General features: G+C 35.8%; 4 protein-coding genes across 6 annotated transcripts; 2 read left to right on the forward strand and 2 right to left on the reverse strand.

The window, feature by feature from the left end:
- Positions 1–8,672: 8,672 nt before the first annotated feature.
- On the reverse strand, positions 8,673–10,752 carry LOC111880082 (E3 ubiquitin-protein ligase AIRP2). The gene is made up of 5 exons (XM_023876490.3): positions 10,396–10,752; positions 9,748–9,898; positions 9,595–9,661; positions 9,250–9,484; positions 8,673–9,056 (listed from the first exon to the last, which is right to left on the reverse strand). Exons 1-5 carry the CDS (start codon positions 10,464–10,466, stop codon positions 8,846–8,848), a joined length of 735 nt encoding a protein of 244 aa, XP_023732258.1. The 5' UTR covers positions 10,467–10,752; the 3' UTR covers positions 8,673–8,845.
- A 3,369-nt stretch (positions 10,753–14,121) lies between these two features.
- On the forward strand, positions 14,122–17,810 carry LOC111880087 (uncharacterized). Of its 3 annotated transcripts, XR_002846338.3 has the most exons (3): positions 14,161–14,350; positions 15,757–15,817; positions 17,478–17,810. XR_002846338.3 is itself a non-coding variant. In XM_052767571.1 (2 exons), the coding sequence occupies exon 1, from the start codon at positions 16,356–16,358 to the stop codon at positions 16,980–16,982; it is 627 nt and encodes a 208-aa protein (XP_052623531.1). In that variant the 5' UTR covers positions 16,199–16,355; the 3' UTR covers positions 16,983–17,107; positions 17,478–17,810. The 3 variants fall into 3 exon arrangements, 1 of the variants encoding a protein (XP_052623531.1); XR_008226789.1 differs by lacking the exon at positions 15,757–15,817 and having other exon boundaries at positions 14,122–14,350; XM_052767571.1 differs by lacking the exons at positions 14,161–14,350; positions 15,757–15,817 and adding an exon at positions 16,199–17,107.
- A 16,127-nt stretch (positions 17,811–33,937) lies between these two features.
- LOC111880083 (ABC transporter G family member 31) lies at positions 33,938–41,710 on the forward strand. The gene is made up of 24 exons (XM_023876491.3): positions 33,938–34,469; positions 34,635–34,755; positions 35,061–35,149; positions 35,990–36,074; positions 36,156–36,312; positions 36,395–36,471; positions 36,567–36,711; positions 36,802–37,103; positions 37,200–37,481; positions 37,708–38,024; positions 38,110–38,270; positions 38,339–38,442; positions 38,536–38,692; positions 38,769–38,831; positions 39,031–39,146; positions 39,223–39,561; positions 39,635–39,925; positions 40,003–40,086; positions 40,167–40,300; positions 40,385–40,612; positions 40,693–40,864; positions 40,950–41,037; positions 41,124–41,290; positions 41,368–41,710. The coding sequence occupies exons 1-24, from the start codon at positions 34,138–34,140 to the stop codon at positions 41,635–41,637; spliced, it is 4,281 nt and encodes a 1,426-aa protein (XP_023732259.1). The 5' UTR covers positions 33,938–34,137; the 3' UTR covers positions 41,638–41,710.
- Positions 41,711–45,001: 3,291 nt separating this feature from the next.
- LOC111880072 ((S)-8-oxocitronellyl enol synthase CYC2) lies at positions 45,002–46,434 on the reverse strand. The gene has a single exon (XM_023876481.2). It carries the CDS (start codon positions 46,337–46,339, stop codon positions 45,182–45,184), a length of 1,158 nt encoding a protein of 385 aa, XP_023732249.1. The 5' UTR covers positions 46,340–46,434; the 3' UTR covers positions 45,002–45,181.
- Between the last annotated feature and the right edge of the window lie 25,655 nt (positions 46,435–72,089).

A 72,089-nucleotide genomic window follows, 5' to 3' on the forward strand; every position in this document is an offset into this window, starting at 1 on the left:
ATAATCATTAAGCATGATTAGACAATGATTTTATTTCTTTTACCTATAATTATTAACTAAATATTTAAAGTAATCAAATGTAAGGAAAAAGTAATTAAGATTTTTTTTCAAACCAATAAAATAAAATATATTAAATAAAACAGTTTTATATAATTTCTACATCACAAAAACCACAACAAATAAATAACTATGTTATCATACAAATATATAAAAATAAATATTCTTAAATTTTTAATACTAAAAGGAAAAACTGATTTAAATAAATTTAACAAAAAAAAATATATAAATAAAAAAAACAAAATTTTCGTTTAAATAAAGAACTCAAAATTGAGTGTAAATTTTGTTAATTCAAAAGCCCAAATTACTTGTTACAGACCTATTAAAAAAACCCTAATAATCCCTAAGACCTTCATATATATTCGTCAAGAAGGGTTTAATGGTTGATGTGGCAAACGACCACTAACCACGAACATCATCTCCATGTTTAGTGGTGGATAGTAGTCATGGAGAATTGTTATGCATACCAGGGATCATCGCCTCCAATTAAATTATTTCTTTCTCTATCTCTTTCTAACTTTTTCTACATCTCTCTACAATAAAATATATATTTTTAATTTAAAAATTAAAAAATAAGAAGGATATAGTGGTGAGTATCTCATAGGTTTAGTGATTGGATGTGGTGATGAGGTGGCACTCACCACTATAGTGGTTAGTGGTGGGTGTAACGGTTAATCTAAGCTTGCTCCACTTTTCACATTACTCTCATATCGGGCGTGTTTGGTACGGACTTTTTGGAAGTGTTTGGGGGCTTCTAGCTTTTAGTTTTTGACAAAACTCTCTAGTTTAAACAACAAGCTTCGTTTGACAATACCGACATTTAGCTTTTAGTTAAAAAAGTGCTCCAAATCTAAAAGTTACTTCATATAGTGTTTAACAAAATACTACTAAGTTTTTCAAATCAATTTGCATAATTACCCTCAAAAATATATTTATATATTTATTTATTTTTAACCAATTGTCCTTTTATGTAATTTTATATATTTTAAAAAATTTCAATTATTTTTATCAAACACTCATATTCATTCTAATAAATGAATAAGTTTCTCTTATTCACAAGTGTCACAATATTATAAATCTTCATTAATATTATATACCACTTGTGAACCTATTAATTGTCCATTTTAAATTTTAAATTTTAAATTTCTCACTTTAATTATATTAAATTAATAATTGATTCTTCATTTCAAATTTCAAGTTTTAAATTTCACACTTTAATTATATTAAATTCATAACATTAAAATAAAAAATAAAATTAAATTAATATATATATATATATATATATATATATATATATTATAATGTGATATAATTTAATGTATTTATTTATATCAACGATTATAATTTTATATAACTAAAAAATCTCATAATTAATAATTTATTAATAACTAGTTTATAACCCGTGAGAACCACGATTATAAAATTAATTAAACGTTCATATTAAAGAATCAAAATTATTAATCATTTACTTTAAATAAATTATTATTTAAGAGATATTTTTTTAGTTATATAAAATTATAATCGTTGATTTAAATAAATACGTGAAGTTATATCGCCTTATAATTTGTATTAATTTTATTTTATTTATTATTATAATGTTATTAATTTAATAAAATTATGAAATTAAAATTTAATGAAATTAAGATGGGAGATTTAAAATTTGAAATGGATAATTAATATGTTGATATGGGACATATAATATTAATGATGACTTCTAATATAATGACACTTGTAAATATGAGAATAAACCTATTTATTTATTAAAATAGAGATTTTAAATTTTTACTTTGAAAATTTAATTAACTTTATAACCGTCTCACCGACTATAAACTAGTAACAAATAAATATAAAGCCGACTAAAGCTTCCAACTTATACCAGCTAGCCGCTTTCCTACTTTGCCAACCATTCCCATCATTTCACAACTTTTAACGTCGGCGCCTGTACCATCGTCGTCGACCAATAAATATTAATTGGCTGCCACATAAAGACCACCACCACCCAAGAAACACTACTCTTTTCTGTCTCTCTATTTCTGTTTTCCAAGCAAACAACACCTTCGTCGATAGCTTGCCGGAGGTATTGACGCAACCATTTTCAGAACCACCACTGATTTGCCTACAATTCTCACCTTATTTTCGTTGAACACCTCTTAACTAAATGTTTTTATGAAAATTTAAGGCCATTGATGGCTACTTTTCCAAGAGTTGGAACCTCACCCACCGCAGTTTTACTACATCCGCCCCTGGCTGAGGAGATTGTGGTTGAACTGGTAAATAATCCATGTGAGAGTTTGTAGGTTTTGAGTTTGAAGGCTTTGAGTTTGATCTCTTGCTAGAATTTTGTGATTTGGATAGGAGTTTGTACAATTAGGTTTTTATATGGCTTATTTAATAGATACATTATTCATAAACATTTTAGTTATCATCATACAATGAATGAGAAAGCAAACAGGCAACAAGTTGTGCCGCTAATCCCTTTTGTATGGTAAAGTCAATTCTTTTGAAGACAACATCCATAGATCTAGGGGATATAACAGTGCTATGCATGATCCGTTCTAGTCTACTAAGAAGCTCCACCGCATCCGGCGCAAGGAAATCAAACGTATCAAATGCAAATGGTATGAACGTGTGTTGATTTTCCATGCACGGTTTCTCATGTTTGGTGACCTTGCATGTCGCTATTATAACTCTCTTTGCTAACATTGTAAATTTGTGCAAATATTGACAATAATCAATGGTAATGGTTATAGTAGTAGATTGTTATCTTTTTCCATAAACCATTTTCACTCCAATCAACCTTCAAATATCACACTATTTTTGTGTTGGTTTATTTTTTACACTAAATATAGAGGCCAAGAATGAAAGACCTTTAAAAAATACCATTTTAAAGATCGGTTGGAGTGAAATCACCATTTTTGTGTTAAAACATCATTATTTTAGTATTTATGGTTAGAGAAGCTCTAACATACAACTTAAAAATAGGTTATTTTTCATTGATTAGTGTGCATGTTGCAGGTTAGAAAATGTGTGCAAGACTTTCCAATATTTTTTTGTAAAAAAAAGTGCAAGCAAGTTGTTGTTAGAATCATTCAAAATCTATATGTTTTTGGCAGTTAAAATACTTTGTTCAAGATCAGCTGATGGTCTTTTGACATCTGAAGCTACAACCACAAGGACTTGAAATATTTTAAAAGAAATGATGAACCATGTAGCTATCTTTGAAGATGTAGATAACAATGAATCCAGGGAATTTGTATTTTGAAGATGTAGATAACGATGAATCCTTGGAATTAGTAATACTGAAATATTAGTAATATTGAAATATGAAAATCCTTTTGTGATGCACTTCTAAAAGTTCTCAGTACCCATAAAGGAACTGTAAATAAAGCATTCTTTGGATGTCATCTCACATTTATTTTTGTAGATTTGGTGTAACGCCTATGTTTTGGGACTAAGCATTGGTAGATGATGTAATAGTCTAGGTCAACTATTGTAACTCTTTTTGAAGTAATAAAAATGAAATATTTAAGTATTATGTGTATTATGTGAATTTATGTGTATTATACTTAATTATAAAGGTATGACTAATAAAGAATAAAAATAAGCGTCAAAATTAAAGTGTGAGATAAGTCTGATATCTTTACATAAAGTTGTAGTGGTCGAAACAAGGATTCTGGGGATATAAAGAACGCCTTAATCCGAGTTATAACGAAGAAGTTATGACTCGTCGAAGTGTCACGACAGAACCGGCACGACACCGAGAAGACGTAAATAGTGAATTTAAGATAGAGGACTTTTAATCCTTAGTGATCTAAACAAAAGTTGTAGTACACGTTAAACCGAGAACATACAAAAAAAAAGAATGCCCAAATCTGACTTCGTATGAGGAAGTTATGAATTTTCTAAGATTTGACATAGCAATGCACGGCCCGAAACTCGAATTTTAGTTCGAGTGGTTTTTGGCCTACGCGGCCTAAATGAGAGTTGAAGAACTCATTAATAGGAACTCTCAACGCTAAAAAGACAGACGAAAATGGAGTCCGTATGTAGAAGTTATGAATTTTACGCGGACATTTAACAATATAATCTCCTCCTACTGTTAAATTTAAGATCGGTCGAGAATTAGCCAATGGAGTCTAAATGAAAGTTGTAGATCTTGTTTTTACCTACGCGTGGATATAAATAATGTCGAAAACGGAGCTCGTATGTGAAAGTTAGAAGTCGACAGGGTGCTATGCGAAATCGGGTGACGTGGTTGAATATGGGTCAAGGCAAGCCACCAGAAGGTGACATGTGGCATGGACTCGACTAGTAGGAGGACCTACTCGATGAGTAGAGTTGTTTTCCAACCTATAAATAGAGGTGTCGGGTTCCCTCATTCTTCACACCATCCCAACTTCACTTTCTCTTTCTTTACTCTCTCTCTAGCCTCCCTTAAGCCCCCTAAAGTCTAGGTAAACCCCCTAGCACCCGAAGGAAGCCCCGAGGCTCCCGAAGTCCCGAGAAAAGAGTCTTTCGGCTCGGAAACGCTGCTCCAGCGAAGCCCAATTTTGAGAAAAAACCGTTGTAAGTGAGCTACGCCTAACCTATCTTTAGTATAACTTATGTTTTAATATAGTAATGTTATTAGGACCTTATAATAAGTACTTGGGCTATTATTATGGGTTATATAAGTATCGTTTAACGCTTATATAATAGTAATAATAGCTAGACTATTAATTAGTCTTGATGAATATTAGACTAAACTCTAGTGATAATGATACTAGGTTTTGTCTGAGGAAAATTGTGTTAGGAGTAACGAAGTGTTGTCCGAGTGCCGAGTCACCACCTTCTCAGGTGAGTGCATAGTCACTTTCATCTTACACATAGATATGAAGTATTTAATATAAACTACATGCTATGTGTGCATATTGTCTGAATACTTGATGTCTATGCTGATGAACGATTTTTATACATGTTTTAAATGATTTAAATTGTATATGTATTTTATATCTACAAAAATGTTGGGGTAAAACTTGGGTAGATGTAATAGACGATGTGTGATAAAATGATGAGAGGCATCAATGTTATTGTTGTTGATTTTGTCATCTAGTGGAGTATGGATGACGACCACGGACTCTTCTAGACAGTCCAGTGGAACACTAGCAGGCTCGCAACCTGTAGGTGTTTGTGAACGATGTATTCACCGGTGTACTTCATCCCCCACATGGTTGCCTTAAGGACATTTATTGCTGAGGAATCCCCTTAGCAGTAGTGTCCATCCCGATGATGATCCTTAGGCTAGGTCCCTTATGATAGGTGTTTAGGGCGTAAAGTGAGGATAACAGCAATGGGTAATCGGGTTATTGTTGGTTGATGAAATTAAATAACTTATTTATTGTGGGTTGAAAACTCTATGTGCTCACCAGGCTCCAAAGCCTGACCCACTCAGTTTCATATATTACAGGTAGGGGCGCTCGAGCATATATGTGATGTTTTGGATGAGGGATTATGGATATAGGCTTGTAGATATGAAATAATGTAGTGAGGCTTATATTGTATTGTTTATACCTTTGATCTGTATCGAACATGACATCCCGAGTTTTTTAATGAAATACATTTCTATGGAAATGTTTTTGATAAAATTTGATCATATCTTTGTTTTGGGACAAATTCCGCAGCTATTTTATTTAAAAGGTTACTTTGATTTTTAAACAAAGTATAAACAAATCGGTCTTTTCACTTTTCTGACCGTGAAAAATGGAGATGTCACATTTGGTATGTCTATTACTAGTCATGCATCATTGTTTTTGTCAAAAGCACCTAGTAATCATCTTGGTTTATATATGTGATATATGTAGGGATACATTTCATACCTACATGCGCAACATATTTCTAATGCTTGCTAGTTTTATCAACATATTTCTAAAGCTTGCTAGTTTTATGGTCCACATCTGTGATATAAAACATGTAAGTTTTCTTTCATTGATATTTATGTCTTGTTTCTTTTTTTCAACAAAATGTTGATATTTGATATTACAACTTCTGGAGTGTATTGTAAGATAATAAGGATAAAATAGCCTTGGAAATTCTGAGAATTGTGATTTCACTATCAAATCAAAGTATTGGGTGGTACTCCCTAATCTTTGATTGGATAAGACTCAGAAGAGAAAAAAACAGAGAATGAGTATATGAATTTTCGTAAGTACCAGAAAAAACTGACCAAAATCGGTTAAATACTTTCTTTGTCTGAAAACTGTCAAAACTGTCATAAAACAGTTTGGCAACAGTCAACAAACTGTCATAAATCCGGGTTTTCTATAAAAATTAATACCAAGTCAAAAACGAGTCAACAAATATTCTAAATTTGGATTTCTGATGCATTTTCGATCCCAGCCAGGGGCTCTGCCCCTTGGACCCCGCTTCCAGGGGCGCTGCCCCCGGACCCCCGTTCGTTCAGGGGCTTCGCCCCTAAATGACAATCTACTTTTAATTTTGAATAAACTTAAACAAGCGTGCACTCCACACCTTCCTTGCTTGTTTAATATTTATCAAGATCAGTTTTGGTCAACAAAAGTAATCCCATTACACTTAAATCAAATTAATGAAACAAATCACCAACATGTATCGTGTTTGCTTTAATTGCTATGGGGTCAGATAAAATACATGCATTGTTACCTATCTTCGTTGATGTCGATGATGTCAATGATCTAACTTGCTCAAATACTTGGATGATACCTATTTTTAAAGATTATGTTACTCACTCATATGTGAGGTTTTTATTGAAACTATGCTTCCTCTAGTTGAATCCTTCATAAAAGTATGCAAAAAAGGTAGTGGCATCTTAACATTATCTTTTTTGCATGTCTTTCTGTTAGGTAGAGGCATTATAGTTTAGTAAATAACCCCACAAATAACATAGTCCTTAAAAATATGTATCAACCAAGTATTTAAGCAAGTTAGATCATTGACATCAACCGAGATAGGTAACAATGCTTATTTTTTAACAGGCCTCATAACAATTACAATAGGCCCGATACACTCCTGAAGCTGTAATATCAAATATCAATATTTTGTTAAAAAAAGAAAACAAGACATAAATGCCAATGAAAAGAACTTATATCTTTTACATCACGAGTATTAGCAATGCATTTGTTATAAAACTAACAAGTTTTACAAATACGTTGCCCATGTAGATATGAGATTATAGCGGCGCAGCTTGTTGTCCATTTGCCTTGAACTTTTGTTATCAATCTCATTATTATCACAAATATAAACAAAGATCAGTACTAGGTGCTTAATGGTGCGTACAACTAGTAAACGGACATACCAACTTGGAGAAATAAATCAGAGATGACAATCAAGGAATGCTCATTTGAATCACATAAGGACAAGATTATAGTTATTTAAACAGCCTGTGTTTCTCCAAAATTTGGCAGGTTTGGGCATGCATCCTACTTTGCAAACAAACCAGGAACATGGGCACTTAAACAACATGGTGGTGATTTTTACCCTTTTGGAGAGGAGAAAGGTAGGGGCTGGAAATGCTACTGTTTTGGGAGTGGTTGAGATAGCCTGGAATCCGGAGGGAAATGTCTTGTTCGATCTTTATTGCAAAACCGGGGATCGGAGGTGAGGTTTAACTCCAATTTGGATTCGTAGAGATTGAAGGCCACAAGAATGGTCAATTATCTGTTCACTCTTTAAGAGGGATCATGGATGAGGCTGATTTGATTGATAATTCTTGTAATTTCAAATGGATATATTGGGTTCCTTTAAAGGTGGACTGTTTTGTTTTGTGTTTAATGTTGAGCATGATTATATTCTATACGAACTAAACAAATAAGACATTACATATTCTTACAACTTATTACAAGTTCTAATGGTCGATTAAAAGTTCCATTTCCATTAATGATGTGTTGATCGAATTATGGCCTATGGGTTCTGGTGTGGGGTGTGGTGGGTTTGATAGCAAACTTTTTTTTTTCTTTTTTTTTTTGAAGAAAAAAAGATTATGGTGGAACCATGGAAGGTTCTCATTTTCATAGGAGGTAGTGGGTCGGTAATTGAATATGGTTTGATGGGTTAGAGGTAAGTGAGTGAGGGTCGGTGAATTTGATTGGTGGCCAACAAAAACATATTGCCGACTTATTATGTTTTTATACTTCTATTTGAATAAATAATACGTACACAAATTTTGTTATTAAAGATTTCCACTTAACAAATTGATCATCTACTACAATTCATATGAAACCGCTTTTTAATTATGCTTCTAAATCTACAAGCTGCGAGAGCTTTGCTAATCATGTCGGTGGGTCTCACTATTTTACAAACATTATCAAATAGACAACTTATATAAAAAAAACAAGACAAAACTGTAAAATTGGTCCTCTAGGTTTAACAAAAACTGTATTCAAGGACCAAAATGTTTTTAACTTATATATGGAAGGTTTAAAATCAAGAATTTTCTGTAATTTTTATCCTCAAAAAAGGTTAAAAAGGACAATTTTTTCCCTTTCTCATTTCTTCTATGCCTTTATATTAATGGATCTCATAAATAAGTTGATGAAAAAATTCAGACCTTTGAAGCTTTTTAGATTAATGATTTGATGCTTAAGTAAGGTGCCACAAAAAGCTAAACTAGAAAGCTCTGATATTGTTTTAAAATCACGAATAATCAAGAACAATCAACAGTCAGAATTTCATAGTCAAGAAAGAGGGAAAGAAACCAGGATTTACACCTCTAAAACATACAAATTTGTAAGATTATGTACATCATAAACCCTAACTTTATGCTAATTCCGATTCCTTATCTAAGATAGGAATCATCGGGATCACAAATGGCAGCTGGAATAATAAGAGGCAACTTCTCTATGTACACAAACAACCTCTTCTTGTTTTCTTTTGAAATTACACTCAGATCAACGACTTCATTCGCTTCAATGCAAATCCACAAGTCATCCACATTAACTTCTTTAAGGCTATCCCTACAGAATGGGCATGATCTTGATCTCTCATGCCTAGAAAACAAACGGGAATATGATTAAGCCAAATTAAAGGAAATAACAACATACTTTACTTTTCTATCATAATAACAGTGTACTTATATTTTTAGTTTTTTACCAATAACAATGTATTTACTATTTAGTATTTACATTGTGCTATTACATGTAATTATGGGTCCCATTTACTTGATGTAAGAGAGAAACTTACCAATCTCGATAACACTTCAAGCACAAAGAATGGCTGCAATTCGGTAACACAACTCTACTATTTGTTTCCATGCAAATCCCACATTCGATTTCTCTTTCCACATCAGCATCCGAGAGTTTTCCCTTGTCAAAACCGTCTTTTCGTGAATATCTTTTCGAGTATATTTCTTTTTGTTTCCTCTCTTCCAAATCCGTTATCCCACTTTCAAGTTGCAATATCGAAGGAAATAGAACATCTGTTAATGTAAAAATGCACAATTTAAGCACATAATGAGCAGATTTTAATCATTCGTTTTTCAGAACTCAAGATAGAAATGAAAATGATTAGTTTTAAAATGTGACTCACCATAAAAGTCTTTGATGCTTGCTCTCCTTTCTTGAATGCACATGGTAGTTTTGCCATCAGCAAACGTCTGTTTTTCCATCAAGATTCGTGAGTTTAATGCAAGGGCAAAACAGTAATTTGGTAGATATAAGGGAGGAGATAATAGATATATACCATATAAATGAAAATCCGAAGCAACCCAAGGGCACCCGCGATTTTACAATCCGTCCATGGGAAGAAGAAGGAGAACAAATCGATGGCTGGACTGCAAGAGAGTCTCATCTGCAGGGTTGCTCCGTCGTGATCCCGAGGGGAACTTAAAGCCCTGTGTCATAATCAAAGGAAAACATCAATCGGGTTGCAAAAATTGAACAACTTGAACATCTAACACATAAATTGCAATGTTTGTCGCATTAAATCAGTCAAAATGAGGTGAGGTGTCATTTCGATTACACAACTTCACATCATACCAACAAACAGGGGTTCTCTAAGACCCAAATAATATGAAAATCATAAAATCATTTTTGTGTTTCCCAATTGGACTCTTATTATAAGCCATCAAATCAGCAAATTTTATCCAAAAATCAGGGTAAACATCTGAAACTCTAGATATTAAACCCATGTCGACATCAATCCAATAATTATAAAAGAGACTAAGATCATACGATTTGATCTAACATCTCTCAAATTCAACAAAAAATTAGCCACGACCACTTCATAGGTGCAAAAAACAGCTTCGAATTCAGAAAAAATTCAAAAAAAAAAAAAAATGAAGTCGCAATTAACACTGGAAAGACGAGAAATTTGAAGAGAGATACTTACAGAGTATTAGCGTGTTGTATATCAGCTTCAAGAGCTTTAAGAGAATCCTTGAAAACTTTCCCCATTACCATGATACTTTTCAGAAAACAGAAATTAAATTCTCATCAAACACTCGGAAAGTTTTTTTGGTCAAAATCGATAAAATGAAAAAGAAAAAACACTATTCGCAATCTGCAAACTCTGTTCCGATGAACACGAAATTCCCAACACTGATTTCGATGGAGCTGATTTTTCTGTGCGTTTACTATGGCCACTCCAAGTGCCGATTTCTTATACACGGAAGAACAGTGTAGTCGCTTTTTATTTTTATTTTATCTTTTTCTTTAACAAAATTGGGGCTTTTAAATTGATTTTTCTGGGTACGACCGATTTCTTTATCTTTTCTTTATTTAATATTATAAATTATAAATTTTGTGTTTATCCATTATATACACCAAACAAATATCTAATTCAACAGTGTAGTGGTATAGGAGTCGCCGGTTGTCGGGTTGTTGGTTTCCGAATGATAAGAACTTGGCAACGTATGGGAAGTTACAATTCCCACCCTTGTAAACTCAAAATTTGATCCTTAATGCCATAAAACAAGTTTGATGTTATAAATTTGCTCTTGACGTTTTCGATGACGACGGCATCCAGTAAATTCTTTTTTATTTATTTCTTTTGGCTAACAAGTTCATGAAATCATACTCGTAGAAGAGAAACTTTTGTTTGTCGGGTATAGGCTTATACTGGCGAGTCGGAAGGATAAGATTTGCATTCACCGGTTAATATAATAAGATATTTTATTTTTTATGGATTGTATAACTAAATAGGAACAAAATGTTATTTTTTATTTTGTGTTATTTAAACATTAAGAAAAGCTAAATTATATATTGGGGAAAATATTAATTTAGTTAAATATACTAATTACTTATATAAAATTAGCTAAGAAAACGCATTAGCCAAAACTAGCCCACGAAATAGTAGATAGGTTAGGGTTGACTATGACCAATCTTCGAAAACTACTCTTTCGTGGCTCATCTACTCTTTTGTGGGATATTGGCCCATAGTATATAGTGTCTTATTTTTCAGTTTATGTTATTTTTTCCTCATTTTTTTTTCATTGTCTACTATTTTCTCTCAATAGAGGACCAGAAGAACAACGAGATACGTCCATTTTTAATCAAAATTTTACCTTATTGTTGATTAGGAGTAGTTTTTGTATATGGGGATAATTTTTTTTTTTTTTGAAAAAAAACCGAAAAAAAAATTATAACAGTTACGAAACCTACGGTGTACAAGTCCACAATGCAGAAAATCGTAGCTTTTTAACCCAAAACTGTAGACTTCAATCCAAAACTGTAGTTTTCATTAAAAAAACGTAGATTTAACCCAAAACCGTAAGCTACGGTTTGGGAAACCGTATTTTATAGAGAAAAAACCGTGTTTTATATCTTCAAAATGAATTTCTGTATACTAAACATGAAACATTAGACGAATTAGCGAAACAGTAGACGATTCTAAAAACCTACGGTTTCGTGAGCGATTTTGGGACAATTCCTAATTTTTGGCTAAAAATGGTTAATTACTTTTTTAATTTGGCTAGATTAATAATTAGCCCTTATATATTTAGGTTATGTGGTGACTTACAAAATCTCAAAAAAAAAATTTAATAAATAAATAAATAATCATGGTGGTCATTTTCGTAGGTTTAAAACCACCAAGATAGACCAAGATAGATTACAATTTGGGGGTGGGGGGTTCTTATTCTTATGTATGGTTTTGAAAAAAAAAATTTAAAAAAAAAAAAAAAGGAAAGGAAAAGAGGTCAAAACATATTTTCTATGTAGATGTATGTATGTGCAGATCTGATAGGAACAACCAGAATAAAGGTGGAATGAATGATTAAAATCTCGAGGGACGGAACCACGAAATAAGGAGAAGCCAGATCGTGAAAGCGGAATAAACATCATCTACTTGCGGTGTTGGCAATATGAGCATGACGACATGACACTGTCGATGATGGATAGCTGAAGATAACCATCATTCATTGATTTTCATATAGGAATTCACAAAACTTCTTGTTATATCTATTCTACCATATTTTCTTCATGCTCATGAATAATGTAAATCAATTTGTTTAGAGATGGTAGAGTTGGGGGTAGAATCGATTAGAAGTGATTGGGTTAAACAAAATAACATGGATGAGATTCTAAGAATATAGTAATATGAAATTTTGGGCATTCATATTTACATCATATTCATTAAAAACTTACACAACCATTCACATTCCAACCATTTTTTGGAACGACAAATCTAGTATGCTTTTAAACAACTTTTAATTCAACTACGTCACCTCTCTACGAGACTTGAACCTCGACATTAACAAAGAAAAACCAACATCTGATACTACTAGGCTAAAAGTCATTTTGTATATATATTGTTTAATATTTAAGTATATATTTTCTATTATGCTCGTTTCCCTCATTTACGTTCAGAAAATCGATCACAACACATCCTCCTCCTACCCTTAAATGGTCCTTCTACGCCAACAAAATATGTTATCATTTTTGTGTCATTGTGTTATTAACATAGTGTGACCGACTGATGAATTTATGTAGTTATTAAGTAATTTAGATTGGATTCTTTTCAAAAAAAAAAAAAAAAAAAAAAAAAAAGTAACCTAGATTTTCGGGCTGGGCCTATGTGTATGGCATGATGTAAAAAATTCAAATTTTTTTTATTTTTTTAATACTACCTTTAAAATCGTATGTGTTACATGATATTTTATTCTAAATCTGCCATTAGAGTTATATTGTATATAAAGTTAAGTTTAGTGCCTTATCTAGTAACAAAATAATTGATAATCCAGATGACAAACCACTGCTGTTTCGATCGGTTCACATTTAAAAATAAGTTAGAATAGTTTGTTATCAACGACAAGTATAAGGTGAAAAATAATCGTGTAAGGAATTTATGAGGGTAGAAGGTGGAAAGTTTTAAAATAGATATTGAAACCGAATGCAGCCCATGGGTTTGAATAATTGGGTTGAGACATGGGACCACTAACAATGAATATATGATTAAATGTTATCCAAACGTATTCGTGTCAACCGCATGTCGCTATCCTCATTAGAGAATTGTTATTGCTTAAATCGCTGGTTATATCCGGTTAATCTATAATAATTAGAGAAAAAACAAACAACTTGAAGCAATGAATAATTTTAATGTATTTTTTCTTTTCAAATTCCATACCAAATGCGATTTGTTGATTTTGATGTGGATACTAAAAGGGTAAATTTGATTGTGTAAAAGGAAAAAATTAAAATGGGATTGTGTAAAAGGAAAAAATTAAAAAGGGGAAATTTGATTGTGTATAAAGGAAAAAATTAAAATGTGGAGGACTTAAATGTTTTTTGAACATTAGATCATAAAAAGAAAAATATCAGAACCATGATAACGTGTTTACGTGATTGTAATTATAGACAAAAACATATGTATTTATGTAATTTAATATATCACTCAAATGCTAGTTAAACTTATTAATAAACACATGTTCTTAGATGATACTAATAATTATCTTGATATTGGTAAAAACATTATTTGTTACTTTAAAAAATTAACAAGTTGTTTTTATTGAAAAAAGAAAACTTACATAAATGATCCCTATAGCTTACCAATAATGACTATTTAGTCTCCAAAATTTTTATGTGAATGGTCCATGTGGTTCAAAATGTTGGTCCTTAATCCATATAAAATGACTTATGTATCCTTTCTTGTAAAGGGACCATTCTTGCTTAATGCTTAAGGTTTTAAAGTTAGATCATCTTCTCCTATGTTTCTCTCTCATTCAACGTATTCTTCCATTGTGTGTGTGTGTGTGTTTGGCGATTTTTCTCCATGAATAAAGTTTGGAATCTCACCTAAAGTTCTAATGAAGATTTAAGCATCCCTTCTTCATCTACTTGCTTGGAAGGTAGATTCCTTCTCTATTCCTCTTCTAATTATCGATCTAGGAGTTTATAGGATTAGTAAATTTCGAAATTCCTTCTTGTCAATGATATACATATGAGTTTTAGATTGCTAAATCAATTTCTAGTTTTAGATGCTAAATCCATTTCTTGAACCATCTTCAAGCTACAACTAAAAAATAGTTGTGAGATTTGTGAGTTTGGGTGTTATTGATGGGTTTGGTAACCATAGATCTTTCAAATTCGAATTCAAGAATAATTAAATATTTATAATTTGGTGGTTGAAGTCCTCCTCCTTCGTTAAGGTGATTAAAAAAATCCAAACCATAAAAATAAAAAATATATATTTTATTTTCTGTATGGGGTGCTAGTAAGGATGAACATGACGAGGTCTTATTTCATAAAGTTCTAAATGCTTTATAGTTCTTCATAAGGTTGTTATCTAATCAATGGATGGTTAATTACATCTCTATGATGGAATTTTGTGATATGAACCCTAATATCATAATATAGTTGTACATTAGCAATGATAAGTTAGCCTTTGATTGTGTAATTAAGTTCAAATTTAGATATAATGAGATGATTGTTGATCCTTATGATGGTTTAATTGTTCAATGAAAGAGTTGTGATGTAATATGTGATTTCAAGGAAAATCCACCGATTGGAACGAAGGAAAAGTTCTTCTAGAACAATAATAATCTCACAAACCTTTTGTGAACACTCGAAAAAGATAAAGTGAATTCAAAACATGAAGTAAAAAGAGTTTTAAAAGTGATTTGGTGACTTAATGAATTATAAAGGTTTCATTAGAAGAGAACCACCACAACTTCACAATTATAATTGGAATCATATGTTAAGGATGGAATCACCAACTCCAAGCTTTGGATTCTTGAGTAATTGATTCATTAAGATGGTTATAAAGTGCTTGGAATTGCATTAAGAACTTATTAGTTAGTTGGAATTGATAGAAACCATGTTGGAAGCTATTAAGAGCTTTGGAGCCAAAATTTAGTGTTTGAAGCTTACTTAAGCTTCTTTATAACTCTTGTAAATTAACTTAATCATTAAGTCATGGTGATTATAGGACTTAACTTGGATAAAATAATGTTAATTGAACTTATTTAAGTCATTAGAACTCATATATACAATTTGGTGAAGTTTACTCATATATACAATTTGGTGAAGTTTGGAAGCAAATTGAGCATAGTACATTGCTTTGACAAAACACGATTGTGTAATAATCTGAGAAGAGCATGAAATTGTATTTTGAACTTGGCCCTTCCGTTTAGCATACTGACACTTCTAATACCTATATATAAGTGTAAAAAGGGTATTATAAAGCATTAAGTTGAGTTTACCAATATCTTAGAGGTATTTCTGCCATTTAAATGACTTTTATACACATCATTAGGTGGTGTTTAGGAGGCTATTGAGCATGGAAGCAAGGTATTATAGCAACACAAGTTGTTGAGGTGAGAACATACATGAAGTATATGCCATCGTTTAAATCTGAAAATGTTTTTGAAAGTATTGCTTATACTTATGTACATTAAATGATATGCGGCCTTGTGACATATATGTGCATTGCATGAAAATAATAATTTGGGACATGGTTGATTTGATAAAGACAAAACTTCAAAAATGATCCTTGTGGTTTTCGAAAATATCAAGTTTAATCCCTAAGTTCAAAAAACCTCACAGATGGTCCATGTGGTTTCAAATCTTTTAACATTTTGTCCTTCCTGCTCACTCTGTTATCATTTAGCCGTTAAGTAAGGGGTATTTTTGTCATTTCACTACCCAGGGACCATTTATGAGGTTTTGTATTATTTTTTTTAAATAAATAAATAAAATTTAATATGCAAGGGGTCCCACCTCTCTCTCTCTCTCTCTCTCTCTCTCTTTTTCTCCACCGCCTGCATCCTTTCATCTTCATCAGATGGATCTCAAAAACCCAAAATCAAACGGGAATATGTGGCAAAACAAGTTCGTTCATCCCTAAACTATACAATGAACACAAGAACCCACCCCCAATTTCAACCAGATTCGTTACCTATTGTGATTTGCAGGTTTGAGATTCAACAAAAATCGAGACCCATCGTTGGGTCTCTTTGGTTAACTGATCGCGATTTCAGGATGCACAATAAGGAAATCGGGACCCTTTGTTGGGTCTCTTGGTCTCAGTTGCAATCAACAAGTCTCGACAATGTGATTCAAGATGGCTTACCGTCAGCAGCAGAACGACGGTGGCGGTATGTAGCTGGGGGCTGCTCCGATAGCTTTCTGATGCTCAATTTTTGTTTATGTTCCAGCGAGTTCCACAAGAAGGGATGGGGAGAAGCAACGACAGGTGGCTGGAGGTTGTGTGGGTGGTTTATTGAAAGAACAACGATGGAATGGTGGCGGTTTTGTGGCAGTGGGTGGCAGCCCTACTGTTGGATTTTCTTGCTTCTAGTGGTTCTCAACACGGAAGGAAAAGGGAAAGCAGTAACAGGTTTTCAAGGGTGTTTGTCAACTTGCTTGATAGAAAAGGAATCAAAGGAGGAGAGTGTGGCGGTTTATGGCGGTGGGGCTTGGTCGACCAAAACGGTGGTGTCAGCAGGTGGTGTATGGGCAGTGGGAAGTGGTAAAGTGTGACCGGAGAGGAGGCCAGAAATTGGTATCTCCAGTGGTTGTTTCTTCCACCGGTGAATCAGAGAGAGAGAGAGAGAGAGAGAGAGAGAGAGAGAGAAAGAAAGAAAGAAAGAAAGAAAGAAAGAGAGGTGGGACCCCTTGCATATTAAATTTTATTTATTTATTTATTTATTTAAAAAAAAAGTAATACAAAACCTCATAAATGGTCCCTGGGTAGTGAAATGACAAAAATATCCCTTACTTAACGGCTAAATGGTAACGGATTGAGCCGGAAGGATCAAATGTTAAAAGTTTTGAAACCACAAGGACCATCTGTGAGGTTTTTTGAACTTAGGGATTAAACTTGATATTTTCGAAAACCATAGGGACCATTTTTGAAGTTTTGTCTTTGATAAATGATATATGTTTTAGAAAAGTAATTTTGCAGTATCCTTACTTGTGCATCACATATAGGATACGAACTTATAATGTTTTAAACCAACGAGTGATTCCTTACAGGACAATGTACGTAAGGGGGCCATTCCCTTTGAGTGGGCGGAAGTGATTTTCGTGACTCACAAGCTACAAGATTGGGGATGGAATTTGCAACTTCATTCCATAATAGATATGTTAATGGTCGTATGACTCTCTAAAGTAGATCATAAGGAGTGATTCCTTTTATATGACCATGTTGTCATAAATTGATTCATTTATTAATTCAATGGCAACGAATTAGATTGGCATGATGCATCAATTCGGGTAGAGCCATTGTGACATCCCCAATTTCACGGTCAAAAAAGACTAATTTGTTTATGTTTTATTTAAAAATCAAAGTATCATTTTGAAGAATAATGTTGCAGAATTTGTTCCAAAAAATATGATAAAGATTTTATCAAATCATTTTTGAAGAAATGTGTTTAATTATGTTAAAAACGTTGGGATGTCATTGTTAATACAATACATAAGCATAAACAGAAATTGTACATGCCTTACAAACGTCTATTATTCTAATTAGCTATAATCCATAGATCCTTCATCAAATCATCACTCTTGTGCTCTTTTGCCACTACTTGTAATACAAGAAACCGAGTGGGTCAGGCTTAAGAGCCTGGTGAGCACATAGGGTTTTCAACCCACAATAATTAAGTTCATTAATTTCATCAAATCCTTCAACCCAATTACCCATTCCCGTTATCCTCACTTTTTGTCCCTAAAGTATCTAATTTAAGGGGCCTATCCTAAGGATCGTTATTGGGATAGAAAATTGTCACACCCCCAAATGAGACGGCGGAAACGTCTGGGGTGGATGACTTCATTTGTAGTATCACAACACATCCATTATAGTAATCAAAGTACAAACAACCATTGCATTAATAAATATAATTTTTTACATGTATTCAATCATTGTATATTGACACCAAAAATAGTTATAGCAAAAAATAGAAGACATGAATCAAAACAGCTCCATCTTCTCAAAAGCTCGGGGAGTACCTGTCTACTGATTCCCTGAGAATACAAGTAATTTGAAAATAGAGTATCAACATAAAGTTGAGTGGGTACATAAGTATTTATGTTTGAAAGTATGTTTTATGTTCCTTGAATATGTAAACTGTTCCAAAAAATCATATATTTTCTATTGTATATGAAAAGTAGTTTTAATCATATAAAACCGTTATGTTTGTAAACCACTATTCTATATTAGTATTCCTTTGTAAAACCTATAAAAGTGAGAGTGTCTGACTTCACCAGCTGTTATTGTAAACTGAGATGTAATATTGTAAATTGTATCTTTGTAAACTGGTACTTTGAAAATGTACTCATGTTTAGTTAATTATAAACTAACTGTATTGTTAATATCTTTTTAATGAGTTATTATAACCATACTGAGACTAGATGGCCTAAAACAATGCTTTGAAGGCATCAAAACTATTGATAACAAGTGTCACTCGTAGGCGTGTATGCCCGGCTGTAGCTAGTAGTCTGAGTGCGGGGTTGCTAATCCTAATATAGATCTATACACACTTGTTTCGATCCCTGACTGGATATTGTGGTTATAATGTCAAGACTTTAACTATGTTGTTTGAATGAATAAACAACCTGAATCTATTGCCTCATAAAAAGTATATAGACGTTACGTGTATAATAGAAGTGAAACCCCAATCATTCTAAAATAAATTATTAATAGTATGCTCTTGAATTAGTATTCATAAAGTGTATTTGTAAAATGTATACCCTTGATTAGTTCTTAATCAAACCTTTGTTCTTGTAAAATGGTTTACTCTAGTATACTTGAATTGTGAGTTAGTGTTATTTGAATCATAAATTATATCTATTATAATTTATATGTACTTTTTAAAATGATATTAATTGTTCATGAATGCAACCCCTTGATCGACATGTTACCAAGCGTATTTGTAACGTCCCAAAATTCAAAACTAAAAATTTCTTTTAATAAAACATTACTTTAAGCAAGTTCATCATTTCAAAACATAAACAGAGTATTAGTTTCCAAAATACATGTTCGTTATCAGAGTAAACATTCCCAGGCTGTCTAAACTATGGTGTGTGCCATGCGATCACCCCGAGCTCTTCCCTCCGCTACCGGAAGTACCTGAAACCAAAACTGAAAACCGTAAGCACGAAGCTTAGTGAGTTCCCCACCCTACCACATACCATGCATAACCACATACTGCACATACTGGGCCACGCCCGCTATCCTGGGCCTCTCCCGCTACAACGGCCCAGCCTCCAGGCCCCGCCTGGCTTCGAGCCCCGCTCGGATACAGATCTGTTTCACTTAGGCCTCACCTGTCACAGGGCCTCGCCCACTAACATATAATAGCACATAAACATATCACATCACATCACATAAGCTCAACACATACTAACGGATCTTGTCCTAAGGCCTCGCCTATCTCTGGGCCCCGCCCTTGTCCTGCTACTGATGAGTCATGGAACCCCGTCCATACTCCTGCTGATAGTGAGGTACGGGCCCAGCCCACCCTCACTCCTTCCCTAACTTGGGCCTCGCCCCTGATCTGCTGCTACTGAGATGTGGAACACCATCCACACTCTGCTATTGGTGAGATACGAGACCTCGCCCACACTCACCTCCCTACCAGGCACATACAGGTATCACACAGACAACAAGTATAAACTATCACATAAACCATTCCTTGGGCACCCGCCCTCTATTATTGGACCTCGTCCCGTATATCATACTAGCATATTGTGCCTAGGGCTAACCCTCAGGTCTTCTACTCATAACTACATGGGTCGGCATTGTGGCCGTAGACCCATTCATACAAAGGGAAACTCACCTGCACTGGCTGAACTTGCTGATGATCCCACTAGCCGCTGCCCGACAACTCTCTGAACTCCGGCTCCACCCGCTCCCCGAGCTACCAATAACAATGCAACACTGAGTCTAACTGACCCCCGAAAGACTACCAAGTCAACTCTGGTCAAAGTCAAAGTCCTGGTCAAAGTCAACCTTCCAGGTCAACCCTACTCGTCGAGTCACCCTACTGACTCGCCGAGGCCGAGTTCATAAGTTCCGAGTCCTTCCACTCGCGACTCTACTCGCCGAGTCAGTCCATGACTCGCCGAGTCTACCGATTTCCGAGTCCTGACCTGTCCAACTCACCGAGTCTCTAATCGACTCACTGATTCGAGTCTAAACTCGAAGGGTTTGGGGTTTCGCGACCTGACTCGCCGAGTACAAGGCAATCTTCATCCAACTCGCCGAGTTGTTCTTCCAACTCACCGAGTTCATGCCCAACTTCATCCAACTCGATGAGCTGTTCATCCAACTCGTCGAGTTCCTCCTCATCTTCAAGCTACTTGCCGAGTCCACTCAAAGGACTCGCCGAGTCCATCCGGTCCTTCATACATGCAGAGGACTTTTGAGTCATACAGGGACTCAAATCTGTAGATCTACCCTTCCCAAGCCTATTCCTCACGTAAAGTTGCAAACTTTACGTGTAGAGAAGGAGATCTAGGCAAAATACACCATAAACTAGGGTTTAAGGCAAGGAGGCTCCATAATCAACTCAAGGGCTGCTACTTTATGCTTCTCAAGACCATAATATGCTTAGATCTAAAGTAGCAACTTCAGATCTGGCTTCTAACTCAAAATAATAACATTATGGCTAAAAAGCCCCAACAACCACACATAGATCTAGGTGCAAAAGGGGTCCAGGAACTCGTTTATTACCTCCAAATGCTCAGAATGAACTCACAATCCCAGATCTATAGTCCCTTCTTGCTCCTCCAAGTTCCTTCTTCCTTCTCCAAGCTTTAATGCACCTTCCAAGGCAACAAATGGCTCAAAAAGAGGATATGGCGGCTAGGGTTTAATGTTCTGGGTGAAAGAGGCAGTAATGGAACCCTAGGGGAGAGAATGAGGCGCTTAAATAGGCTTCAAGTCCCGAATTTAGGGTTTTCCTTGCACAGACCAGACTCGCCGAGTTGGTCACTTACACCTCGACCCGGATCCCGCTCGGACTCGCCGAGTCCCTCCTTGGACTTGCCGAGTCGACCCCTAAACTTAGGGTTTTCTTTCCTTTCTTGGCCTTCAAAACTTTGGGTGTTACAGTATTGGAACTAAATGAAATAACTTTTATATTTATATACATATACAAGTATATATAACTAAAATTTAAACGACATTCGGACAGATAACCGGTACTCTAAGCCCACATCCAAACAAGGAAAAGGAAATAAAGTAAGTTATCGGTCGTAGCCCTTTAAATCTTATTTATGTATGTATGTATGTATGTGTGTGTGTGTGTATATATATATATATATATATATATATATATATATATATATGATTTTTGGGGAAAAATATAATTTTATAAAATTATTTAAAGAGTTTAGCATTTTGAAATACTTTTGGTGACTTGATGTCATTTTAACACAATTTGATACCATTTGATTTGATGATAATTGAAATCCATTTTGGTGAGATATTTTGAAACCATTTGTTTGTAACACAAAATCCTTGTGTTAGACTTGTATTCCCCCCCCCCCCTAAAACTATAAAAACTATGAAAATACGGGGGTATGAACTCACATTTGTGTGAGTGAATTGGATGAAAGATTGACATAAGATGCTTGGTATGCCAAGTGAAGTCTCGAGCACAAATGGATCCTATTTAGCATATATTAACATATATATGTATGAAATTAGGGCCTATAACAGCTAATATATAAAGGAAACAACCTTAAGAGCTAGGAAACACTTACAATGAAGTGTTAGAACCGAAAATGAAGGGCTGAAAGATGATCACGACCACACAAGAGGGGTTCACGGCCCTTGATGGGTTCATGGTCCAAGAACACTTGAAGTGTTCACGACCCAAATAAAGAGTTCACGACCCTGATTTCTTGATGAATGAAGAACGCCTTATGATCCTAAGCAAGTTCCTAAGAAGATTCAAAGGTTTTCAGATGGGTGTTCTTCGTGTTCTTTGCATGTTCTTCGTGAAAACTAGTGAAATTAACGGATTTCAGCCTAGTATAAGAAGATTGAAGGATGTTCTTGAAATGATAACAAGATCAAGAAATGATAATTGTTAGATCTTAGGAAGAACTAGTGATTATCACTTGAATCTGATGAGAAAGGATGAATTTAACATGTTCTTAAGGAGAGAGGTTGTTCTTGGCTGATGATACTTGAGAGAGAATGGGAGAGTTCACTGCTGGAAGATGAGAAATGAGGAAAAAATGGCTAACACCCATATATATAGGTGAGGGTTCACGGTCCGATGGGTTCACGGCCGTGAACCTCGTTTGTGGTCTGAAGGCGGTTGCTGTGGTCGAGATAGCATTCACGGTCTGAGGGTTTGCGGCCCTCATTCACGGGCGAAGCCTGTGCTTGTTCTCGGTTGCGAGGCTGTTGTCCGAAGGGAAAAGAAAGAAAAAGGATGATGCGAATGTTCTCAGATCCAACTTATTCCCTTCTTAACACATAATATTCTTAGAGTTTTTAATAAGTAAAGGTTATTGTACTAACCTTAATAAAATCCAATTAATAAAGAGGACTTTAGTTGACCCAATTTTGACTTTACAAGAAGAAAATAACGGGATGTTACAAAAATACTGCTTAGGGGATTCCTCAGTAATATATGTCAGTAAGACAACCATCAGGGGATGGAATACATCTAGTGAACACGTAGTTCAAAAACACCTACAGGTTGCGAGCTTGTCAGTGTTCCACTGGACTGTTTAGAATAATCTATGGTCGTCATCTATACTTCGCTAGATGACTGGATCAACTTTAACATTAAGGCTTCTCATCATTTTATTTTATCTTTCATCATGTATTTCATTTGCCCATCTTTACCCAACATATTTATAGGTATAAAATACATATACAATTTAAATCAAGTAAAACATGTATAAATCGTTCATCCAACATAGATATCCAAAACACAGATAATATGCACATATAGCACGTAATTTATATTAAATACTTCATATATATATATATATATATGTGTGTGTGTGTGTGTGTGTGTGTGTAAGATGAAAGTAACTATGCACTCACTTGTTAAAGTGATGACTCGAAATTTGGGCAGCGCTTCGCTTCTAACAATTGTCTTTTCCATTGACAAAACCTAGTATTATTATCGTTAAACTTTAGTCTAATATTTATTGAGACTAATTATTAGTCTAGATTTATTATTAACTCGAAGTCTACTTTCATGATGTATCAAGTAAGGAACAACCAGGTAGGATTATATCGTAGGTAGAGTGCGTTTGGTATACGAAGTATACTGTTTGGAAATCTCACTTTAAACACCTCACTAAATCACAGCCTAAACATCATCTCCGTAAATAAATCAATCAGTATAATGACTTTGAATCAATGATAAATCTTGTTTATAGGTTTATAATAACGATAATGAACTTAAACATAAGTTATATTTAAAGTAGGGTAAGCATAACTCTCTCACAAGGGGGCTTAGCGAGGAACCGGGTTCTGCGCGGGCAGAACTTCTGAGCCGAAAGCTCTACTTCTCGGGGTCTTCTGGCGCTCCGAGACTCGCTTCTAACAACTAAGAGGTTCCAGGGGAAAGAATAAAAGGGTTTGGGGTGTTTGAGAGAGATTGGTTGAGAAAGGTGTGAGAAAAATGAGTGAAAACGAGCTCTATTTATAGGCTGCCAGCTCTCTTGTACGTGGGGCGTACGCAAGGGAACGTTGGGTATACTCAGTATGTTGGGTGTACTCCGAGCTACGCTGGGCGTAATCCTGCCGAGTGTCTCAATCTCGTGCAAAGCCGTGAGGAGGAAGTACTGGCCCAGATCTTGCCACGTGGCACTTCGAGATTTATCCCAAAAACTAATTATCTTCTAAAATTTGTAACTTTCGCATACAAGCTCTATTTTGATGTTCCTTATATCCACGCGTAGGTAGCGACGTGATCTACAACTTTCGTTTAGACTACATCGACTAATTTTGACTTTATTTTTAGAGTTATATTTTAAGAGGCTTAGACAAGTTCGTTAAAAATTCATAACTTTATCATCCAACGTCCGATTTCGACCGTCTTTATATCATTGAGCTCCTATTAACGAGATATTCGATTCTCTTTTAGGTTCTGTCGGTTAAAAATTGATCGATCTGAATTTCGATTTTCGGACTGTCTACTGCTATGCTAAATTTTAGAAAAGCATAATGTCCTCAAACGAAGTCAGATTTTGACGTTCTCGATATATATATATATATATATATATATATATATATATATATATATATATATATATATATATGTTTTTAGTTTAACATATACTACAAATTTAGTTTAGATTGCTAAGGCTAAAAAGTAGTTTATCAAAAATTCACTTTTCACGATACGCGGCGTCGTGTCGGTTTAGTCGTAAAACTTCGACGGGTCATAACTTCTTCGTTATATGTCGGATTTCAACGTCCTTATATCTCCGGAATCCTTGTCACGACTACTTCAACTTCCTTCATAGATATTGGGTCTATCTATTATTTTATTTTTGACGCATATTTTTATTATTGTTTTATTATATCATTATAAGCCCATATGTTCCACATAAATCTCATAATACTCAAATATTTCTTCTTAATTACTTCAAAATAGGTAATAATTGTTGACCATAACTATTACATCATAATAATAATGCTTAACCAGAAACACGGGCGTTACAGTCATATACCATTGTCCCTTAGAATATGAGGGACTTATTTGAGAATATAGGATTGTGATGGGTTAGTTGCATGTGCATTGCATCTTGATTATGAACCTATCTATTTTAAACTTCTATATATTATATTATGAAATGAGAAATGACTTTGGAAATAATTTGTGATACAAGGAAATGGTTATGAAAAAGGTCATTATCTTGAAAAAGGTTTTTCAAATGGTTTGGGAATCTTGACTTAGGATTTGGGTATCGCCATCCCTAATTTCATTCTATAGCCGGATTTTGGTATTATTTACTAGGCTCTCCAAGCCTAACCTATTATTTTGACAAATACTCGTAGATGAAGTTGAAGGCATTATGTAGCAAGGTTGGACATTTAGAAAGCTATAGCTTGTTATGGTTTACTAAACTTATGTAATAATATTTAAATTGGAAACCCTCGTACTTGGAACTATTAACTTTTAAACTGGAACCGTTTTTATGAGTTTTTGGAACATTCTTCAATGTTATTTTCAAAAAGTAAATATTTTTGAAAAGATTATCCAATTTCAACTAGCTCGTACGAGGGTATTTCACAATCTTTATCAGTTACCATGGGAATATGATTAGAATCATCGTCCATGGTTGCATGCAAAAAACGCCATCATGAAAAGGGAGGTTTTACCATTCGAACAAAAAGGAGAAATGAAATCCACTGATCTCTTCTTCTAATATGAACTAAATGGAAGAGAGTGTGGGAAGAAGGAGACAATGTTAAGTTCCAAGGGAAAACATTTCTAATTTAGTTTGGATTAGGAACTAAGGTGCTGGTTTTTTTAAATCACTTCTGACTACTTATTGTTGCACCGCGCAGCGCACGCACAACAGTTGACCCTTCGCAGTTGTTTGTTTTTCAGAAGACTTCTGATTTAAAAACTGATGTGCTTGTGCTGCGTGGCGCAACACTGGACCATCTGCTTCAAAGTTCAAACATCTTCACACTTTACTTTAACTTATTGCAGCAGTCGGCAGACGTTAAAAATAAACAGACCTTTTATTACATGTTACAGTCATTTGGTCCACCTCAGAGAGTTGTAGAGGTGATCCATAGACTTCTGACATTTTTCGTTTTGAAAAAACAAACAACACTTAAGTTTGCAACATTTTCAATAGTTGGACGAAATAGTACAATAAGACATAAACTTTAGGGGCTAAAAATGTAATTTTTTCTCTTTTTTTATTTTATTTATTTAATTTATGAATCAATTCTTAAGATCAATTATCATTTTCAACTTTTTTGTGCTTACAACTACAAAGTACGACCCAACCGTAGCCCAACCCAAAGATTTTTAACAAGACGAATACTATAATGCCTCTAGCGGTCTAGCCCATTGTACCTTTCTTCACTTCTTTGTCTTCGTGAACCAATTCGAATACTAATAATGATCACAAAAAACACCAAAATATTTCGATTTAAAAAAAAAATAGACCATAACTTTATTCTTCGTTCTTTTTTTTTTCCGACTAAAAACACCTCTTTTTCGACTTTCGACCCATAATAATAGTGCTGGTGGGTTGAAAGTTGGAAATAACCCACAAAACGCGTGATTTGAGAAACGAAATAAACATAGATCAACAGGAACTCAAAAAAGTCCTTATAAGCATGATTTAGTGAAAAGACGTTTGGATTTTATATAAATTAACTGGAAAATGAAACTTTTTTCCTTGAGCTTCATTTACTAATTTCTCATTTTCTGTCACTACTCGCCATATATTAGAATTATTTGATAGGAGATGTTTTTACAAAGTAGTTTTTTTTTTTTTTTTTCACAATAATTTATGCTTTAAATGAGTTGGATAATATTTTTTTTTAAATAATAAATACATGTTGTTGTTGTGTATAACAAAAAAGTGTTATATTAGAATCAATTCTTTTGTTTGATGTATGTTGAATGTACAACTTAGAGTCTATGTTTACAACTAAAGCGATATTGACATTCATACATTATTGATTGAAATTCAGATAATGTTGACCATACGACCATGACTATCCCGATTTTCGAAATTTTGATTGTTCCTAATAGGATATAACCTAACTCAATCTATGTATATCCTCCTTACATACCGAGCCAAGTATATACCGAACCAGTCATGTACTGAATCAGGTATATACTGGATTAGGTATATACCAGATAGGGATGTGCAAAAAAAAAAACCAAAAACCGAAACTGAAAAAACCGAACCATTTTAAAAAACCGATGGTTTTGTTTTTGTTTTTAGAAAAACCGATTTTTTAGGTTCGGTTTTATTTTTCTATATTTAGAAACTGAAAAAAAAAAAACGAAACGAACCGAAATACACAAAATGACGTCGTTTTATATATAAATATCACATCATTAATAAAGTAATCTATAAAATAATAAAAATTAATATTTCATGGTTTAGGTGAAACGCCAATATAATAAGAAAGGTTAGAGGATTAAAAATATAAAAAGATTCAAATCACATACATTTCATATAGATTGTGAGATTCAAAAGTGAATATTTTTTTATACTATAAAATGAAGGAAATAGTTAATTCGACCATCCCACAATAATTATTCGTAAATGAAAACGCAAACAAAAAATAGACACCATTTTTTTACAATAATTTCCTTTTTTGTTTAAATGGACGAGATATATTGCATATTTGTAGTAGAGTATATATTAAATAAGTATGAGCTTTTAAAATCCAATGAGCCGGGACTAATAATTTAGTTACTAAAAACCCGAAATATAAAACCGAAATAACTGAAACCGAAACCGAACCATGCTCATCCCTAATACCGGACCAGGCATATACCGAAGCAATCATATGCCGAACCATATGAAATAATTAACAAAGTATGAGAATACATCACAACAGTGTAACAATAAATAGGAGCTCACAAAAAATATTATGTATAAGGATGTTTGACTGATGCGTCCTCAAACCAACGAACCACAACTGTAAAAACAGCTAACAAGTACATACGAGTCTACCTTCGGGGGTACGGTCATTAATGCGACATGATGACATACCTATTCGGTGTAGGAAGAAGGTATTGCCCCTCAATATCGGCTATAAATAAAGAACGAAGAACACTTTACAAGGCAGGGGCGGATGCAAGTAGAAAATAAGGGCACATGCCCCTAATGGTTTTGAAGTTTTCTATATAGATTACAATTGAATTTTGATAAAAAAAATTATTTTTAATAGAAAACGCCATCAATGCTTTTGGGCTGTTGGGATGAAGTTGAAGAAATATATAACCCAAAACTTTTAAGATTTATAACATCGATCCTTATAATCTCTGGAATGAAAATTCGGAGGCCCGTCAGTTCCTGTTTTGCAAACAGGTTATCTGTCTAATTTTAATGGTTTTGCCCATACACTTAAGTGAACTTACAACTCGACCCTTAGTCTATATGGATTTTTTTTTCTAAAAGAAAAACTATTTTTAGAAAATATCCATTAAAAAGGATGAAAATTTTGAAACACAAAACAAGAAAAGAAGGATACACCATCCATCTTTTATTATTTTTTCATGAAGTTAGAATCAAGATGTAAAAGATTTTTGAAATATAGAAAGGGAAAAAGGAGAAAGAAAAATAATTTGTAAGAATGACATTAAGAAAGAAAAAAATAACATTTTGAAAGATAAAGAAAGGGAAAGGGAAAGGAGAAAGACAAAGTGAGAAAAAAAAAATTAAAGTGTTACACAACATCAACTTACTCGTGAATTTTGATTATTTTTTGTGAAATTATAATTTTTTTTTTGTGAATTAACATCAATTTTTTAGAATATGATAAAAAAAATCGTGAAATATATGGGAGGATGCCCTGTAAAAAGAAAATTCGCAAAAAGATATGTAGTTTGTAATATATTTGTGTAACATTAATGGTAATTTGCGACAAATATTAGAAAAAGTAGTCGTTTAGACCTTTAGGGGTATACCATAACTTTTTTTTCGTTATTTGTTATTTTTGTAGTGTCATTGTAATTTTCCTATTTAGTTATTTATTTAGGATATCACAACAATAGACATGAAAACACTAATTGAAAGACGATACCAGGAAAAGCTTTGTGTACAATCTGGTTAGTACTTGCACTCAAGATTTAATGTATATGTTTTTATGGAAACTAACTATTAGTAATGTTCAAAAACTGTAATCGATCTTACATGACAATGTGTTATTGTAGATTGCGAGTTTGTTTAAGGTGTTGCATTGACGCATCAACATGAACAGTCTATTTTATGTCTTCTTTGTTTATTGTTGTCTTCTTTAATTATTTTATATGAGGTCATGAATTTCATTTATTATGAAGTCACGATTAGCTAGAAAAGTTTCTAAATTATCATATCATATCATATTATACTTATGAAAGAGTCATTTTTCTACCATCACATGCATTTGAGACTCCCACACCTCTTTTTCCTAGCGTTTCATGCATTTGAAACTCCCACACCTCTTCAACTTTAAAATAAACAATCAATACACTCAATGACTTATAAAAGAGGCATATTTCCAAGCACCATATTTATTTGAAACTCTCATGTTTTTCATATTCTCTAATGACTTTTCAAATGTATTTTAATAATGACTATTAATTGCTTATACATCAAGCATATTATATAAGTTGTTACATAGGATTTTTGAATCTTTGTTTCTCTCTTTAGTTCTTGGTTTCCTACACATCTCACTTTGAGTGAAATTCTTTATGCATCTTCTTAGTTTATAATGTCATCAATTTGGAATATTACAGTTTTAACAACATTGCACCATATTTCTCCAATCATTCATGTAAGAAGAATGTTGATTACATTGTGTTTTTATATAGAAAAGGCAAAATATGATTTGTTGTGTGATGGATTTAAAAAAATGATGGTCGGATGTTGTATATTTAATTGTAGTGGATGTCTAATATTAAGATGTGGTTCGTAATATTCTTTTTCTATGTTGATATCCTTTTGTTTATGTTATATGAAGATTATTGTTCACTGTTGGTTGTTTTGTGGTAACTTTATGTTTGTAATTCTATTTTAGTTTCCATTTATGGGTGGTTGTAATTGTACTTTATATTCGTAATTGTATTTTAGTTTGTGTTTATAGTGTTTATGGGCAAGAAAAATATGGGAATGATCAATACTTTGATTGCCGACATTTTTTGTTGTATGCATCATATCCACGTTAATCATAGATGAACATTTAACCTTATGGTTTATGTTATGATAGAGTAAAAAAATATTGTTTTATTTAGGTACCTTTTATCTTTGTTTTGAAAAAGTCTTGCTACCAAGTATTACATGTGTTCCACTTATATAGAAGAAATTCTAAGATGTTTGCATTTTTTTTAATATTGGAATGCAATTGTCCTTTCTATTTTTGCCCTTTGGTGTACGACACAAATGAGCACAAGTAAGATTTAAAATAATTAGCATTATTAATAACTTTATATATAGATAACTTAAAATTCCATTCGGTTAGTATATAATTTTCAACCAAATGTTTAATTTCCTTAACAATTAAATACCAATAGATGTTTATAATTTTCATTTTATTAACAAATATTGTTTTTTCTATGATTAGTAAATAAAATTTGTTATAACTATTCTCGTAAAACAACATGAAAACAATAATAGCTTAAACAACGTAAAATTAAAAAAAAAAAAATAGATAATGATACATTGGAAAAACGATTAATTGTTTGAAATTAATCATAAACGAAATTTAAAAAAAAATGTTTAAATAAATTGTTTTCCAATTACCAACGTCAATAGCTAAAAAAATATATCAAATATTGGGAAATTGTCAGAAAAGTTTCAATATTTTTGGAAAAGTTACAGTTTAGTCTCAAGATTTTTTTTGAACATAAAAGTCCTGATATTCCATTTTGGCTCAAATTCACACAAAAAAAAATCATCTTTTCTCTTTTAACGGGAAATGACATATTATTGTGTTTTTCCAAATAATCAGGACTTTTATGTTCAAAAAAAAATCTTGGGATTAAAGTGCAACGTTTCTGAAAATATTGAGACTTTTATGACAATTTCTCAACTACATTTAACTAACTAAATTCACACACAACATATGAATGAATACCATTGAGATGATATGATCCTAAAATACATCTATCCGAATTGATTGACCATAAGTAGATCCTTCTATATCGAAATTTCAGTTTCTAAAATCATAGTAAAATTCCTGGATAGCCCGATAAGAATGCGGACAAGAACCAAAACGAAATGGTTTTGCTTACGATAAATCAAAATCTAAAGGAAATGACACATTCAGTAAATATTGGAAGAAAGACGGTCATGGGATGTATGGATGCTATACATTGCAAAATAAAGAAAAGACAAATGACTACGATTAATCAAAGGGTAATGATAATTTTGCAAACTAATTTCGATGGAGAGGTTCATATTATTATTGTTGGAGGTGTTGATGACTAATGGAATCTTGATTCGTCTTATGCTTATCACATTTATGGATTATTTTGAAGTATAAAGTCCCAATCTTGCTTTCTAGTTCTTTAGATCTTGTCATTTGAGGGGTTTGACACTTTTTCTCCATTTTATGGGTGATTTTGAAGTTGAGTGAACTCCAACATCTTTTGATCAGTTGTGAATGTTTCTTGGACCCACGGACTAGGAAATTTATGATCTTTTGTCTTCCGTTTTTGCAATGCAAGTTATCTTGGCCCCTTAGGTCATTTTTGTGTATTAAAGTTTAGATCTTGGAAGATTGTGGCATTATTATGGATAAAATTTTATCCATCTAGACATCTTGTTGATTCATATATGAAAGTGGGAGACTTTAACTTAATGGACTAAGTTAAGAATGATGCATTTTTGGGTCGTTTTGAGACTTAAAGTCTATATCTCGGTGGTTGGGAGCTTCCTAATGGATAAAGTTAGAAAATTTATCCATTAAGACCTTGGAAAGGATCAGATCTGAGCTTTGGAGCTCCTAAAACTGGAAGAAAATGGATTAATCTCGTTTGCGTTGTTTAGACCCGTCCCCGCGGCGTGGCCTTAGGCTGCAACGACGTGGCGATTGGGGAGTCAACGACTGTTTTGGCATTTTGTGCCCACGACGTGGCCAAGGAAGGTCACGACATAGAGGGTTGTTGTTGGCAATTTTGACCTTAGCTTTGACCATTAACTTTTTGACAAGTTTGACTTTTGGTCAAACTTGTGTAGAATTTAGCATTTGAGTAAGGATTGGCTTCGATTGAGTAAGGATTGGCTTGGGTTAGATGTTCTATTGTTGAGGTAGCTGTTGGGCTTCTTTGAATAGTTTAGGTGAGTCTCTTCATTGTACTCGTGGGTCGAAGGCACCAATGTCGGCCCACTGGATTATGTTTGTAGGATGCTAGCTGTCTTTGTGACTCTTGTATATGTATGTATGTTTTATATGGGCAGTGCCCGTTATGATGTGGGTGGGGCATGTATGCAATTTAGAAGGGCCCTGTTTATATGTATGTTGTATGTGGTATTTTGGGAAACTCACTTAGCTTTGTGATTATGGTTTATGTTTAAAATGTTTTCAGGTACTTTTGGTTTCAAAAGGAAGGGTCCGACTACATCGCACTGCATCCCCTGAAGATTTATTTCGCATTGACTATTTATAATTTTACTCTGATGTTTTGAGAATACTTTTATTCTGATCGACTTTTGGAATAATGAATGAATGGTACTTATTTAAAATAAAACTTTTACTCGAAAGTTGTGGGACGTTACACAAATAAGTGTTTATTTACCGAATCCATACCTTAGATCTACAAATCGATCAACAAAGAAGAAAGTAGAGAGGATAAGAGGAAGATTGTGGCCGGTTGCATGCTTCACCAAAAATCATGATAACAGTGATGGTTTTCCAACCACCTCTCAAGACTCCAACAACCCTCCATCTTTACTTACCACTATCGCTCCATCAGAAACCACCGACGGGTTTACAGATCTAAGATGATCAGTGTAGATGGCAATGACAATGATGACCAGATGATGGTGCATATCTGAGACGATAGTGCAAAGAAAACGATCCATTGGTTCACTCCAAGACATTGGTGCGAAGAACATGATGGTTTTAAGGCGAACAAGTGGTGATAACACTCACAGGTAGCAACGACAATGTCAAGTGGTGATGACACCACTGCTTCAGACGTCGACGTATATATAGAGAAGGTTCGTTGGAGAATGGCGATGATGATAGGAATAGCCACCTGAGGGAGCAACTGTCAATGGTAGTTAAGGAGTGTGGTTTAGGGTGTCTTCAAAAAGTTTAGAGAAGAGAAAGAAAAAGAGATATCACTAAAGGGAGGGTGAGGTGGGTGGGAATGTGGGGAGTGGGCCTTATTTTTTTTAATTTAACAATAATAATAATAATAATAATAATAATAATAAATTAATTGAAAAATAAATAGACAAAGGACATTATAGTCATTTAGACATGGCATAGACTAAAACCGAAACAAAATCATTTGTTAGGGATGAAGCACGCAACTTTTAATGGCACAAGAGGCAATCCAAGTTTATTTTTGAAAATATAGATTGAACATGTCTTTTGATATATGAGGGACTATTTGTGTAATTTACTTCGTTAAATATGTATTAATGAAATAATAAATATTAAATATGTATTTAAATATTTTAACCTAGAATTTATTGATTTCATTTTATATGAAACGTGATGGACTAAATAGTCAAAAACTCAAAATTAAAATATCAAATGCAAAATAGCACATAAAGGGGGATATTTTCGTCTTTTCATCACTTCAAAATTCGCGGGCCAACTGTAATTTGCTAAGGAATAGCGTTATCAGCTCGCCGAGAAACTGTTCGTCCCCGTGAACCCTGAACGATCCAATTCTGTGTGTGTGTCAGAGATTTAACGATCTCGAAGGCAATACCATTCACAGTTAAGCGTCGAGCGATTTGTTGATCAGTGATCATGCAGAAAATTTAACAGGAATATTAGGAAGGGCAGATCTCAATGGCAGCGTCAGATGGCACCGAGTACTTCGATGTGGACATCGAGAGCGGTCATGATATGTTTTCATGGCGGTCAAATGCTGAGGAGGCTCAACGAGACGAGACGGAGCTTCTATGGGCGGCGATAGAGAGGCTACCATCAAGAAAGGAGAAGAAATTCGCGTTACTGAAACGCTCAGTATCCGGATCAAATGGCTCTGAAGAGAGAACGGAAACGATAGACGTTACGAAACTTGATCGACGCAACCGTTCACTTATCGTTAGGAAAGCTCTCGCTACGTCTGAACAGGATAATTATAAACTCCTTGCGGCCATCAAAGAACGATTCGATCGGTATTCGCATTACTTGATGCTAGGTTTTTAGTTTTACTCACTTCAGAATCTGTTTAAATTTGGAGAAATCTCTTTAGTCAAATTTACCGTTTCAATTTTCTTTTGAGGTATTGATGAGTCTAATTTTGTTTTGTTTATCAATTTTTGCATTGATGATGGGAAAAGAGTTGGATTGGAGGTTCCGAAGGTTGAAGTTAGGTTTGAGAAGCTGAACATTGAGGCAGATGTAGTGATTGGCTCTAGAGCTTTACCGACTTTAGTTAATTATTCTCGTGACGTGATTGAGGTCAGTGTGTGTGGTCATCGTCTCATTCATTTAACGAACTATTCAAATTTGGAACATTAACTTTTGGTCAAAATTTAAGTAGATTTCACTATCAATCTTCATAGGTATGTTCTTTTGTAAGCTTAATGTATTTATTAGTGTTTTCTTCAAATATTTATCGAACACATACAATTTTTATGATGGATAAGTAGCTTCGGTCTTCAAATCTCTAATATATGTAACATGCATTTATGACATGCATGTATGACGTTACCTTTTATATAAGTTGCTTACTGATTTCGTTTTGACTTCACTGGTGCTTACAGCATGTCTTAACGAATTTGAGGATTTTCCACCCACGGAGACATCGTCTATCAATCTTGAAGGAGATTAGTGGCTCAATAAAACCAGGAAGGTACTATTGTAATTTGTATATGTACATTGTCTCCTAATACGTGATAACTTGGAAGTGGAAAATAGAATTTCATCATTTTGCATCCGTAGGAGATGTTCTATTGCATGAATCATAGACACATACATAAAGCGTTTATAAGTGATTTGACTACCATATTTTATATTATAAAATGATGTTGCAGAGAATTGTTTAATGTCATTTGTTGGCGATTGAATCAAACATAAAACCTTGTAATTTTGAGAGAGAGGTTTGTCCACACTTATACTTGGGAAATTGGTATGCATGGACAATTGCAGAAACACGTATTGTTCCAAGTGTTTGTGTAACAGGAATATGAGTTCAATACAAATCAAGGGACAGAGATAACAGTTTATTGAGTTTGTATACATTGTAATTACTGGTTACTTTGAGAGTTTGAGGATAATACGGTTTAAGCAATGTTTGTATTAGTAGCAAATTTTGAAACTGAAAAACCATTTTGAAATTGAACAGTGATCTTAATCCATTTTGAGTCTTAATATGATTGTCATGCTTTTACGACAAGAGGAAAGGGGAAAGAAAATATTAAATGTTCATACTTCATACTATTTAGTAGCACTAAAAGGTGCTAAATTTGAAGCAAGGTAGGCACTATTCAGTTCCTTTTCTTGTTTCTTTCCTTTTTCAAAGTTAGAGATATATTGTTTTATCTGGGAGCTTAATGATCAAATCTGAAGAGTTTAAACAGATGTGCGTTATTTGAATTTTCCACTACTTTACCTCATCACTCTAGGAAATTGATTGTCAATTTAACAAAAGAAAGTGTCATATTAAGTCTATTTATGTTTGACTTATGAACAGGATGACATTGCTTTTGGGCCCACCTGGTTCCGGGAAATCTACATTGCTATTAGCTCTTGCAGGAAAACTTGATACTAGCTTAAAGGTATCTATGCACATGCATAATTGCATGGTTTTGGACATGAATGTTTGACCCTTTTCATTTAACATGCTATATTGTTTTCAGAAAAGTGGTAAGATTACATATAATGGCCATGAACTTCATGAGTTCTGTGTTCAAAGGACTTCAGCTTACATTAGTCAAACAGATAACCACATTGCAGAACTAACAGTACGAGAAACTCTGGATTTTGGTGCTAGATGTGAAGGTGAAGGGTTTGCAGGTTTGTCTTGCTGAAAACCTCTGTATATTCCTTTATGGCAATGTTTTCTATTTTTTTGTCTTGTAATATCTTATACATCCAGGAAACTTGAGAGAACTTACTCGTTTGGAAAAGGAAAACAAAGTACGCCCTAGCCCTGAAGTTGATGCATTTATGAAGGTTACCATTTTCAGAATTGTAGTATACTTTCACTACATCCCATACACATCTACACTGTTATCTGAAAATTTAGTTGTATATATGTAAATTACTAGGCATCCTCTGTTGCTGGAAAAAGACATAGTATTTCAACAGATTACATGTTGAAGGTGCTTGGTCTTGATGTATGTTCAGAGACATTTGTTGGAAATGATATGCTCAGGGGTATTTCAGGTGGTCAGAGAAAGAGAGTTACTACAGGTTCTTTTCTCTCTTTTTCAGTCATAAAAATGGTTCCTTTTGTGAAAAAAAAAAAACAAATAGTTTGAGTAAAGCATATTTTATTTTTAGGTGAGATGGTGGTTGGTCCAAGGAAAACCCTTTTTATGGATGAAATATCAACTGGACTAGATAGCTCAACAACGTATCAAATTGTGAGATGCATAAAGAATTTTGTTCATCAAATGGAAGCCACAGTTCTGATGGCTCTTCTTCAGCCTGCACCTGAAACATTTGATCTCTTTGATGATCTGGTGGTATTATCAGAAGGCCATGTGGTATATGAAGGTCCTCGAGAACAAGTGCTTGAGTTCTTTGAATCATTAGGTTTTCAAAAGCCCCCACGTAAAGGCACTGCAGATTTTCTTCAAGAGGTATTTTTTATGTTTATTTGATTATTAATTTTCTAGAATATCACTTTTTTATTAGGAAACTTTACTGCTGAATGCTGATGTGTAATTTTATAATAGGTCACATCAAGAAAAGATCAGGCTCAATATTGGGCTGATTCTTCAAAAGCATATGAATACATTCCAGTTTCAAAGATTTCTGAGGCTTACAAAAAATCCATCTATGGAAGGTCTCTGGAGTCTTCACTTTCTGTACCGTTTGATAAATCTAAGGGCCACGTGTCAGCTTTGAGGAAAAAGGAGTATGGCGTATCAAAATGGAGGCTTTTCCAAGCTTGTTTCTCAAGAGAATTTCTATTGATCAAAAGACATAGTTTTCTTTATATTTTCAAGACCATCCAGGCATGATCTATCTCTTGCTTTCCATGTTTCAAGTATTTACTTCTGTTACAAAACGTGTGTCACATTATATTCTTGTTTCTTGAAAATGTATTTGAACATACAGAAATTATAGAAATTACACAAAGTATTAACATCTAACAACCCCTCAAACTCAAGAGGAGGGTATTGTAAATGATTGTGTGATTTTCAAATGTAACATAACATTTATCTATCACATGACCTACAGGTTGCATTTGTCGGATTTGTTACATGCACACTCTTCATAAGGACAAGATTACACCCCACAAATTTAACAGATGGAAGCCTATATCTTGGTTGCTTATTTTTCGCACTCGTGCACATGATGTTCAATGGATTTTCTGAGCTCCCACTTATGATATTCCGACTACCTGTATTTTACAAGCAAAGGGATAATAATTTCTATCCTGCATGGGCATGGTCTGTTTCTAGTTGGATTCTCCGTGTTCCCTACTCTGCTGTTGAAGCTATTGTATGGTCTACTATAGTGTATTACAGTGTTGGCTTTTCCCCTAGTGTAGGAAGGTATGCCCTATTTATTGCCTCTTATAAAAACTGTCATTAGAATCTTGACATGCTCTTATGACTTGATTACTTGAATTCTTCTCAGGTTTTTCCGTTACGTGTTTGTTCTGTTTTCAATGCACCAGATGGCTTTAGGTCTCTTTCGTACATTGGCTGCAGTTGCAAGAAATGTGATCATTGCCAATACTTTCGGTTCAGCTGCCCTGCTTGTGGTATTCTTGCTCGGTGGATTTATCATGCCCAAAGGTAATTAATTAAATTGCTAAAGTGTTTTTTAATTTAATTTTCATACAAATTAAATTATCTTCTTTCAGATATGATTAAGCCATGGTGGATTTGGGGTTTTTGGATGTCACCTCTCTCATACGCACAAAGTGCAATTGCTGTTAACGAATTTACTTCCACAAGATGGATGAAGGTCTGTTTCTCTCACCAATTAACACTTATGTATGTATGTCTTCTCTATGATAATTCAATGTTGTCATTAAATTCAAACACTACCACTTTACAGAACCTCACTGGTACCAATACTACCCTTGGATACACCGTTCTTCAGTTCCATGATTTGCCTGCTGATGATAATTGGTATTGGCTTGGAGTTGGTGTCTTGTTACTTTATGCTTTGGCTTTCAATATCATAGTGACTCTCAGTTTGGATTATCTTAATCGTATGTGTCACTTATTCATATTTCCATGTCTTAATGTTTTTTTTAAGTCTGGTAACTGTTTCAATTTGCATCACAGCTCTAAAAAGTGCACAGATAGTTCCACCTGATACCGGAGAAAACAATTCAACAGATTCCACAGGTTAATTACTCTTACAGTTGCATGCTTTAAAATTAAACTTATATACTCCCTCCTTCCAAAAAAAAATGCAACATTTTTCTTTTTGGGTTGTCCTAATAACATTTTTTATAAACTATATGATGTTGCAATTTACATTATGGAGGGAGTATATGTTAAAAGAAACTCCAATTTGCAAGTTGCATCTTAACTGGTGATGCAGCTGGCAATCAGGCACCACCTGCTGACACTAGTTGTAGAAGACAAGGCATGACTCTCCCATTCAAGCCCTTATCAATGACTTTTCATAATGTCAATTACTTTGTTGACATGCCAAAGGTACAACAGCTTAACACATGAATAATTAGGTGTCCACCATTTAGCTTAAAAGTTAAAATTACTCAACTTTTTCCAGGACATGAATTTGGAAGGTGTTCCAGAAACAGAAAGGAAGCTGCAACTGTTGTCAGATGTGAGTGGAGTGTTTTTGCCAGGTGTCCTTACTGCCCTAATGGGATCAAGTGGAGCAGGTAAGACCACCTTATTGGATGTCCTTGCTGGTAGGAAAACCGGTGGATACATCGAAGGGGAAATCAGTATCTCGGGCTTCCAAAAAGAGCAATCTACTTTCGCTAGGGTTTCTGGTTATGTAGAGCAAAACGATATACACTCTCCTCAAGTCACAGTCATCGAATCCCTCTTGTTCTCTGCTTTTCTCCGCCTTTCTCCAGATGTCAACAAAAAACAAAGACGAGTTAGTTTCAGGTTTTCCACCATTTTCACCCGATGTAAAATTTCTTATCTGATTGGTCCATTATATTGTGCAGGAATTTGTTGAGGGGGTGATGAAATTAGTTGAGCTTGATAATCTAAGAGATGCTTTAGTAGGCTTGCCTGGGAGTACAGGATTGTCAACTGAACAAAGAAAACGGTTAACAATTGCAGTTGAGCTTGTTGCAAACCCTTCAATCATATTCATGGATGAACCCACATCTGGACTTGATGCAAGAGCTGCTGCCATTGTCATGCGGACTGTACGTAACACAGTTGATACCGGAAGGACAGTGGTTTGCACCATTCATCAACCCAGTATTGAAATATTTGAAGCATTTGATGAGGTTCGGTTTTTACTAATTTGACCTTTATTATAAGTCATGTGGATACTTTGTTCTTATACACTATGTTTCATCCTCAGCTACTTCTTATGAAAAGAGGAGGACGTGTGATTTATGGTGGAAAAGTAGGTGAGAGGTCAAACATTTTGATCAAGTACTTTGAGGTAAAAAAGAAATCCATCATCATGCTTCAAAAGGAACATTGTTTCTATGGTTTTACATTTTCTCTTTTTTTCCTTTCCAGAGTATAAACGGAATTACACCGATGCCAAGTGAATACAATCCTGCGAATTGGATGCTTGAAATGACTACACCTGCTGCCGAAGAAAGACTGGGGCAAGACTTTTCCGTGATTTATAAAAACTCTAAGCAATATAGGTAATCTTTTATAATTGGTGTTGTGACTTGTGAGTACTTACTCTAAACAAAAGCTTGATATTTTTAATCAACATCTTTTGATAGAGATATTGAAGCTTTGATTCAACAAACGAGTACTCCACAACCTGGCTCTGAACCTTTACACTTCTCTTCCACATACTCCCAAACTGGTTTCTCTCAATTCAGTACTTGCTTATGGAAGCAGAATCTTGTGTATTGGAGAAGCCCAGAATACAATGCTGTGAGATTGTTCTTCACAACTATGTGTGCCTTGATTGTTGGTTCTGTATTTTGGGATGTCGGGTCAAAAAGGTAACATGTCATCTGTTGATTGGTTTTTGGCATCACATTTCTTGTTAAACAAATAAACCGTTAATTTATTAATTCTGCAGAAACAGCAGCCAAAACTTAATGGTGGTAATGGGTGCTCTTTATACTGCTGTCATGTTTCTTGGTGTAAACAACTCTTCATCTGTACAACCAGTGATCGCAATTGAAAGAACAGTTTTTTATCGTGAGAGAGCAGCTGGAATGTATTCTGCAATCCCTTATGCTATAGCACAGGTAAATAATCATGTTTTATCTTTTTTTGTCAGTTTGTTTGTTTTTTCTTTCTACATATGAGTTTTGAGTTTGATTTCTACTGTAGGGTCTTGTGGAGATCCCATACATCGCGGCCCAGACAATATTATATGGCATCACTACATACTTCATGATCAACTTTCAGAGGACAATTGGTATGATACATTGATACTTATATATTTACCTTCTTTTACTGTGAATAAAATACAATTACAAATTATTATTGTTGTGGTTGGTGCAGGGAAGTTTTTACTCTACCTTGTGTTCATGTTTTTAACTTTCACTTACTTTACCTTCTATGGAATGTTGGCTATTGGTCTTGCACCATCTCAACAAATGGCTGCTGTTGTTTCTGCTGCTTTTTACTCATTATGGAACCTCCTTGCTGGTTTTCTTGTCCCAAAACCGGTAAACTAACTTTTACCTAATACCAATGTTTTATTTATTTCCCTTTTTTTTTATTTACTTTTGTGTTTTGTATGTAGTTAATACCCGGATGGTGGATCTGGTTCTACTACCTATGTCCAATTGCATGGACATTGCAAGGTCTCATTGGGTCTCAACTTGCTGACGTGGAAGAACCCATCATAGGACCTGGAGGTTTCCAGGGTACAGTGAAAGGCTATTTGAAAGAAGCACTTGGCATAGAATCCAACATGATTGCTCTTTCAGCCTTCATGCTTTTTGCCTTCAGCCTCCTCTTCTTTCTTATCTTTGCACTCTCCCTTAAATTCCTTAATTTCCAAAAAAGATGACCTTCACAGTTCATACTCATACTCACTTCACAATTTTTGTCCACGGGTAAAGATTATCTTCATATTAGGTAAAGGTAAATTAATTAGTTTCGGTAAAGATATTAGGTAAAAAGATGAAATAGTCAAAATTTTGGCCAGGTATTAGGTAAAGGTGTTTGAAATGATAGACACCTACATCTTGCTATCTTCAAGAAAATTCGATTCTTGTTTGAATGTCTCACACAAAGACAAGATCAGGAAAACCAGGAGAATTGAATTCAATTGGAGTTTAATATTTCATCTATATGTCGTAGAAAGGGGTGCAAACGAGTACTCCACATTCCTTTCCAAATTATTTGGGAAAATTTACATATATATATTCAAATAATCACAACTAGGAGTCTAGGAGAATTGAAAAAGAAAAAAGCAAGTCAAATTTCATCAATATTTGAAAAATAATCACAACTACGCACCAGCATACGAGTGGTACGGGAGTACACCACATTCCTTTCCAAATTATATGAGAAAATTTACATATACACTCCCATAATTATCGCTTTCCTACTTTTCCACCCTACATTTAAAAAAAATACACCACATAAGGAATTGGTTTTTCATTCCTCATAACAACAATCTAATGTGATATCGAATCAAGAGCATGATACCTCGTTATAAACCCGAGTTGTGTGTTCTTTGGTTAATTAATCTCTTTCTAACTCATCTTAATATATTCAAAAAAAGTCAAAGTTAAGATAACAAAATCTTTTTCTCCAAGATATAAAAATAAAATCTATTTTTTATATAGGGTAACGAATTAAAAAGATTGTGTTTGAATTAGTAAACTTTGAGATGTATCTGCTTTGATTAAGATAAACAATTTTTTTTCATATTCTAGTGGATGATTGTTAATGGAAAAAACTATTGTAATGTTGGAATCAAATCTGTCTACTGTCATACGTGTTGAGCAAATTATCATATTACCAATATATAAAATTTTAAAACGTCATAACCAAATATTGATTGTTTTTAAAGATGATTACTTAAATTAGAATTTTTTTTAAAACCTTTATACCAAAAACTATTGTTTTTAAAGATGATTACTAAAATGTGAAAATAACTAAAGTTGGTTAATATTTTTATAATCCCCCCTTATTAATTATAATAACCAGAAAGGAACGACCGTACCTACTATCCTTTAAACTTTATTAATCGGTATATTAATACGTTGGTGTTTCATAAATTAAGAATATAATACAAATGCTTTAGTTATTAGTAAAATGTTTTTAGCCTTACCTCTTAACAATGATAAACCAAGAAATTCGTCAACGAGCATTTAAACATTTTGACACTAAAAATGGTATTAACACCGTAAATTGTGTGGGGCTGGAGGAATAAATGAAATTTTTGTTAAGACATGGATTAATTAAACACGGAGGAAACTTCTTTGTACATGTTGATTTTTATGATTGTGCATGAATGAAATAAAGAAGTGGCCCATTTCTTCTAATCTATTTATAAGGTTACCGGTGATTATTGTAATACAAAGTCTAAACATTTATGTTTAAAAAGATGTACGCCATTCTTTTATCTGATCATCTAAAAGATATAATAGTGCTACAAAAAGTTCTGCTTTACGATTATTTGTTTGTTCACTAATAATAATTAATTTGGTCACTCTACCCATATGCTTTTCATTTGTCTTTATTTGTAAATATGGAAGTTTTATTGTACCTTATAAAAAATGTACACATCTAAAACTAATGGAGTATATTCTCATCACATATTATCGATTATTAAATTTATGATTAAATTATAGAAATTTGGAATTTACATAAAAAAATTAATGAAAACTTTTCTTTAATGTTACGACAAAGTATTGGCATAAAAAGGTTGCTTAAAAATAATACCATTTTGAATCATTTTCTTTTATGATATATTTCAAAATAATGGTGAGCAATTACTATGGAACGGAAATAGCATAAAATAATACCCAATTGCTCAAAATGCATATGAACAAATTATTTATAATTCTTATATATAAAAGTTATATAAACACATGATTTTCATAGCTTGAAAAGAAAAATTATGGCATTTCATTTTATTCATACTAATAGTAAGTCGGCATACACTCACCAAAAAATCAATTACAAAGAAAAGGCAATAATAGTATCTTTCTCATTAAAAAAAAACACTCAAAAGAAATAGAAAAAAAAAAGTGTTGTTTGTTTCCTAAAAAACTATTTATAAATGATATTAAACCAAATTGATCAAAAAAATCAAAATTCAATTTTTTTAAAATAGTAAATTGTATTACCTGAGTGGTCTACATAAACACGCCTCAAAATCACATGGAAGGTCAATCGTGAAACACTAGCAATATTTTAAACATATTAAGGTCTGAATCTTGGATCTTTTTATGTGAAATGTTACATCTCAATCATAAGGCTTTCATTATAGAAAAAAATTCCGCCTCAACTTCTTATGTGAAATTCTGCATTTCAACCGTCAACTTTAACACCTTAGTTTGTTGTCACTCCGTCCATCCTTAAAAGATTCATATATTATAGATTTAGATTTAGATGAAAATTTTAATGACATAATACATTTATATAACTTTCGTTCCCAAATGATATGAAAATATAATACTGAATTCTTTATGTCCTATTATCATAAATATTACCTTTGTAATCTATTGTAAATAATAAACGTCTCATAAGACACGACGAGAAATGTTGTTCTATTTTAAAAAATAAACAAGGTTAATTCATGATTCGTTCTACTAATATATGGTATCTTTTTAATATTTTTCTTTCAAGTTAACATAAAGAGATATAAACCAAAATACGATATCATTTTTTAATGTTTTCCACCAAATTTTACATAAAGAAATACAAACCGTATCGTATCTTATAATTAAAATATCTTTATAACTTATATTAATAAAAAATATTAGTTAATGGAGTATATTCCAAGGCCCTTTGAGAGTGAGAAACTACTTAAAATATTTTTATTTAAGATTGTGTAATATCAAAAAATCCTCAAGTATCTTTCCTTGAATAGCTACATTTAAATAATCTCAAGTAAATCACACAAATGGTGTATGTGGTTTGAGATAAACTGAACTGGTCCTTATTTCTTGTTTTTAAACTTGGATTCGCTTATGGTTTTTGTCAAAAAAAATTGGCCAGGTATTAGGTAAAGGTGTTTGAAATGATAGGCACCTACATCTTGCTATCTTCAAGAAAATTCGATTCTTGTTTGAATGTCTCACACAAAGACAAGATCAGGAAAACCAGGAGAATTGAATTGAATTGGAGATTAATATTTCATTTATATGTCATAGAAAGGGGTGCAAGATTATCGAAAAAGAAAAAAGGAAGTCAAATTTCATCAATATATATTCAAATAATCACAACTAGGCACCAGCAAACGAGTGGTACACCACATTCCTTTCCAAATTATATGGGAAAATTTACATATACACCCCCACAATTATCGCTTTCCTACTTTTCCACCCTACATTTTAAAAAAAATACACCACATACCCTCCAAAACCACCATCACTTCAAGGAATTAGTTTTTCATTCCTCATAACATCAATCCAATGTGACATCGAATCAAGAGCATAATACCTCGCTGTAAACCCGAGTCGATCTGCTTTCTCTCTTGTCCCTAGCATCTTTACCGGACACCGAAACAAAGCATCCAAGAAATACCAGTTAGCCAGATCCTCCATTTCAGTCTCAACCAAACCCTCTTTCTTCACTATCTCCTTCCAAACCGCCCCCTTATCACTCATACACCCTGCAAACGTAAAATCCTCCTCCAACATCTCCCAAGGGACAACCGCCCCAAACTTTTCCCCGATCGCTCCCCATATATCCTTCCAAGTAGAACCATCTCCATTTATTGAATTAAACGCCTGCCCATTGTTTGATTGAACCAAATCATTTGTGGATGCCCAAATTTGTTGTTTGGCTACAAGCCTAGCATCCGAGACATCCACAAACTGCTCTTCAAAACAATCTTTTCTTCCACCAAAAACAAACGGAAGATTCAAATACTTACAAATGGTCCCGTAAACGCATAAACTTCCCATGAAGTTATATAATGTCTTTCGTGAACTCCCGATGATCAAACCAGGACGATGAACCGACCATGGAACCACACCCATGAGCCTCTCTTTGAGCAAGTCCTCGAGACCATAATAAAAGTTACACCCTTCGACTCGTGGGCAGTTCTCATCATAATAAGAAACTCTTTTCACAAGATGATCAAGAGAACTTCCTTGTAAAGACACATAGTGTTTGGTCCCAGTTTGAAGAGAAAAGTGTTTCAAATTGGCTCCTGGGAGGATAGAGTCTAATGCGTTTGACATCATGGCTTTGTTTTGATCATAACATTCTACACTATCTAATGGAAACTGGCTAGCCCATGTAACCCAGAACACATGGGTCACATCATGCAAATGAGAAAGTTTTGATTGGGTTTCGACAGGGTCAAGAAGGTTGCATGAAATGAAATGGTAATTAGGGTTTGTGTTTGTGTTTGGTTTCTTGATCGTCGTCATCTCTTGTCGTCTGGCTACGCCATAAACCTTCCATTTGGATTTTGAAAGTAGCTTCTCGAGAAGCTGTTTTCCAACAAGACCAGTTACACCAAAGATGATTGCAACGTCTTTTGGAGCTTTTTTCCCTCTTTTCTGAAGCTTTTCGATAGCCATTTTTGAGGGTTTTGGAACTCTCGATGAGGCTACTGAACTTCTTGTTGTAATTTGGTGTCTATGAATGTGCGATGATATGGGTTTATATAGTTGTGTGTTCTTTGGTTAATTAATCTCTTTCTAACTCATCTTAATATATTCAAGAAATGTCAAGTGGGGTTTGACTAAGACATGGTATTGGAATCTTTCTGATCCTTGTAAAATTAATTATTAAGATAACAAAATCTTTTTCTCCTAGATATAAACTTTTAAACTCGTATGAATCTTATAGAGTAATGCGAAATTGATTTCCCACATCAAATCTACATGAATACCCATCCTATTTTATTGCCATTATTATATAACGTGTGTGATTTTTTTATATAACTCGTGAACCGCAAACAAATATACACGATGATTTCACATGTTTTGTTAGTTGTACCATATGCTTTTTTATTAGTATTTTGTGACACTTGAGTGCTTGCGATTATTAAAATATATATTGACTAAAAAAGATGATATAATGGTTCAAGAATAATAGTTTTGACATAAATTATGATTAAAACAACTCGACGCGTCTATATGCTATATGGATCTACTAGGAGCCATCAAGATTCAACACAATCAAGAATCTATCACCCTAAAATTTAAAAGGTAATAACTTTTTGAAAATTGTTATTTAAACAATTAATGTCATAAAAATCCATGTTTCAATATCATAAGAGCATACGGTATGGGTACCAACAACGGCGTTTTTGCCTATGTGGCATCTCCATAACTTGGTCATAACACAATGACAATCATTTTCCCCTTGATGTTATGGCACATCTCGTTTGCGTTATGACATTTTGCAACGGGGAAACAAACCAATCAAATCTTTTTTCTTTCTCTCTCTACTTCTTAGTATTAGAGATGGCAATGGGGGCGGGAAACACACGGGACCCCAATCCACATCCCCATCCTCATCCCCGAATCCTCATTCCAATCCCCATTCTCATCCCCATCCCCATCGGGAAATATAAATAAACCCACATCCCCACCCCCAACGGGGACTGGGGATCCCCAATGGGAAAACGGAGATTTCTTTTTCTCTTTTAACATGCAAACTTTTACATAAGAAAAAACTCTATATTTCAATTTCACCAGCATAAGTTTAAAGAAAAGAATGAAGGATCGGGGTTGAGTTACACCCCTTTTTCAAGTTGCAGCACAGAAAAGAAAAGAAGAGAAATAAAAGTAAAATATAGAGTAAATTACACGAATGGTCCATATGGTTTTTGGTAATTTGCGCACTTGGTCCCGAACTTATTTTTTTAACTCGGAAAGTCCCTACTGTTTGTTTTTGTTACGCGATTGGTCTCTGTCTTACCTAAAAAAACTATTATTTAAATAGAAAAAATGGTAGAGTAGGTAAGGTAAGATAAGAAGTGTGGGGTTGGAGGTGTGTTTATTAAATAAATTAAAAAATCAAGGGAAAAATAGTTTTTTTTAGGTAAGGCATGGACCAAACGCGTAACAAAAATAAACAGTAGCGACTTTCCGAGTTACAAAAATAAGTTAGGGACCAAATGCACAAATTACCTTAAACCATAGGGACCATTCGTGCAATTTACTCTAAAAGATATTTGTCTTTTGTGTTTCCGAGTTGAAGAGAAATAGGAAAAAAAAATAAATATTTTGTTCTTTCTCTCTAAATCATAAGGAAAGTTATGAGTGAAAGTGATCATTCCATTTCTTTTCTTTAATGAAACTCGAGAACATTATTTTCTTTTATTTTCTTCCCGCTTCCACCAATTTTCTTTCTCTTCTCTCGTTAAGTTGAACTCGGAAACGGGATGTTAGAGAGGCTTTGGATGGAGCTTTGGCAAGATAAAGAGAAAAATCTGGGAAGTTGGGGATGTTAGCATATTAGATTTACTATATCTAGGTTGTACTTATTTTATGTATTCAGCCAATATTGTATAGTTTTGGCCCATTTTAATTATATATATATATATATATATATATATATATATATATATATATATATATATCCAACTAATGAAAGATGATTAGGGATAATGACTTGATAGGGTAAGATACTTTTTGAAATTTATACATTTAGTCTTTATTCTTTTTTTTTGTAAAATAAACCCTTATACTTTATTAATATGTACACATTAGGTCCTTTTTACCGGATTCTATAGGTTTTGCTGACGTGGAAGGGTTTATTTTACAAAAAAAAAAAAAAGAATAAGGACTAAATGTGTACATTTCAAAAAGTATCTTACCCTATCAAGTCATTTCCCTTTCTTTTATTTTGTTGAAATGAAATACCCAGGTGGCATCCACATATCCACAGCGAGATTTTTCCAACTTTTATTCATCATGAAAAAGAGGTAGAACCCCGATCTTCGGCGACTCCTTTGTGTGTTCCTACACATCACTGGTAGCAAGGAGGAATAATGGCAAAAATAACAAGGTCGAAGGGGGAGGCAAGAGGGAGTAGAGACGATAGTTGGCGTCGAGGAGCTGCTATGGTAGCCCCCTCGTCGATTTTTTCTTCTTTTTCTGGCAACATATCTTAAAGATGGAGGCAAAGAGAGACAAATCGGAGCAACACAACAGGTAAAGAGTGTTTGGTTGTTGTTGTTTGACCGGAAGGAAGAGAGATGGGAAATAGAAGGGTCGCCGCCCTTTTCTTGTTGCTGGAGGATCACCCACCTCCGGTGACTAAGCTAATTAATTGCTATTTAGTGCCACTTGTGCTTCCACATCAGTAAAACCTGTAGAATCCGGTGAAAATGACCTAATGTGTACATATTAATAAAGTATAAGGGTTTATTTTACAGAAAAAAAAGAATAAGGACTAAATGTGTACAATTCAAAAAGTATCTTACCCTATCAAGTCATTTTCCTAAAAGAAAATTCGTATATGACTGGTATACCGTGTATAGCCGGTCATAAGGATTGCATTGTTACAAAAAATAAAGTATAAGGATTTATTTTACAAAAAAAAAAAGAATAAGGACTAAATGTGTACATTTCAAAAAATATCTTACCCTATCAAGTCATTTTTCCAAGATGATTATTATGAGAGAGAGATTTTCAACAACTACTCTTATTCCATTTGTGAACCGAAATAAATAAATTAATAAATTAAGAAAAAAAAAACCCGCTGCCACGGTCTAAACACAGAATGCTATGGTTGATAGTAGTCCTAAAAAGCGATTTTAAATAACATAAAAAAACAAACAATTTAAAGCGTTGAGAAAAAAAATAATTTATAAAACGTGGAAAATTGATTTTTGTGGCTTAAAAATCACACGATATAAATTGGAAACATGGTCTATTAGACGATCCGCTATACCCACCACTAATAGTGGTGTGTATCACATTATCACAACTAACTATCACTAAACGTATGGGATACACACCACTAAGGCACTAACCACTCCACTCTACATCATTTTTTTATTTTAATTCAAAAATACAATAAAATTACAGTTTTTGAAAAATTAAAAAGAAAAAAAAAACATTGAATTTTTTTAACTTGTTTTCCATACTACCTGACAAATAAAAAATTTATTGTCACATGTCCTCTTTGCCTTAATTTGAACACATGACATTTTCTAAACATTTTTGATTTAATGTATAGTCCACATGTTATTTCTTATTTGTTCCAACATATTTTAATTGACAACTCACTAAATTATTTATGCAAAATCAATATTAAAATTAATTAGAATGATTGCTTTGAAAACTATGATCCGTAAATTTGGTTCCTCTAGAAAATCACACACCAAATTTATTTCATTACATTCACTTGGCCTTCTCATCCTCTTATTTTTTTATGAACCGAAAATTCAATTTCACACAGTTTTTTGAATTTCAGTGTGTTGTTTTTTCTCTAAAACTCCAAACAAGCTCCCTCAATTACTTTGAGCAATGGATGAAGGTACATTCTTTGACCATTTAGGAAGTTGGGTCATATTGTGTTTTGGGATGCCATTTAGAAATTTGAGTTTTTTGAGCAAATGGGTTGGGCCAAGTAAGAAAAGGGTAAACTGATTTTTTAACCCCGAATGTTGGACAATTGAGCTAGATTTTTAATTATGGTGTAACGTCCCAAATATAAGACCAAAAAAATTTTCGTTTTTAAATTAATAAACCATTAAATCATATCATTTTCATAAACCAAGGTAATCAAGTTTTATCAAAACATCATCACTATCAAAGTAAATCACAGAATGCGGAATCCAGTGGTGTGTGCCATGTAATCATCCCGAGCTCTTCCCTTTGAAAACAGAAGTACCTGAAACATAAACTGAAAACCATAAGCACAAAGTTTAGTGAGTTTACCTAAAAATACCACATACCAAACATACAATTGGGCCTAGCCCTGGGGTATATTCCAATCTAGTAAGCAAGTATCGGCCCCGCCCTAGGGTATATTTCAACCCAATATACTATAATGGGGCCCACCCTAGGGTATATTTCAACCTGATTACACGATAGTGGGCCCCGCCCTATGGTATATTTCAACCCGACATACTATAGTGGGCCACACCCTAGGGTATATTTCAACCCGACATGCCATAATGGGCCCCGCCCTAGGGTATATTTCAATCCGACATGCCAACATATATATATATATATATATATATATATATATATATATATCACCCAACAGCTAGCATTCTACACAATTGAATAATGGGTCGGCATTTGTGCCTTCGACCCATGGATATAGGGAGGAGACTCACCTTACCGACAAAATCCACAGCTAACAGCTCACACAGCCAACAAACGAGTGTCATACACCTCCTAACAAACCATACAAGGTAAACCCTGATTCCACCTTCTAAAACTAACAATTTGACTAAAAGTCAACACTCAAAGTCAACGGTCAAAGTCAGCAGTCAACATTTCCATCAGTTGACACTCACGTCGTGACCAATCCTTGTTCATGTCGTGAGAACGTGCTTGGCCAGATTCCAACACTCAACTCGCATCAACTCGTTCAACTCGGTCCTGGATGACCTACTCAGCTGACCTCACGATGTGAACCTTCCTTGGTCATGTCGTGAGCTCAGTCCGTCAAAAAAATCATGAAAAAAATCATTGTCACATCGTGAGCCACGTCTGATGCTTACTACTAATGCCTTAAGTCCTTAATCCAGTAAGTCATCCATTCCAACTTTCCAAAGGGTTTTCATACATCAAAAGCAACATAGAAATCTTTGCTTTATGGACATACATGTCCAATGCATGTCTAGAACTTGATCAGGTCAAAAAGGGGTGAAAATGACACCCAAATCTCATTCATAGTACCAAAACTCAACCAACCCATTGATCTAGCACACCAAACCTCAAAGGGACCTCATGGATCCATAAAGTTGCCAACTTTATGGAATCCAACCACTCAAACCACCTCCAACATGAAGAAAAAGGCATAAAAGTATATGTCTTAGAAGAATAACACATAAAGGTTGGAACTTGAAGACTTACCATGGTCCAAGGTATGGTCTTTATGGTGGTGAGAGAACTTGCTTGTTGGATCTAAGCACCAAGAACGTCTTCTTCTTTTTCAAAGCACCAAAATCTTCATAAATGAATGAAAGAGGAGAGGGGAGGATCAAAATGGTGAAAGGGGCTAAGGTTTCTCTTAAGATGATCTATATATGATGGAGGCTCATAAAATGCCCCAAAAACACGGAACCATCCTTTATATATGTTGAAAACCCTGAAAACTTGTGGGCTTGGGTTGCATAGTTCTCATGTCATGTGTAATGCCCGTGTTTCTAATCTAGGCATTAATATTGACATTATAGTCTAGGTTAACCTTTGTAACCCATTTTGAAGAAATGAAAAGGAATTATGTGAATATTATGTGAATTATGTGTTTTATGCTTAATTATTAGGGTTTAATTAATTAAGAATAAAAATAAGTGTCAAAATTAAAGTGTGAGATAATCCCGATATCTTTACATAAAGTTGTAGTGGTCGAAACAAGGATTTAGGGATATAAAGGATACCAAAATCCGAGTTATAACGAAGAAGTTATGACATGTCAAAGTTTCACGACAAAACCGGCACGGTGTCAAATGTCGTAAAAAGTGAGTTTTTGATAAACTACTTTTTAGCCTTAGTGATCTAAATGAAAGTCTTAGTATTCGTTAAACCGAGAAGTTCGATAAAAAGAACGCTCAAATTGGACTTCGTATGAGGAAGTTATGATTTTTTGAAGTTTCAGCTTAGCAGGAGACAGCTAAAAACTCGAATTTTAGATCGAGCGATTTTTAGCCGATACGACCTAAACGAGAATTCAAGGTCTCGTCATTAGTAGCACAACGGTAAAAAGTCTGATGAAAACGGACGTTGGATGAAAAAGTTATGAATTTTTAACGGATTTCCTGTCCCGGTCTGTTAAAAATAATAATATAAAAATTAAAGTCAAAATTAGCCGACGAAGTATAAACGGAAGTTGTAGAGCGTAATTTTAGCTACGCGTGCATATAAAGAACATCAAACACGGAGCTCGTATGCGAAAGTTATGGATTTTAGAAGTTTTTGCACAAAAATCGAGAAAATTTGCGTAGTCACGCTTTTGCCACGTGTCCTCGCCTCGCATGTGCCACGTGTCTGAAATTCTGATAAGTCACCTCGCATGCGAGACTTCCCCGTGTCGCCCTGTGTCCTCTTCTGATTCAACCAAAGGGAGGCCCAATCTGAAGCTCGCAGTTGGACCGAGCCTCGCACCGCCTAGCCTCCGAACCTCGCATGTGGACCAGTAGACCGCGGTCCAATCAGAAGCCTCCAGCGAGGCCCTCGCACGCGCAGCCCATGTGCGAGCACCTGCACACCCTCACCTGCGGACCCCGCCTCCCTAGCCGACCTTCGGACCCTATAAATAGAAGGGGTATGCGAGCCTTCTCGGGTAGTTTTGGAGTTTTGCCACTTTTAACCCCTTTTCCATATTTTCTTCATCTTAACATTCCCCAAAGCCCCGGTATCGATTATAAGCCCCGGAATACTCCACGAAGTGCCAGAGAAGCCAGGAAAATTTATCTTTCTGGTTTCGAAGCCCAACCTTTGTAGAGCCCGGTTTCTCAATAAAACTCCCGGTTTTATTAGAATCGATCGTTTTAGGAAACGAATTGTTGCCTGATTATCATCAAATCAAGTGAGTGTATAGTCACTTTCATTTTACACATAGATATGAAGTATTTACCTTATAATATGTGCTATGTGTAAATATATTAATTGTTTATTTGAGGTGACTATTGAGTTGATGTTTTATACAAGTTTTAAACTGTATATGTATTTTTATCTACAAATATGTTGGGTAGAACATGGGTAGATAGTGATGTGTGATAAAATAAAAGTGATGAGAGGCCTCAATGTGTTTTGAGATCAAGTCATCTAGCGGAGTTTGGATGACGACCACGGACTTTCTAGACGATCCAGTGGGAAACATTAGCAGGTCCGCAACCTGTAGGGGTTAATGAACTTGGGTGTTCATTCGCTGTACTCCATCCCCCTCATGGTTGCCTTTAGGACATGTATGGCTGAGGAAACCCCTTAACAGTAGTGTCCATCCCGATGATATTCTTTAGGCTAGGTCCCTTGTGAAAAGTGTTTAGGGACGTAAAGGGAGGATAACGGGAACGGGTAATCAGGGTTATTGTTGATTGATGAACTTAGTAAGTTTATTATTATTGTGGGTTGAAAACCATATATACTCACCAGGCTCCCAAGCCTGACCCACTCAGCTTTTTATGTTACAAGTAGTGGACCCCAAGCATAGCCGGAGGACGACGAGAGATTTTTGGATTATAGGCCAGTAGTTGTAAATAACTGTTGAAAGGCTTATAATGTCTTGTTTATGCTTTTGATCTGTATCGGAACATGACATCCCGAGGTTTTGATATATATGGAAAATATATACCTTCTTAATGAAGGATTTTGATAAACTTTTATCATATGTTGTTTGGGGACCAATTCCACAACATCTTTTAAAAAGATTTCTCTAATTTTATTTTAAAAAGCATAAATTAAATCGGTCTTTTCTGGCCGAGAAATTAGGGGATGTCACAGTTGGTATCAGAGCATTAGTTTAAGCGAACTAAGAAATTGTAGGATTTCTAGATTTAAACTTAGAATGGTAAGTGATGATTGTGAGATGAGTGTCTACCATATTTTAGACACGAGCACTAGCTTATTTTAGGAAGGATGCCTAAAATGCCCTTATGTGCTAAATGTTATATGTTTGCCATATATGCCATTATTTGTTCGGATCTATGGCTATTGCCGACCGGATCTGGAAACCTTATGTATGTAGGATTCTAACCGTACGATTACGAGATTGGAACTAACATGTAAACGTTTCGGAGAGATAAGTGAATTTAAATACCTATCGAGGGTAAAGACCTAAATTCGCCTTATATGGTATATAGATTGTAATGGCGAGAAATCGTAGTGGAGTTGCAAATGCAAACGGAAACAGGGATCAACAGCCTCAACCTCAAGTAGTTGAGCAAGTACCTATTATAGGAGCTGCACCTGAGCCAATGACGATGGTTGGGGTACAAGCAATGATCCAGATGATGTTAGATTGCCAAATGGAGGAGACAAGGGGATTTCTACAACAACATAGGGAAGAGATTACGATACCTGTTGAACAGCCTGTATTGAATGAAGGGCAATCAGTAGGAGGGAACTACATGTTGGAATAGTGTCTAAGGCTGTAACTATATCCGGTTGTGCATGGTCCTTTTGGGTTGCCTTCACCATAGCAACTTGATAGGATGATTTATTAAGAGAGAATAAATATTATTAATATATTATGAGAATAATATAATGAATAATATATTTGTTATTTGATTAATATAAGTCATAGAATTAATTAGAATTAATTTGGTGACTTAAAGAGATTAATTAAATAAAGGGGTATAAACTGTCAATTGTTTGATAGTTAAGCTTTAGACTGTAAATCCATTTGGATATGGTATGGACGAATTCTAAGAGGTTTAGGATAGCTAAAATCATCCATATGCTTATCTAGGAATGGATTTGGATAGCCTTAAGAGAAGATTATCCAATTAGGGTTTAGGTTGTAACCCTTAAGGAGTCTACAAGTATAAATAGACCCTATGGCTGATGGAATTCGACACTTGACCTAAAGTAAGGAACCTCTGGTCGAAATTCCTCCCCTCTCCTCTCTCCCAAATCATCCTCCTTGCTTTGGTGTTTGTAAGCCATTAGAGGAGTGACATTTGTGACTCTAGAAGCTCCAAGACCTCAAGATCAACAAGGAACTCAAAGGTATGATTCTAGATCTGTTTCAATGTTCTTATTTAACCTAATTAGTAATTAGAAGTCTTGGATTCAAAGCATGTTTATTAGAAATCCTAGATCCAAGCATTAGGGTTTTGCATGCGCACATAGGAAAGTTCTTATGGCTAAAACCCATCAGTGGTATCAGAGCCTAGCTTGGTTTTCTGTAAATTGTTGCTTGATTAACTGAAACAAACCTGCAAAATTCGATTTTTGGTTTCTGAGTCATGGACTCGGCGAGTCTCAAAGTGGACTCGGCGAGTAGGCCTGACTCGGCGAGTCCCTTTGTGCACTCGGCGAGTCCAGGCGTCAGGAATGGCCAGATTCGGGATTTCTTTGTGTTTATCTTATCTTAACTTACCATAAACTAATTAGATCAATATTAATTCGTTTTTCTGATAAATATAACTATTATCTTGATCTATTTAAAGGTAATTATCAACTAATTAAATATTTAATTTCCTTATATGATAATTAATTAATTATTTTGATTATTTTGGTAATTATCTTAAAAGGAAATCTTGAATAAATCAAATATAGATAATTAGGATATTAATTGTTAATTGGAATTATTTGTTATTTGATCCTCCATGTTTTAAATGTTTAAAACCTACCCTCTTGTTTTGAAATTTACTTTTGTGATTAAAAGTTTTAATTTAGACAACTTAAATTTCAAACCCTAGATTTTAAAAGTTTTAAAATACAACCCTATACTAATATGATATTACTAGAATAATATATATATATGTATAACTAAATGCTAGTCTTACCGTTAGTAGGCCTCATTCACGAAGCCGATCTATAAGGTGGGTATAAGGTTGCGGCCTATAAAATGGCGCTTAATGGGTGTACACTCACACCTACCGCTTGCTTGATTGGTGGAGGGTCGTTAGCCGAACGGGTAGGATAGGGCAACCTCATCCTCTCATTAAAAGTATAATAAGAAATATAAAGTAACTACACATTTTTTTAAAATTTCCCAATCCTAGTTACTTTAGGAAAAGTGAATTGATGCAATCCCATGAAATTACACTTTGCACCTTGCTAAGATGTTAGTGGAGCGCGTGTGGTTTACCGGCACACTAATTGGTTCTAAGCGAAGGTGGCAAAGGGTGATTCGTTGTTTATCATAGTTCGATGGAGCGTGTGTGGTTTACCGGCACATCGAATAGGTGATTGTTACAATGAAGGCGCCATGTGAATTTGCATGGTAATTCACACCCGCTTTGTGATCCTCGGCATCCCAGTCACAAACAAGAGGGGCATATCGAGATTTAAACATGCCATTGAATAGTTTCAATGAATCTCATCCGAACCTAGGAATTCTCAAAAACACTTAGGACTAATAGTTTAAGTTTCGTGATGGAGAATTAGTGAATCGTCATTCACTTACCTTCAATTTATTTGCATGTTAGATTACGGCATCCCTTTTCTAGTATGTAAATGTTATTGTTGGATCCTAGCCCTAATTTTCTTATTGGGTGATAATTAGGGATTCTTATTCTAATCTATCTTTGTCCTTTTCTAATTGTAGATGTCGAACGCAAACAACGCTGCTACTAGTTCTTTCACATTGATGAGCCTTTGCCAAAAGGTCACCTTCGATGGAACGAACTTTAGCGAATGGATAAGATACATTCGCACCATTGCTCGCTATGAGGACAAATAGTATGTCCTTGATGAGAAGCTCGAGAAAATCAACACCGAAATCGCTACTCCAGCCGAAATCACCGCCTTTGAAACTCATGAGCGAGATGCAACGAAGGTACATTGCATCATGATCGCCACCATGAACTCCGAATTCCAAAAGTCCTACGAGGACATGTACCCGTACGAGATGCACACCAAAACGCGAGACAAGAGAGGTACGAGATTTTCACTAACATGATTTCCGCGAAAATGGGTCATGGAGAATCTCTTACCGTGCACTTGCAAAAGATGCAAAGGTATGTCGACTGCCTTCGCAAGTTAAATGTTGACTTCGGTGAGGACTTGGCGATCGACATGGTGCTTCACTCTTTACCCCCGATGTACAACCAATTTAGGATGACCTACCACATGAACAAAGAAGAGGTCACCCTAAGCAAGCTCCAAGGTCTCTTGAGGGTTGCTGAGAGCAACTTCAAGGACAAGTCTGTTGCACCCACTCCCAATCCGCCCGCTGCTCCTGTCTTGGCTATTGGACAAGGGAAGGGAAAGAAGAGGAAAGCTTCATCGAAGAACTATCGCAAGGTGAAAGCCCGAGATGGTGCCTCTTCTAGTGGGACCAAAGTTGATCCTGCTAAGCCCTGCTCTAACCCGAAGGAGGCAGAGTGCCACCACTGCCACAAGATAGGACATTGGAAGAGAAGCTGCCCGGATTACCTGCAAGCTATCAAAGAAGGAAAGATCAAGCCATCTTTCGCAGGTATATATACAATCAAATCTAACGATTCTAATCATGCTATTTCTTGGGTCCTTGATACCGGTTGTGGTTATCACATTTGTTCTAATGTGCAGGGACTAAGAAGAAGTAGGGATGTGGAGCAAGGAAGGATCAATCTAATCATGGGGAACAGAAGATCGTCGCCTGTGACCAAGATTGGAGTGTATTCCTTAGTGCTTAGGAATAGTTTAGTTTTAGATTTGAACAATTGTTGCTATTCGCCAGAAATGGCAAGAAACATCATTTCATTTCATGGTTTATATAGACAATGATTTAGATTTTCTTTTAATAATGAGAATGGTTCTATTTTGGCTTATCTAAATGGTGTCTTTTACTTTGAAGCTATACCATGTAATGGAATATATGAAACCGTTATGATTGTTGATAACTTAGGAAATGATGTTTTGAATATTGATTCTTCCACTAGTATGGATAAAGCATCCTTGTGGCATTGTCGTCTTGGACATGTCAACAAGAAACGCATAGCCCAACTCCAAAAGGATGGAGTGTTGGAGTCATTCGACCTTAGGGAAGATGACACATGCGAGTCTTGTTTACTTGGAAAAATGACTAAGTCGCCCTTCACAAGTACATGTGAAAGGGGCGAGGGTCTATTGGACCTAATACATACCGATGTATGTGGACCGTTCAGATCAAACACGAAGGATGGGAACCGCTTCTATGTGACTTTTACCGATGACTATAGTAGATATGGGTATATCTACTTAATAAAGCAAAAGTCAGACACCTTTGAAAGGTTCAAGGAGTTCAAGAATGAAGTGGAGAATCAATTGGGCAGGAAAATCAAGATGCTTCGATCCGATCGAGGAGGAGAGTACCTAAGTCTTGAATTCCACGATTATCTCAAGGAGTGTGGAATAGTTTCACAATTGACGCCTCCTAGGACACCGCAGTTGAATGGTGTGGCAGAAAGGCGTAATCGAACCTTATTGGATATGGTTCGCTCTATGATGAGTCGTGCTTCACTACCAATCTCTTTTTGGGGGTATGCCTTAGAGACTGCCGCCCATATCCTTAACCGAGTCCCTACTAAGAAGGTTGCCAAAACACCTCACGAGATGTGGACAGGGAAAGCTCCCTCGTTGGCACATATCAAGGTTTGGGGTTGCGAGGCTTTCGTAAGACGAGATACTCACGACAAGCTTGAACCTCGAAGTGAGCGATGTATTTTCATCGGCTACCCGCAGACATCCTTTGGATATCTCTTCTATAGACCGAAGGACAATGTTGTCTTCGTTGCGAGGAGAGGAGTTTTCCGAGAGCGAGAACTCATAAGCCAAGGAGACAGTGGGAGGCAAATCGAACTTGAAGAGATTCAAGAGTCGATAGATGAAGGAACCTTTACCGCTGGCACTCAACCCGAGGAGGAAACTCCGGTTGAACCAATTGACGAATCCTTACCTCTTAGACGTTCCGATAGAGTTAGAGTTCATCCCCAGTTTTATGGCTTTCATATTACTACCGAAGGGGACACGTATATTAGTGATGGTACACTAGTAAATCTTGATGAACCTAATAGCTATAAGGAAGCCATGGCAGGCTCGGAGTCTGTAAAGTGGAAAGAGGCAATGGATAGCGAGATCCAATCCATGTATGATAACCAAGTTTGGAATTTGGTTGATTACGTGCCCGGACGTAAGACCGTTGGGTGCAAATGGATCTTCAAGAAGAAGAACGACGTGGATGGGAACGTACACACATATAAAGCGCGATTGGTTGCGAAGGGCTTTACTCAAACTCCCGGAGTTGACTATGATGAGACCTTCTCACCAGTTGCGAAGATTAAATCTATTAGAGTGATGCTAGCAATTGCCGCATTTCATGATTATGAGATTTGGCAAATGGATGTCAAGACCGCTTTCCTTAACGGAAAGTTGGCTGAGGATGTTTACATGGCTCAGCCAGAGGGGTTTGTGGATCCGAAGCATCCGGATAGAGTGTGTAAGCTTGAGAAGTCCATTTATGGACTTAAACAAGCGTCTCGCAGATGGAATCTTTGCTTCGCTGAGAAAGTCAAAGAGTTTGGATTTGTACGAAGTGAAGACGAATCTTGTGTATATGTCAAAGCCAGTGGGAGTATAGTAAGCTTCCTCGTTCTGTATGTCGATGACATATTACTCATAGGAAACGACATCCCGACTCTGCAGGAAGTTAAGTCCTGGCTCGGGAAGTGCTTCGCTATGAAGGACCTCGGAGAGGCTTCTTACATTTTGGGAATAAGGATAGTAAGAGAAAGAAGTAAGAGACTAATTGGACTTAGTCAGAATACTTACTTAGAGAAAGTACTAAAACGTTTTAGTATGGAAAACTCAAAGAAGGGAGAACTACCAATACAAAGTAATGCCAAATTGATTAAGACTCAAAGTCCGAGTACCGAAGCTGAGATAGCAGAAATGAGCCGAGTACCATACGCTTCGCTTTGAGCATGGTTAGCAGATATCAAGGTAATCCTGGCAAAGCCCATTGGATTGCGGTGAAGAATATCCTTAAGTACCTTCGGAGGACGAAGGAATGGTTCTTAGTCCTCGGAGGGAGTGATGACTTGAAGGTGCGAGGGTATAGTGACGCCAGTTTTCAGACCGACAGGGACAACTACCATTCGCAGTCGGGCTGGGTCTTTACCCTAAATGGAGGAGCAGTGACATGGAAAAGTTCCAAGCAGGAAACCGTAGCTGATTCAACGTGCGAATCAGAGTACATTGCAGCGAGCTCTATGGCTTGGCCGTGAACTCTCATATACCCACAACTCTTGGAGTTTAAGACCTTAAATCATTCCTAGCATTTTATAAAAATAGCCTAAGGCCATTTGCGGGGTGAAAACCAACATTTGGGCATGTTTTGGGGAGTTTACGGCCTAGGCACTTGCTTGGGCCGTAAACCCCATGTTACCCCATATTTCCTTGTGTTTAAATGTTCCAAACCTTAAATATCATGTCCTTATTTTATGTCTTAAGCCCATGGGTGGTTTGGGAGTGTTTGGAACTTGATTTAACAAGTTTAGAGGGTGTTTACGGCCTAAGCATGTGATTGGGCCGTAAACCCTCTTTTATGCCACAAATCTTGTTGTTTTGGGGTTCAAACACTCCTAGGCTAAATCCCCTAATAGTTTCTAACCTTAAGGATGAGTTTAAAGGCATGTTTGGCACCATATTAGGGGTTTACGGCCCTAGAGTGTTCCTGGGACGTAAACTCCTTATTCCATGCCTTCTTGGACGATTTTTGAGGTATAATCACAAGCCAATATGTTTGGAACAAGCTAGGGTAAGGAGACTTACGATTTGGAAACGTTTGGTTGCGGATTCGGGGAGAAAACGAGTCAAGAGAGAGAGTATAGAGAGAGAGAGGGTGGGAAAGGTTGAAATGGGGTTTACTCCCCTTTATATATGGGTGGGAGTTGGAGCTCAGTGGAATTCTACCCAATACTGCCGTTATACGGGGCTTTTGGTCGCACCCGATTTAGTGGTCGTAATAATAAAAACTAACTTTTCCAAATAAATGGAAATGTGTATTATGAGTTTTTATTTCTCTTATCACGACTTAACGACATAAATGAATGAAATAAATAAAACATTTATTTATTTGACGACCTCCTATTAACGAAACTTTTATACAGTGGAATATTCCGTTAACGGTAACGGGGAAATGTAACGGAACAACTTGGGTTGTCACACAAGAGCTGCGAAATAGGGCCAAATACAACACTCTAAGATTATTCAACCCTGATCACATGTGACGTGATGTATCCACCTAATAGCTAACTCCCATCACTCGGAATCCCATATTGCACAAAGCAAGCAACATTCAGACAAGGGGAAAATCTAACCACAACATACTCAAGCAAGCATATCCACATAGCAAGAATCTGAACTAGCATGTAACACAAACTCATAAACTCAGGCATAACCTAAACATGCTATCCTATTACTGTCTAATCAGCACTATCATGCAGCTCAAGGCACATACAATAGGCACATAAGGCATCCTCCCTAGATCCTTAGTCCTAATCTAGCATATTGTTCTACTAACTGATAATCAAATCATAAACTTGTATGGGTATCTTGGGGTACTTACTTGAGCCTGACTGATTGCATGGACCACACCCTTTTTCTCCTTTCAAAATTCTTTTATTTCTGAGTTCTTTTTGTTTTTCTAAAACTGTTTCATTCTAAAAAAAAACTTCTTTTTTACAAAACTGTCTTTTCATTTTTGAAAACTTTTTATCCAACCCCTTAGTTTGAGTTCAGGCACACCCGAGAGTATACCCGAATCCCTCAAACCAAGGCTTTGATACCAACTTGTAACGTCCTAAAATTCAAGACTAAAAATTTCTTTTAATAAATCATTACTTAAAGCAAAGTCATCAATCCAAAACATAATCAGAGTATTAATTTCCAAAACACATGTTCGTTATCAGAGTAAACATTCCCAGGCTGTCTATGTTGGATTAGTGTCTAAGTCCATAACTATTTTGGTATGTACTTGACCCGATGGTGCATGGTCCTTTTGGGTTGCCTTCACCAAAGCAACTTGATTGGAGAAATAAATAAAGAGAGAGGTTATTATGATTTATTAATATGTTATAAGAATAATATATTAAAGTAGAAATCATATTTGCTTAATTAATATTGGTCAATAATTAATTAAGAATTAATTTTGTGATCAAATGTAATTAATTAAACAAGATGGGCTGAATTGTAATTATGTGATAGTTACAAAATAAGGTAAGGATTATCTTAAGGATAGGTTGGACGAATTTGAGGTGATAGGGCCTTAGAATTCGACCAGGATAAGGATTCAAGGCTTATCTTATGGGTTGCTTGGTAAGCAAGCAACTATATAAGGATAAGGACTGAAACCCTATCTCTACACCTATATAAACCCCCTTTGGCTCATGATTTCGTCCAGACCTTCCCAAGGCTTCTTAGGGACGAAATCTTATACCTCTCCTCTCTCTTTATACCTTCTACATTTGCTCTTGGTGTTTGTAAGCCATTAGAGGAGTGACACTTGTGACTCTAAGCCTTCCAAAGTCAATTCAAGGAGGAATTGGGATTGTTATTGCTACATAACAATCAAGGTAACATTATAAACCTATTCTCAAGTTAATATGATTATTTGAATGCTAGAATTAGGATTTATAGTCTTGGATAACTTGCATGTACAATAGAGAAACCTAGATCCAAGCATTAGGGTTTGTATGAGCACATAGGATGTCTTATGACCAAAACCCATCAGTCTAATCTATGGTGTGTGTCATGCGATCACCCCGAGCTCTTCCCTCCGCTACCGGAAGTACCTGAAACCAAAACTGAAAACCGTAAGCACGAAGCTTAGTGAGTTCCCCACCCTACTACATACCATGCATAACCACATACTGCACATACTGGGCCACACCCGCTATCCTGGGTCTCGCCCCCTACCTCGGGCCTCGACTGCTACAACGGCCCCGCCGCTCCATGCCCCGCCTTGCTTCGAGCCCCGCTCGGATACATATCTGTTTTACTTAGGCCTCGCCTGTCACAGGGCCTCACCCGCTAACATATAATAGCACATAAACATACCACAACACATAAGCTAAACACATACTAACAGATCCTGTCCTATGGCCTCGCCTATCCTGGGCCTCGCCCTTGTCCTGCTACTGATGAGTCATGGAACCCCGTCCATGCTCCTACTGATAGTGAGTTACGGGCCCATCCCACACTCACTCTTTCCCTAACTTGGGCCTCGCCCCTGATCTGTTGCTAATGAGATATGGAACACCATCCACACTCTGCTATTGGTGAGATACGTGACCTCACCCACACTCGCCTCCCTACCAGGCACATGCAAGTATCACACAGACAACAAGTATAAACTATTACATAAACCATTCCTTGGGCGCCCGCCCGCTATCATTGGACCTCGTCCTGAATATCATACTACCATACTGTGCCTAGGGCTAACCCTTGGGTCTTCTACTCATAACTACATAAGCCGACATTGTGGCCATAGACCCATTCACACAAAAGGGAAACTCACATGCATTGTGGCCATACTACCTGACAAATAAAAAATTTATTGTCACATGTCCTCTTTGCCTTAATTTGAACACATGACATTTTCTAAACATTTTTGATTTAATGTATAGTCCACATGTTATTTCTTATTTGTTCCAACATATTTTAATTGACAACTCACTAAATTATTTATGCAAAATCAATATTAAAATTAATTAGAATGATTGCTTTGAAAACTATGATCCGTAAATTTGGTTCCTCTAGAAAATCACACACCAAATTTATTTCATTACATTCACTTGGCCTTCTCATCCTCTTATTTTTTTATGAACCGAAAATTCAATTTCACACAGTTTTTTGAATTTCAGTGTGTTGTTTTTTCTCTAAAACTCCAAACAAGCTCCCTCAATTACTTTGAGCAATGGATGAAGGTACATTCTTTGACCATTTAGGAAGTTGGGTCATATTGGGTTTTGGGATGCCATTTAGAAATTTGAGTTTTTTGAGCAAATGGGTTGGGCCAAGTAAGAAAAGGGTAAACTGATTTTTTAACCCCGAATGTTGGACAATTGAGCTAGATTTTTAATTATGGTGTAACGTCCCAAAATTTTCGGCTTATGTAATTATGGGGCTATCAGCAAGTTCAGCACATGCATGTGAGTTTCCCTTTTGTGTGAATGGGTCTATGGCCACAAAATTTTTTTGGTCTTATATTTGGGACGTTACACCATAATTAAAAATCTAGCTCAATTGTCCAACATTCGGGGTTAAAAAATCAGTTTACCCTTTTCTTACTTGGCCCAACCCATTTGCTCAAAAAACTCAAATTTCTAAATGGCATCCCAAAACCCAATATGACCCAACTTCCTAAATGGTCAAAGAATGTACCTTCATCCATTGCTCAAAGTAATTGAGGGAGCTTGTTTGGAGTTTTAGAGAAAAAACAACACACTGAAATTCAAAAAACTGTGTGAAATTGAATTTTCGGTTCATAAAAAAATAAGAGGATGAGAAGGCCAAGTGAATGTAATGAAATAAATTTGGTGTGTGATTTTCTAGAGGAACCAAATTTACGGATCATAGTTTTCAAAGCAATCATTCTAATTAATTTTAATATTGATTTTGCATAAATAATTTAGTGAGTTGTCAATTAAAATATGTTGGAACAAATAAGAAATAACATGTGGACTATACATTAAATCAAAAATGTTTAGAAAATGTCATGTGTTCAAATTAAGGCAAAGAGGACATGTGACAATAAATTTTTTATTTGTCAGGTAGTATGGCCACAATGCATGTGAGTTTCCCTTTTGTGTGAATGGGTCTATGGCCACAATGTCGGCTTATGTAGTTATGAGTAGAAGACCCAAGGGTTAGCCCTAGGCACAGTATGGTAGTATGATATTCAGGACGAGGTCCAATGATAGCGGGCGGGCGCCCAAGGAATGGTTTATGTAATAGTTTATACTTGTTGTCTGTGTGATACTTGCATGTGCCTGGTAGGGAGGCGAGTGTGGGTGAGGTCACGTATCTCACCAATAGCAGAGTGTGGATGGTGTTCCATATCTCATTAGCAACAGATCAGGGGCGAGGCCCAAGTTAGGGAAAGAGTGAGTGTGGGATGGGCCCGTAACTCACTATCAGTAGGAGCATGGACGGGGTTCCATGACTCATCAGTAGCAGGACAAGGGCGAGGCCCAGGATAGGCGAGGCCATAGGACAGGATCTGTTAGTATGTGTTTAGCTTATGTGTTGTGGTATGTTTATGTGCTATTATATGTTAGCGGGTGAGGCCCTGTGACAGGCGAGGCCTAAGTAAAACAGATATGTATCCGAGCGGGGCTCGAAGCAAGGCGGGGCATGGAGCGGCGGGGCCGTTGTAGCAGTCGAGGCCCGAGGTAGGGGGCGAGACCCAGGATAGCGGGTGTGGCCCAGTATGTGCAGTATGTGGTTATGCATGGTATGTAGTAGGGTGGGGAACTCACTAAGCTTCGTGCTTACGGTTTTCAGTTTTGGTTTCAGGTACTTCCGGTAGCGGAGGGAAGAGCTCGGGGTGATCGCATGACACACACCATAGATTAGACTGATGGGTTTTGGTCATAAGACATCCTATGTGCTCATACAAACCCTAATGCTTGGATCTAGGTTTCTCTATTGTACATGCAAGTTATCCAAGACTATAAATCCTAATTCTAGCATTCAAATAATCATATTAACTTGAGAATAGGTTTATAATGTTACCTTGATTGTTATGTAGCAATAACAATCCCAATTCCTCCTTGAATTGACTTTGGAAGGCTTAGAGTCACAAGTGTCACTCCTCTAATGGCTTACAAACACCAAGAGCAAATGTAGAAGGTATAAAGAGAGAGGAGAGGTATAAGATTTCGTCCCTAAGAAGCCTTGGGAAGGTCTGGACGAAATCATGAGCCAAAGGGGGTTTATATAGGTGTAGAGATAGGGTTTCAGTCCTTATCCTTATATAGTTGCTTGCTTACCAAGCAACCCATAAGATAAGCCTTGAATCCTTATCCTGGTCGAATTCTAAGGCCCTATCACCTCAAATTCGTCCAACCTATCCTTAAGATAATCCTTACCTTATTTTGTAACTATCACATAATTACAATTCAGCCCATCTTGTTTAATTAATTACATTTGATCACAAAATTAATTCTTAATTAATTATTGACCAATATTAATTAAGCAAATATGATTTCTACTTTAATATATTATTCTTATAACATATTAATAAATCATAATAACCTCTCTCTTTATTTATTTCTCCAATCAAGTTGCTTTGGTGAAGGCAACCCAAAAGGACCATGCACCATCGGGTCAAGTACATACCAAAATAGTTATGGACTTAGACACTAATCCAACATAGACAGCCTGGGAATGTTTACTCTGATAACGAACATGTGTTTTGGAAATTAATACTCTGATTATGTTTTGGATTGATGACTTTGCTTTAAGTAATGATTTATTAAAAGAAATTTTTAGTCTTGAATTTTAGGACGTTACAAGTTGGTATCAAAGCCTTGGTTTGAGGGATTCGGGTATACTCTCGGGTGTGCCTGAACTCAAACTAAGGGGTTGGATAAAAAGTTTTCAAAAATGAAAAGACAGTTTTGTAAAAAAGAAGTTTTTTTTTAGAATGAAACAGTTTTAGAAAAACAAAAAGAACTCAGAAATAAAAGAATTTTGAAAGGAGAAAAAGGGTGTGGTCCATGCAATCAGTCAGGCTCAAGTAAGTACCCCAAGATACCCATACAAGTTTATGATTTGATTATCAGTTAGTAGAACAATATGCTAGATTAGGACTAAGGATCTAGGGAGGATGCCTTATGTGCCTATTGTATGTGCCTTGAGCTGCATGATAGTGCTGATTAGACAGTAATAGGATAGCATGTTTAGGTTATGCCTGAGTTTATGAGTTTGTGTTACATGCTAGTTCAGATTCTTGCTATGTGGATATGCTTGCTTGAGTATGTTGTGGTTAGATTTTCCCCTTGTCTGAATGTTGCTTGCTTTGTGCAATATGGGATTCCGAGTGATGGGAGTTAGCTATTAGGTGGATACATCACGTCACATGTGATCAGGGTTGAATAATCTTAGAGTGTTGTATTTGGCCCTATTTCGCAGCTCTTGTGTGACAACCCAAGTTGTTCCGTTACATTTCCCCGTTACCGTTAACGGAATATTCCACTGTATAAAAGTTTCGTTAATAGGAGGTCGTCAAATAAATAAATGTTTTATTTATTTCATTCATTTATGTCGTTAAGTCGTGATAAGAGAAATAAAAACTCATAATACACATTTCCATTTATTTGGAAAAGTTAGTTTTTATTATTACGACCACTAAATCGGGTGCGACCAAAAGCCCCGTATAACGGCAGTATTGGGTAGAATTCCACTGAGCTCCAACTCCCACCCATATATAAAGGGGAGTAAACCCCATTTCAACCTTTCCCACCCTCTCTCTCTCTATACTCTCTCTCTTGACTCGTTTTCTCCCCGAATCCGCAACCAAACGTTTCCAAATCGTAAGTCTCCTTACCCTAGCTTGTTCCAAACATATTGGCTTGTGATTATACCTCAAAAATCGTCCAAGAAGGCATGGAATAAGGAGTTTACGTCCCAGGAACACTCTAGGGCCGTAAACCCCTAATATGGTGCCAAACATGCCTTTAAACTCATCCTTAAGGTTAGAAACTATTAGGGGATTTAGCCTAGGAGTGTTTGAACCCCAAAACAACAAGATTTGTGGCATAAAAGAGGGTTTACGGCCCAATCACATGCTTAGGCCGTAAACACCCTCTAAACTTGTTAAATCAAGTTCCAAACACTCCCAAACCACCCATGGGCTTAAGACATAAAATAAGGACATGATATTTAAGGTTTGGAACATTTAAACACAAGGAAATATGGGGTAACATGGGGTTTACGGCCCAAGCAAGTGCCTAGGCCGTAAACTCCCCAAAACATGCCCAAATGTTGGTTTTCACCCCGCAAATGGCCTTAGGCTATTTTTATAAAATGCTAGGAATGATTTAAGGTCTTAAACTCCAAGAGTTGTGGGTATATGAGAGTTCACGGCCAAGCCATAGAGCTCGCTGCAATGTACTCTGATTCGCACGTTGAATCAGCTACGGTTTCCTGCTTGGAACTTTTCCATGTCACTGCTCCTCCATTTAGGGTAAAGACCCAGCCCGACTGCGAATGGTAGTTGTCCCTGTCGGTCTGAAAACTGGCGTCACTATACCCTCGCACCTTCAAGTCATCACTCCCTCCGAGGACTAAGAACCATTCCTTCGTCCTCCGAAGGTACTTAAGGATATTCTTCACCGCAATCCAATGGGCTTTGCCAGGATTACCTTGATATCTGCTAACCATGCTCAAAGCGAAGCGTATGGTACTCGGCTCATTTCTGCTATCTCAGCTTCGGTACTCGGACTTTGAGTCTTAATCAATTTGGCATTACTTTGTATTGGTAGTTCTCCCTTCTTTGAGTTTTCCATACTAAAACGTTTTAGTACTTTCTCTAAGTAAGTATTCTGACTAAGTCCAATTAGTCTCTTACTTCTTTCTCTTACTATCCTTATTCCCAAAATGTAAGAAGCCTCTCCGAGGTCCTTCATAGCGAAGCACTTCCCGAGCCAGGACTTAACTTCCTGCAGAGTCGGGATGTCGTTTCCTATGAGTAATATGTCATCGACATACAGAACGAGGAAGCTTACTATACTCCCACTGGCTTTGACATATACACAAGATTCGTCTTCACTTCGTACAAATCCAAACTCTTTGACTTTCTCAGCGAAGCAAAGATTCCATCTGCGAGACGCTTGTTTAAGTCCATAAATGGACTTCTCAAGCTTACACACTCTATCCGGATGCTTCGGATCCACAAACCCCTCTGGCTGAGCCATGTAAACATCCTCAGCCAACTTTCCGTTAAGGAAAGCGGTCTTGACATCCATTTGCCAAATCTCATAATCATGAAATGCGGCAATTGCTAGCATCACTCTAATAGATTTAATCTTCGCAACTGGTGAGAAGGTCTCATCATAGTCAACTCCGGGAGTTTGAGTAAAGCCCTTCGCAACCAATCGCGCTTTATATGTGTGTACGTTCCCATCCACGTCGTTCTTCTTCTTGAAGATCCATTTGCACCCAACGGTCTTACGTCCGGGCACGTAATCAACCAAATTCCAAACTTGGTTATCATACATGGATTGGATCTCGCTATCCATTGCCTCTTTCCACTTTACAGACTCCGAGCCTGCCATGGCTTCCTTATAGCTATTAGGTTCATCAAGATTTACTAGTGTACCATCACTAATATACGTGTCCCCTTCGGTAGTAATATGAAAGCCATAAAACCGGGGATGAACTCTAACTCTATCGGAACGTCTAAGAGGTAAGGATTCGTCAATTGGTTCAACCGGAGTTTCCTCCTCGGGTTGAGTGCCAGCGGTAAAGGTTCCTTCATCTATCGACTCTTGAATCTCTTCAAGTTCGATTTGCCTCCCACTGTCTCCTTGGCTTATGAGTTCTCGCTCTCGGAAAACTCCTCTCCTCGCAACGAAGACAACATTGTCCTTCGGTCTACAGAAGAGATATCCAAAGGATGTCTGCGGGTAGCCGATGAAAATACATCGCTCACTTCGAGGTTCAAGCTTGTCGTGAGTATCTCGTCTTACGAAAGCCTCGCAACCCCAAACCTTGATATGTGCCAACGAGGGAGCTTTCCCTGTCCACATCTCGTGAGGTGTTTTGGCAACCTTCTTAGTAGGGACTCGGTTAAGGATATGGGCGGCAGTCTCTAAGGCATACCCCCAAAAAGAGATTGGTAGTGAAGCACGACTCATCATAGAGCGAACCATATCCAATAAGGTTCGATTACGCCTTTCTGCCACACCATTCAACTGCGGTGTCCTAGGAGGCGTCAATTGTGAAACTATTCCATACTCCTTGAGATAATCGTGGAATTCAAGACTTAGGTACTCTCCTCCTCGATCGGATCGAAGCATCTTGATTTTCCTGCCCAATTGATTCTCCACTTCATTCTTGAACTCCTTGAACCTTTCAAAGGTGTCTGACTTTTGCTTTATTAAGTAGATATACCCATATCTACTATAGTCATCGGTAAAAGTCACATAGAAGCGGTTCCCATCCTTCGTGTTTGATCTGAACGGTCCACATACATCGGTATGTATTAGGTCCAATAGACCCTCGCCCCTTTCACATGTACTTGTGAAGGGCGACTTAGTCATTTTTCCAAGTAAACAAGACTCGCATGTGTCATCTTCCCTAAGGTCGAATGACTCCAACACTCCATCCTTTTGGAGTTGGGCTATGCGTTTCTTGTTGACATGTCCAAGACGACAATGCCACAAGGATGCTTTATCCATACTAGTGGAAGAATCAATATTCAAAACATCATTTCCTAAGTTATCAACAATCATAACGGTTTCATATATTCCATTACGTGGTATAGCTTCAAAGTAAAAGACACCATTTAGATAAGCCAAAATAGAACCATTCTTATTATTAAAAGAAAATCTAAATCATTGTCTATATAAACCATGAAATGAAATGATGTTTCTTGCCATTTCTGGCGAATAGCAACAATTGTTCAAATCTAAAACTAAACTATTCCTAAGCACTAAGGAATACACTCCAATCTTGGTCACAGGCGACGATCTTCTGTTCCCCATGATTAGATTGATCCTTCCTTGCTCCACATCCCTACTTCTTCTTAGTCCCTGCACATTAGAACAAATGTGATAACCACAACCGGTATCAAGGACCCAAGAAATAGCATGATTAGAATCGTTAGATTTGATTGTATATATACCTGCGAAAGATGGCTTGATCTTTCCTTCTTTGATTGCTTGCAGGTAATCCGGGCAGCTTCTCTTCCAATGTCCTATCTTGTGGCAGTGGTGGCACTCTGCCTCCTTCGGGTTAGAGCAGGGCTTAGCAGGATCAACTTTGGTCCCACTAGAAGAGGCACCATCTCGGGCTTTCACCTTGCGATAGTTCTTCGATGAAGCTTTCCTCTTCTTTCCCTTCCCTTGTCCAATAGCCAAGACAGGAGCAGCGGGCGGATTGGGAGTGGGTGCAACAGACTTGTCCTTGAAGTTGCTCTCAGCAACCCTCAAGAGACCTTGGAGCTTGCTTAGGGTGACCTCTTCTTTGTTCATGTGGTAGGTCATCCTAAATTGGTTGTACATCGGGGGTAAAGAGTGAAGCACCATGTCGATCGCCAAGTCCTCACCGAAGTCAACATTTAACTTGCGAAGGCGGTCGACATACCTTTGCATCTTTTGCAAGTGCACGGTAAGAGATTCTCCATGACCCATTTTCGCGGAAATCATGTTAGTGAAAATCTCGTACCTCTCTTGTCTCGCGTTTTGGTGTGCATCTCGTACGGGTACATGTCCTCGTAGGACTTTTGGAATTCGGAGTTCATGGTGGCGATCATGATGCAATGTACCTTCGTTGC

Source organism: Lactuca sativa, chromosome 9 (assembly GCF_002870075.4).
Source record: "Lactuca sativa cultivar Salinas chromosome 9, Lsat_Salinas_v11, whole genome shotgun sequence".
NCBI classification, from domain to species: domain Eukaryota; kingdom Viridiplantae; phylum Streptophyta; class Magnoliopsida; order Asterales; family Asteraceae; genus Lactuca; species Lactuca sativa.

Excerpts from the sequence above, each read along its gene's own strand:
- LOC111880087 (XM_052767571.1), top strand. The coding sequence starts at position 16,356 with ATGAACACAAGAACCCACCCCCAATTTCAACCAGATTCGTTACCTATT.
- LOC111880082 (XM_023876490.3), bottom strand. The coding sequence starts at position 10,466 with ATGGTAATGGGGAAAGTTTTCAAGGATTCTCTTAAAGCTCTTGAAGCT. Across the intron at positions 9,899-10,395 it reads ATACAACACGCTAATACTCT|GGCTTTAAGTTCCCCTCGGG; the intron begins GTAAGTATCTCT and ends ATTATGACACAG. Across the intron at positions 9,662-9,747 it reads TTCGGATTTTCATTTATATG|ACGTTTGCTGATGGCAAAAC; the intron begins GTATATATCTAT and ends ATGGAAAAACAG.
- LOC111880083 (XM_023876491.3), top strand. The coding sequence starts at position 34,138 with ATGGCAGCGTCAGATGGCACCGAGTACTTCGATGTGGACATCGAGAGC. Across the intron at positions 41,038-41,123 it reads CAACTTTCAGAGGACAATTG|GGAAGTTTTTACTCTACCTT; the intron begins GTATGATACATT and ends TGGTTGGTGCAG. Across the intron at positions 41,291-41,367 it reads GTTTTCTTGTCCCAAAACCG|TTAATACCCGGATGGTGGAT; the intron begins GTAAACTAACTT and ends TTTTGTATGTAG.
- LOC111880072 (XM_023876481.2), bottom strand. The coding sequence starts at position 46,339 with ATGGCTATCGAAAAGCTTCAGAAAAGAGGGAAAAAAGCTCCAAAAGAC.